Raw genomic sequence first — 72,089 nt, forward strand, 5'->3', positions numbered from 1 at the left:
AATTTTTCGTTGATGAGCATTACTAATGTTGGTTTCAACTCTGCAGCATTTATCACTACTGGGCAGTGGCTTTGGCACATGATGCGTTAGTACACAGATACAGCAAAATGCATGGAGCTCTACAGAGAGTAGGTTATGAAGATCTGTAGGTTACAATAACTGAGTGCCTTCGTTTCTATAGTTCGAGTGAACACAAAAAAGTATACCATGAGTTTTTTTTTCTTTTTCGCTAAATGGTCCTACACAGGACAGAGACGGTGCCTCGCATTAAAGTCTTCTCTATGTTGCGGACCTGAAACCATCTGTCATGCACTTCGCCAGGCCTAAGCGACGGAGTTTCAATGCTCCGTCGATATCGGGGTTACTAGGACAAAGACTAGTTCAGTTTAACAATGACTATGTTAGGAAATCAACGGTGGTGAGCCTGAAGGAATTATTCTGGCTTGGGCCTTAAAATAAACAAAGAAACCACAGGAAATTTTCATGTGTATCGCTGGACGGGGGTCTAAAATCCACAACTCGGCCTTTTTTATCCACCACACCGTCTCGCACAATGCGAATTTTCGTCTTTCCTTAGATGCACGAGAATTCTACATCGTAACAGAATGCTACATTACTTTCACAGACGCCGTCTTTTAAAGGGAAGTGAAAATAGACCCGTTGTAACGATTCCTTCAATCGGGAAAACCGGATATAATGCAAATATTTTCTTCTGACAATCAAACGTCTTATCTACACCGGTGTCCAAAATCCAAGCAACAAACGGAAATAGTGCAAGATTGCGTTAATTTTGCAACAAAACAATATAAACAGGTGACAGTAAAGTAGAAACAACGTAAAAAATACAGAACGCAAACAACTGCACCATTTATAACGGTAGACAAAGATGTTCTTCGTTTTTTCCAACTTAATGCATTTTCACACACATTCCGACAACTGGTTAATGTACTTAGCATGGGGTGTTACCACCTCTGGCAGCAATATATGTCTGATTAAGAGTGGTGATGCTGTGAATGATGTCATCAGTCTCATATTGAGGCAATAACGCCAATTTTTCCTGTAGAGCTGCTCGGAAGTTTTGGAGAGTGGTTGGTGGATACTGACGTGATACAACCTGTCTTCCTAGCGCATGCCAGACATGTTCTATGGGATTCAAATCTGGGGAGCGAGCAGCATTATCCCCTTCCAAAAGAATATCAATCATCCGTGCTTTAAAGGTCGAGCATTGTCATCCATCAGTGCGAGGTATGGGCCCACAGCACCTCGCAAGAACTGCACATGAGGTCCCAAGTTCTCGTCGCGATAACTGACATCAGATGAACATTGCCTTTTCAGTCGTACAATTTAATGAAGAGATGTTCGAGTAGTCAACATAATCCCTGCCCACATCATTAGGAATCCTCCTCGATACCGCTGTCTTTCCTCAATGTTTGGATTCCGAAAATGCGTTCAGCGTTCCCTCCAGATGCGTCTGCGTCGATAATCACTCTCCAGACCAAAACGGGACTCATCTGTGCAAAGAACATTGGCCCACTATGGCATGTCAGACAGTAAAGGCTTCTGTGGTGTAGCCTTCTACACAGCGTTTGCCTCGCTACAACACGTCCAGCGGGTGCTGCGATGTCAGACGCCAGCTGCCATGCGCTACTAAGGCGGTCCGTCGTGCTCTTACAGCCAAATAATGGTTCTCTCTTTCCGATATTACACGTGGTCGGCCCCTCCCTGATCATCGGGATACAGTTTCGATATCTGTAAACAAGAGAACGATTCACATTAAGCCATTGGTGTACATTAGTTTGCGACTGTCCTGCTTCCATTCTTTGTACGGCTGTCCACTGCAGAGAGTCTGATTGGCGACTCCTCTGTGCCGCAGTGCACCGTCTGTGACAGTGTACACCACGACCGTGGATGTTGGACTAATCGACAAATACTACCTCGTTTGATGGGTGCTCTGACGTCATCGTTGGCGTGCTTGTCCGTTGACCGGAATGCTATCTTTTATGCAGATCATGATTGTACGGACATCTGTCGACATTTTGTATGATTATATCGTGAATTAGGCACAGGACGGGAAAAGAGTGGTTTGTTGCTTTAATTTCGGACACCAGTGTACACTGTGGAGATAAGAGTCAGCTTTCATGTTCGTTAATAAACACGCAATGATTCTCACGCGGTACCTGATGTCGACGTTTATTGGAAGCTAAATGCTGAATGGCTCTATGTTTAAGAATACCTCTATACAGTCTCACAAGACGAAAATACATCGCTATAGACGCTTTGAGGTCTACCTGCATATGTGGATGACGAAGCCGTCGTCGACTCCCCTGTCCAGCATGCTCTGGACGGCCTCCCTCGTGCAGACGGACAGCCCCAGGACGTTGACGTCCAGTGTGTGCTGCCACTCGGCTGTCTGTCCAGCTGGGAACACAGCATGCCGCCATCATCAGTCAGCAATAAAGCGAAGGACGAGGACTGCAGTGAAACCCTGTGTACCGACACATCATTGGAAATGCTTATGCTGTTAAAGTCAGTGATCCTGTATACAATGAAGCTACTCAGAACAGCCACTATTTTAAATGTAGTGACAGAGCATCGTCGTTTATGCCGATTCTGTAATCATCGTCACAAGAAGTCGAGTGCAAACTGTTGTATCTACGTCTTCACAGCCACTTTATGTCACCAGTATTATCAATTTGAGACGCTGAAGACTGTCTTCCACGGGTCCAACCTGTAGAAGTCGGGGGGTGTCACATCTGCACTGTGCGAAGCGTAAGAGATCCTGATCCAGTCTAAGAAGGTGCCAGATTAGCTGCCAAAGATTCGTGCGGTTTGGCATTACCATTGTGAATTTGAAGCGCTTCCGTGTTCTTGTGTAATCTCTTCGTGGTAGTGACGACTTTATGCTTGTGAAAGGTGAACATGTCTCTTGCTATTTATGAACAGCGGCATTACAGAAAATCAAGAACTGCGTCCTTATCATTCCAAAAATAGTAATTATGAATTCTTTTGCCGATGGCTACCTCTTACGTTTGTTTAGTATTCGGAAGGTGATGCGTCGCTTGTACCTGGACCTTTCTCATTCTGGATTATATACAGGGTGGTCGGATACAGTCTGAAAATCTTTTGAGGGTGTTGCAGTGTAGGCTGAGTTGAGAAATAGTTGTTAAGAAAAGAACTCGATACGTTGCGCCGTTTCCGAAATAGTAAGCACTGAATGTCCTTGAGCGCACAATTTCAAGCGGCCTGCTAGATGCAGCTAGTATCAGTTGTTATAACATGGATGCTGTTGTGTCTAGACCATACAGCCCAGACACAATGCTGTAGCCGATAGGGCACGCAAGGCTAACGCAGACGGGCGTGAAGTCTAGAACATGAGACTTATAAATGCACTAAAGAGAAATACGTAGCTTTTTTAATACTTAACTTTATTTTCTTGTTGGAATACATCTCTCCTGCATACTCGTAAGCTATTGGCACTGATACAAATGGCGCCTTGCTAGGTGGTCGCCATTTAACTTAGCAGAGGGCTATTCTACTGTCTATCTCTCGGCAAATGAGAGCAAGGCTTAGCACGTCCAATCGCTAGCTATGTTGTCCGTACAACTGGGGACGAGGTCTCCTCAGTCTCTCGAGACCTGCCTTGTGGTGGCGCTAGGTTTGCGATCCCACAGTGGCGACACGCGGGTCCGACATGTACTACAGGACGCGGCCGATTTAAGTTACCACCTAGCAAGTGTGGTGTCTAGCGGTGACACCACAGATGCCAACTTTCGAGACTGTTCAGCCTTCGGCTCTGGTTCGATCCTTACTACCGTCCCATGATTATTTGGTTTGTCGCTCTCTTGCTCGGTATTCGGGAAACAAACGAACATGTTTGGCGGGCCTTTTGAATTTGCGTACTCAAGTTGCAACGGCCTGATTTCCTTTTGTCTTTTACTCGGACACGGTGCAACGTATTGAATTATTTCTCAGCACAACTTACCCTGCAACAGCATTACGTGCTATTCAGACTGTTTAGCACAAACCTGTATATTCACGTTTCGTCACTGGCCAGTAGATGGGATGCAAACATGTCTTAATTGGCTTCCAACACTTGCAACCTTCTCTTTATCAGTCTTAATCCAATATGTTCACACTTTCCGATATTACAAATTTTTTTCCACTCTACGTAATACTTTTGTAACGCAGACCATGTTTTTAGAAAGCTCTCAGGTTCTTAAACCATTGTCTGCGTAAATAGACTCGTCGCCTCGCTGAGGATTTGTGTCCATGATTTTAGTTTAAAGCGTCCCACTTTTGACACTATGAAACAGTACGTAATACTGTAATTCCTTTACTATCAAAAAATTTTATTTCATTATATTTCATGAATCTCATATTTTATTTTTCAATTTCAGTATTGCGTTAATGTTTTGAAGGAATCGTCATAAATCATTTGTAGCTGATATTTTATCAGAAATGTGCCTAAAATCCAACATCCAATAAATTTATGAATTTAAACTACAAAGAACACAGCTAAAACAAAACAAGTCGCCTCCAGTGAGAAGATCGTAAAATATTTCAATCGTACTGTGCGAAAGGAACCTGCTGCCTAATTGAAAAAGACTCAACTTAAACAAAAATTATTGAAACTAGTTCTGTAGGTTAAAAATAGCTATAATACCAAAGGTATACATAATTGCTTCGTTACAAAATGGTAAATACAAACAATATTGATGAAGGAAGTTAATGCAAGTCGCATAACAGAGGTGCTCTGCTAGTACACAACCTGACACATCCAGGTCTTTTACCTGCCTTGGTCCACTGTCTAGTGGATGAACGTTCATTTGTCTCGCTATTTACAAACTGCGTTTGAGAATCAAAGTGGTTGTGCCAAACTTACACTAATGAATGCGGCAGGGAATTATTCCATCGTATAACACTAGTTAAAAATGAATAAAGGTAAGAGGGCAGATGAACAAGCATTAGCTCGCCCTCTCGGATCAATCCAACAAGTAAAACTCTATTAATTTGGTATGTAGTGTCTCTCTCTATCTCTCTATTTGTTTAGTCGATTCCCACTCTCCATGACCCCATGAACTAGAGCGTGTCGATTTTTCAGTCCTGCATTTTCTCCTGCAGACTTTCCAGCTCCGAATCCATTACTGATGTGACGCCATCGATTCATCTCATCCTTGCCCGCCCTGTTCTTCTGCCTCCGATCTTGCTCAGCATTTTCGTCTTTTCCATCGAATGGTGTCTTCTCGTAATGTCCCCAAAGCAGGTCTGCTTTTTGCTTCATTATTATACCGTTTAAGCAGCAGTCTGGTTTTTATTTACTGTGTTCATACTCTTTTCACTCAATGGAACTCTTAAGAATTTTCTTCCAATACCACAATTCCACGCCGTTCAGCCATTCTTGCGATTCAGGTCTTACATCCTTATATCACAACTTACTATACAGATTTTTGTTGTAAAGTTACGTCTCTATTCCTTAAAACACTGTCAGAGTTGTAATTCCCCTCTCTTCAAAGCAGTAACGGTCCCTTGATTTCGTAGCTGCATTCAACATCACAGAAATTACCTCCACTTTTGCTCCTCCCGTATGCCATGAAGTGTTACGTGCAGTTGCATAATTTTCGTTTTCTTGACGTTCTAACTCAGATCAGCATCTGTACTTTCTCCTTTCACTGTAAGTAAGAGGATGTATAACTCTCTTCCACCTTCTGCAACCGGCCGGCCGAAGTGGCCGTGCGGTTCTAGGCGCTACAGTCTGGAGCCGCGTGACCGCTACGGTCGCAGGTTCGAATCCTGCCTCGGGCATGGATGTGTGTGATGTCCTTAGGTTAGTTAGGTTTAAGTAGTTCTAAGTTCTAGGGGACTGATGACCACAGAAGTTCAGTCCCATAGTGCTCAGAGCCAAGCCTTCTGCAACCAGTATGGTGTCATCTGCATTTGTAAGATATCTATCTCAGCTATTTGAATTCCAGTTTATTCTTCATCTATCCCAGCATTCCTTATAGTGTCCACTGTTGAGCCAACTGACTTTGATCCTTTCCCGTCGCAAGGTTGAACTCACCTTGGTAGAGTTACAGGCATGTGTCATTGTGGGTGGTGGTGGTGGTGGGGGGGGGGGCTGTAAAGGCGGAGCGGGGACGGATGGAGAATCATTCTGGAGGGAGGGGGGTTACTAGCGCAAATAGGGTGACTGACTTTTGATATGGACTGATAGTTATGCCCGATACCTGGGACCGAGATTCATAGCAACCACTCCTTAAGAAGGTGCGTCTTAACATGTTAACGTTAAAGGCCGGCAGTATCAATAAGCACCATTCACGTACGTAAGCAATTGACAACAATAGCTAAAATCTTACGTCACATTTTAATTATTTCATCTACCTTATTCCTTACTATGTCATATTCATTTGTTTAGGAATGACTGTACTAATATGAAAGGCAAAAACATAGGAATGCAAAAGCGAATTTTAGATAAATCCTCAAGCATTTTTAGTTCCCTGCAGTAGTTATTCCCTAATTCTAGTCGCAAATTCTAGCTGCAACCGAGCGAGGTGGCGCAGTGGTTAGCACACTGGACTCGCATTCGGGAGGACGACGGTTCAATCCCGTCTCCGGCCATCCTGATTTAGGTTTTCCGTGATTTCCCTAAATCATTTCAGGCAAATGCCGGGATGGTTCCTTTGAAAGGGCACGGCCGATTTCCTCCCCCATCCTTCCCTCACCCGAGCTTGCGCTCCGTCTCTAATGACCTCGTTGTCGACGGGACGTTAAACACTGATCTCCTATCCTATCCCTCTAGCTGCAAAGGCATCGTGCTACGCAGTTTCCTTCTTTTGTTTGGTGAAAACAATTTTTGGTTTCTTTTCTGTATCTGTGCGACGCTGGGCAGATTTGATGGTCATAGACGAGGGGCGTTCAATAGGTAACGCAGCGTTTCTTTTCTGAAAGCAGGTTGGTTCTATTCAGGATTCTATTAAACCTTATTATTCCCCACTCTTTGGGCACAAATCCCAATTTTTCAACATTATTTCCGTTCAATGTGACGGCCTCGCACCACCTCGCTGGGCTCGCTGGGAGAGGCAGTGTGCTGACATGGTACGAATCTACTGGACGACATCGGAGGCATTGGACCCAACAAATGTCGGGAGGTGCGAGATCCTGGCCGTACGGTGGCTGAGGAGGAACAGCCCAACGAAGTTCTGTACTCTCGGGTGCGCATACTTGTGTGAGGGCTTAGATTGTCTTGGAGAAGGAGCAGTTTGTTTGCATTTTTGTGGCGACGAGCACACTGAATTCGTTCAGTTTCCTGAAGGTAACAGGACACAGTTCAAAGTTGATCGTTGCCCTGTGATGTGGGGCAGCAAACAGAATAACCCATTGAGAATCCCAGACTTTATCGTCTGAGGATGCGGCTTTGAACTTCTTCTTCACAGGAGATGTGGTGTGGCGTGACTCCATGGACTGCTGCTTTATTTCCGGTTCGAAGTAATGAACCCGTGTTTCATCGCCTGTGTGGTTGTTCTTACAAATAATTGCCTCGATAAACCTCTTAACGGGCAAGCAATTCCACGCAGATGGTTCTTCGTTGTTATTTTTTGGTCTTCTGTCAGTCGGCAAGGAACCCACATCTTTCAGTATTCCAATTGTAGAACGACTGCGTATTTGACTGCGATTCGTCGATCAGCTCGAATGAGAGGGCCACTCGTTGCAACAGATGAAGCGTGACAGCTGTGTGCGGCCGCCCAGAACGCGGGAGATCGCAAGGTTTCGCGACCTTATTTGCGATGATGACAAACGGCTCACCCTACGACTAATCCTACTTTCGTTCAGCGCCAGGTCTCCGTAGACATTTTGCTACATATTACGAATACCTGTGAGTCTCTGGTTTTCCGCCGAAGGAAACTCAACAACAACTCTCTGCTTGCAACGCACCACTTGTTACAGACGCCATTTTGAATTCTACGTATGGCGCCGCCAGATGTTGAAACTTCATAAAACTAGAGGGGTGAAGCGGAAATATTCCACCATGTCCCACAGCAAATTCCGCATTTTGCCAGCCGGAATTGGATGAGATAACGAAGTGTTGCATTACTTGTTGAACGCCCCTTACATGTATTCTAAAGTTGAAGCCACTGAGTGCAGTTGGGAAAGTAGATTTGATGGAGTCGTCCATCTTTAGTACAAAATATAAGAGACTAGCGAAGCACTGGTTGAAGTAAGCGAAGACGAAAATACGAACATAATGGGTGCACGTGAGGATGGCAATTTCGCTGACTTTAGCAGTGCTTTCCTTTGTTGTAAGAAGGCCAATATTTGTTCTGTATGACGGCGAAATAGCTAGCCAAATGCAAACCAGTATTATTGCGGGTCCTATTTCGCATGCTATCGTCTGTCCACTTAGTCTTGTTTCTTGAGAGCCACAGTTCTGTTAGGAATTTTTTGACTTAATTCTATACGTTTCGTGCCTTTTGCAACTTCTACCATAGTCGGCGATCTACCACTGTTCAGCGTTGCAGCGAACAGTCGGTCAGTGCGCGACTAACAGGTGAGCGGGTATTTCTTTATCTTTGTGGTGTGCTGTCAATATATACCACATGTGAAGATAACAGTCTACGTACATACGCACTGTCACAAAATTTTCTCTCCCGCTCATCATGTGAAATACAGCAAGCAATCGGTACGAAGCGCCTCTGCTCCCTGCCTGTCACTCCCCCCCCCCCACCCCCCACCCCCGCCGCGGCGGTGTTGGTGCTCCTCCCTCCGCACTGCACGCTCGCCTCAGCTCACGGAACGAGAAAGAGGGAACACATTTTAGTTGTACACTCTGCAAGTGGCATCACTTAATTCTGGTTGACGTATTTAATTTTGGAGTTATAGTTCAAAATAATTTAGACTGTAAATCTTTCATTTGTGTTGTACTCACTTGTTTCCCATATCTGGCTCTGTCTCAAATACGTATTCACATCAAAAAGAGCTATAATTATGTGTGGTATGTGAAAATAAGACGTCAAGGACAAATGACCGCCTGTAAATGTAAGATGGGGCGCTTTCTTTCTTGTTTCTTCGTCACTACTTCTGCAGGGTTATCACAAAGTCCCATTAACCCCTATGTATTGCAGGGAAGATACATTGTTCTCTTTTTCTTGTAGCAGTCACATATATCTAAATCATGGCTGATGAGCGCACTTGCACCATCTAGGAACGGATCGTGATGAGCATGTGTGTTCACGAACGACCTCATACAGCAAAATCAATAAGAAATATTCGTCTAGATTTCAGTGCACTGTTTCATAAATATTCCCTACCAAACAATTTTACGGTGTGAGAAAAACCAATTTCAGCTCAATGTATAAAACATGAGATGCGCTCAGGAAGACTATAAATACTAATGCAAAAGTATCTGGAGGATGCAGTGTCTGTCGAACGTTCGCCAAAAGAAGTCCATTCGTAAGCGGTCACTGGAATTGGGAGTTCCATACTCTACATTACAAAATCATATGAGGAATGATTACAAGCTACAGGCATTTAAACCTTCGTTTCCCAACGAAATGAATGGTAACGACACCCGAAAAGTAATTAGGCTTGTGTGGGGGTGAATGCTTGATGTCTTTTATGACGAACTTGAACACAACCCACCATATGTCATGACATTGGCTGCAATGTCTGTAACGCACTTGGTAGCTCCATATTTCTTCAACGGTTCTGTGAATCGCACTGCGTATCTCACCATGTTACGCGATTTGTTTATTCCGTATCTGCAAGATCGGGAACTGCTCGGTCGTATGTGGTTTCAGCAGGATAGGGCACCAGTCAATTCTGTTATCGCCATTAGAGAAAGCTTCAATGAGACATTTCATTACAAACGGACTGGATGTCGTTCTGTCCATTCGCGTGTACCTTTGGAGTGGCCGCTTCGAAGTCCTGATCTGTCATCCTGTGTGCAATGCGTTTTATGGGGTTCATTAAGCCGAAGGTTTCTGTCACACATTGCGAGACCGATGTACGTAAGAATTCTGTTCGACGTACGTTTACTGCCATCATGCCAGCAATTTGGAGAATTTCACATCTTACATGTAAGACATCAGACTGTATTGTGAAAACCATGGCGTACACAGACACTCTGGAATAAATAATTAAGAACAGTCACACAACCTCAAAGTTGTCCTCTGTCATGTTTCCATATAAACACAGTGTCGCCATCTAAGAATATACGGACACGCCATAGGGGGAATGGGACTTTGTGATCACTCATTGGTCTTCCGAGTAATCATCCATGCTCCAAAATTCGAAGCTGAATGACGGCTCAGCTAGAGCATAAAACGATTTTTTTCCACAAATTATTAATAAAAAGGATTTTTCTTCACTTGCGAAGATTTCCAATCACAAAGTAACAATAACATTTTTCCTCACGTACGCTTAAAAATAATATTTGATCGGGGAAAACATCTGAAAACCTATCACGAGCTTCTAGAATCCATTGCACGCAGAGTGGCCTCTCATTTGATTTCCAAATGTGGACCAACAGACTTTTAAGTAACTGATCATTATGTTTTGGCTCATCAGTGTGTATAAAATAATAAGATTTTACCAATAGTTGGGAAGGCATCGAGGAAAGCAATAGCTATCTGAGATCAGAGATAATCAAACCGAATGGCAGTTTATTCTAGCTATAGTAACGCTATATTAATCTGTGTCGTCTACCAGGATAACTGTCTAGGCCTGTACAGCACACGCCTTGGAGACTCATTCAAACCCCAGACAGGTCAGCCGAATGTTGCGCCGCTGCTGCCGCTGTTAATCAATGGACGACAGCCTTCAGTAACATGAAATGTATTCGCAGTTGCGATTATGGGCAGCCATCAGCTGTATAATGGAATGATTGTAATTGTCGTTGTACGGAAATTACTACAGATCAGAACAAAGCAGACCAGCAGGTGGGCATTATCTGAAGCTAATTCCACAGATTCGAATACTGTAATACGCTGATATCTCCCTCATACCGCAGCACTACAGTTACTGTAATTGTCAGCCTGTGTCCCAGTTCGAGGTAGTTCCTGCGTATACGTATATAGGACGAAATTAGGCCTCCCTCGTGTGTGTGTGTGTGTGTGTGTGTGTGTGCGTGTGCTAAGAGATTCCTCCTGTTTATTTTTCGTTCAAATTCCGTGAGCTGTGAACAACAGCTACGTGTCCTATCGCTAGTCTCAACAACTGGTTTATCTCGCAGTGTGTTTGCCGTTTCAACATGGCATTGCCTTATCTGCCCGCCTGTGAACGCCTAATACTATTGGGTTTCTTTGGCTACGTAGTCTATAGCTGGGCTCATGATAGGGCTTACCGCCACACACTGTCTTTGCTATTTCATCATGGAACTCCCTCATCTGCCATCTTGGAACGTCGTAGACTGCTGGTTTCCTTTCGGCATTTCCCCAGAGTAGCGTATGATTCTTTTGTACCTGCTGCCTCTTTTCCTCTTTCATTGACTGCACGTATCAAACTTAGTGAACTGAACAATGCTTTATCGAAAATTGTGTCAATATTGTGTGACAGCTTTAATTATTATGCTATACGCAATTTGTACAACAAAAATGAGTAGTGGTTGCTTCTGTGAAGGTGCGCTAGCGCGATCGTACTGGCGCCATTTCTGCGCGCGTTCCATCGATTCTGGCGCTCGTCGTATCATCTTTTCTTGGTTGAGTGTTACCTCTGGAGCTGTGAAGTAAGGAGTGGTGTATGGAAGACGGATCTGGACGGGTGGGTCTGAGTAGCTCGCGTACTCACGATTGCAGAGAGTTGAAACCGTTGACCGTTGGTTCGTAGGTCCCGCCTTTTCATGTAGCGTTTACCGTTGGTGCCGGTGAGCTGAGGGGGCAAAGAGCGGCTCTCGTCACGAAATGCATGAGTTAACTGTGGTGGGCTAAATACGCCGAGATGTACTGAACCTCTTGTTAGCAGCCACGAGCAGGAGGGCACGAATCCGGTTCTTTTATGCCTTTCAGTGACACCCATTGGGCCTGTGTGTGTCAGTCTGGAGGTTTCTTTAAGCGCAAAGCTTGTATTGTGCAATCGTAATCTGGTACCTGAAGTCACTGTTATCATTGATTTTTTGATACCACTGAGTGTGATTTTTGTTTGTTGTAGACCTTATGGCCGACCATCTGCCATTTGGTGCGTATCGAATTACAGTGTCATTCAGTCACCAAGACGCCCCAGCAAAGGTATAAGTTTGACTTTTTTTGTCTTGTTTCAATTATTATGTAATTATTCTTTTAAATGACTTTTTAAATTGTTCCTTGTTGTAGGAAGGTTAACTTCCAACATTTATGAACGGGGTGCTCCTATACTGAAGTTTTAATAGTTGGTTTCCTTGGAAATAAATTTAAATGTCAGCTTAAATGCTACTGTGTATGTTAATTTCGGTCAAACTTGTCTGCTGTTTGTCGTTTGGTATATGTTGACAGCTATGTCTCGGCAGCGGTTGGTGCGTTGCTGTTCTGCTGGTCCGATGCAGGGACGCGTCTTCCTTCTGCTTCGGCGGCTTTCCCGTCATAGCACGAGGCCTAGGTGTTGGCAGGCCACACACGCTTCTGCGGATCTCCCATTTCAACCTCAAGCTGAGCAGTTTATTGCCATTCTTTTGGTATCATGGCTTTGGTCATTTTGAGAAAGTAATTTTGTCAGTGTTTCTGTTATTGCAAGATCCTTGTGGGAATGTGATCAAAGCCTTTGGGCAAACTGAGCAGAGTTTTTTGATTTCTTTAAAGAAATTATGGGTTTAATTGTCATTATCATTTTAGTAGGGGCCTGGTAGTTTATTTTGTTTTAGGGGCCCAGTAGCTTATTAAGTACTTGATTTGTGTGTAACAGCGTTGTAGCCAATCAGTCAAGTATTGCCTTTGGCCAACTTGTCCTTATCTTGTCTATATGGGAGCATAATAACAATGTCTTATGGCATCAAAGTGTTGTCGTTTGCCTTACGCTCCCCATTATTGTTAGTAAAAGGAATATTTAATATGATTGTGTACCACCTAGCGTGAGGTGGCTAATAGACTTTGGACACCAACATTATATGTACTTGTGTCCAATGTTTGCCTCGGAGCAGGTTTGGAGCTTACTGATGCACTGGAGATATACGCATTTTAACGTCCTTTACTTGTCGTTTGTTCAACTTAAATTCAAGTCCTGTTGTGGGGTTAGTCCACAGTTGTGCTGCTAGATGCGCGGATTCAGCCCTGCCGCCCGTTTATTTCATCAATTGTTTGTAATCGGTATGTGTGAATCTCTAAGGAACCAAACTGCTTAGGTCATCGGCCCCTAGACTTAAACTCTACTTAAACTAACTTACGCTAAGAACAACACACTCACCCATGCCCGAGGGAGGACTCGAACCGCCGGTGGGAGGGGCCACGCACTCCGTGACATGACGCCTCAAACCGCGCTGCCACTCCACGCGCCTTTCTAATCGGGCCATCACTGTGTTGCACCGTTGACATGTTCTTATACTACCACTTGTAATTTTAAGTATAGTGCAAATGTCATTATGCATTGCGATATTACTTTAAAAACCTCAGTTATCTGTATTAATTTAGCAAGATTCTTGGTAACTGTTAGTTGGCTTATGACAGAATGACTATTAAATAAAAATGTTTTTTGAGGGGAATGATAAATGACTCACGAAGTTGGCCACCTGATCCTTGCTCTGGGTCTCAAACATATGACACGACATAAACAAGACATCCAGCCGTGGTCAGAGAGAAACAGTAAGCGTACAAGAATCCTTTTCAGCACCGGCTCTGTGCATAATTTACCACCTGTTCGTATAGACTATAAATCTCTTTCCAGATCCTTTGCAGCATCATGACGACTCAAGGTTCTTACTTGAATGCAGACGAACCGTGGCTCACTTACTTGTTGGAAGGTTTTCTCTGCAAATGCCGGCGCTATTGATAAGAACATCGACCCCTCCTAAATTCTCTTTGATCCATTTGAAGGCGCGTAGAACATTCTCCTCGCAGCTGACGTCACATTGCAATGGATAGAACGTACCCGGAGCGTCCTTCAGTTCTGGAGCCTGCAAGAAATAAACGACAGATTTGTCGAATCTGCACGGGACAGAAGAAAAAAAATCATTAGTAGATAGATCAAGTTTGCCATTTAACATACTTGAATTCTACACAAGTGAGTGCCGTAATTACATGAAAAAAGAAGCTGTTGCCACTAAGGATGATAATATTCTTGTTTGCCCAGAACCTCGGAATTCGTGAACACAGGTAGCCTCACTTAACTTGATCATGTATGTAAAGAAACTTAACATAGTCATTCAGTGTTAAGCTTTTGCCACTAACTAATCGAATTAAAGCACCAAGCAGGTAACAACCAAAAACTTACATTTTCAGAATTCTTCAAAGAACTTATAGCAAATCAGTATGAGAAATAAACAATTTTTAGGACTTCAGTTTGTGTTCTGCTCGTTGTTGTAATTTACTTAGTGCACCAAAACTAAAAAACCACCTCTTCAACTGAACAGTAACCACAATTCAGATAGGAAACCGTCTACGTCAGGGGTGCCGTTCTATTGGAAGCCACATGGCCTGCTATTAACCTATTGTGAAAATCTTCCGCATTAGACTAGAATTGTCGGGAAGTAGGGCTGATGTGATTTGCGCTGTTAGATAGCTCGGTACCCTGTTTCTTTTAAGCTGACGTCGTAACATAATGTTGATCATTCTGCCGTTGCCTCAGCTAAATGTGGTTGGTAATTGTCATGGTGAAGAAACCAGTTGTTGCTCCTGTCGGGCAATCTGAGCAGCGCGTTATTCAACGAAACTTGGATTTATGGAGTTCTTGCGATGTAGCAAGACATCTTAGGACGACCTGCACTATATAATTTGCAGTTTTTCTCCAAGTAGCCCTCGCAACGAGCAAGAAAGTATTCATTTAATCGGTACATACCAAGAGTCCGCCGACTTGTTTCATATTGTATGATCTGTCAGAAAGGAGGAAACATAGGTGTTATCCCGGATTTTTCTGTGGGTCCCAGACAGAAGCGGCTCATATTTATCTTTGCAAAGTACACAGCTTCTGCAAGGGTGCCTCATGTCGTCGAGCCACCTGTGAAAAACCTTTTGCCAGGCTTTCCAAAAGCAATATCATTTGGACATGGTTGAGTCTCAAGTCACTTGTATATATCGCCGCTTTGCTAACTTCATTGTCTTGTACTGAATAACGAACGGGAACTGGAATATCTATTGCTTGACATCAAATTACCCCAGTTCAGGGTATATTCATATTGGATATATGTATACCACGAACGTACAGTAAAAGACTATGTACAGCCCGAGCATGTTGCTATGAACTGGAGCCAAGTGGACTGTCTAAAGCAGAATCTTCGTCAGTTCGGTGCAGGGCTTACCTGAAGAATCCACGAGCTACGGAGACTCGTACAGTTACCCCAGTGTCCACCAAAGACCAGAAGCGGCCAAGAGGGAAGAGAGGGCATGTGGAACACATTTGGTCGAGTGTGACTCGAAATTCCCCAAGATCTCCAGATAAAAATTCGTAATATGAAAACCCAATAACTGAAACCGATGTAATATCAAATATAGGACGTGAGATTCCTGAAGTGTTAGTTGTCATCTGCCGGAACGAGAGCTTGAAATAACTCTCACATAACACTAGACACGCCGTTCAACAGTAAAGGGAATATGCATCGCAAAGTTGGGACAGAAACTCTTCCCGTGATTTGGCGAGCTAAATTATTAGGTTAGCCGAAATTCAAATAAAACGTAACTGCTAGTACACACAGACGAAAGTAATTAACGGTGGTCCAGTCAGCTTGATAACTGCATGCTTGCACATGATGCCAGAATTAGAAGCGCCTGTCTTAAAGTCATTCAACATAGCATAAATTGAATTACACGGATGTAGCTCAACTATACATTAGCAGAAAGGGGCTACTTTCATGCAGCTAGTACAAACCATGAAATTTTCACTTACATTATCGACAGTAAGAACAAACAATCTTGTAATGTAATATTAAATCCGTCATCAGATAACTGCTCCGAAAAACGAGTTTCGAAACAATCACGTGAGAGAAACACTTTAGCCCTGCTGACAACAAGAAAAGTAGAAGATCTTGAATCCGCCGACAAAGAGACAGTGAGTGGCGAACATGGTTAGCGATGTTGGTCACCAAGAGAAAACATTTATAAAGAAATCAAGGGGATCATTCGCAAATATTGGAACTGATAGACAGTTCTACCTAAAAGACGCAATAGAACACTTACTGCAAATTCCAGAATCATAGACGAGTTGTGGATCATGTTCAGACTTACTATAGATCTCTGTGTAGGTAATAAAAAGACGACGATGCCCTGTTTTGGTTAAATAGTAAGACTACATTTTGAAATCGGTGCAAATTAAATGTTGTTACATTCTTGCTAAGGAACAAATACTGTATCTCTTACTATTGTCTCTGACTCAATTGCTCTCCATACACTCGCACTGTTTTTCATGATACAGCCGTAGGTCTTCTCAATAGTAGGGAGTTCTCGGCAGAGGTTATAGTATACTGATCATGTAAACTTTACCGATTAAGATGTTTCGGTTTGGAGGGAAACGATCGACTCAGTAATTCAAGTTGTAGTAATTGCACAGGTCACTCTTGTTTTCACATCATGCAGGGGCTCTTGACGTAATTGCTGATTACACTACTGGCCAATAAAATTGCCATACCAATAAGAAATGCACATGGTAATGGGGTATTCATTGGACAAATACGTATATTATACTAGAACTGACATGTGATTACATTTTCACGCAATTTGGGTGCATAGATCCTGAGAAATCAGTACCACCTTTGGCCCTAATAACGGCCTTGATACGCCTGAGCTTTGAGTCAAACGGAGCGTGTACAGGTACAGCTGCCCATGCAGCTTCAACACGATACCACAGTTCATCAACAGTAGTGACTGGCGTATTGTGAAGAGCCAGTTGCTCGGCCACCATTGAGCAGACGTTTTCAATTGGTGAGAGATCTGGAGAATGTGCTGGCCTGGGCAGCAGTCGAACATTTTCTGTATCCAGAAATCCCGTACAGAACCTGCAATATGCGGTCGTGCGTTATCCTGCTGAAATGTATTTACCAGTATTTACCAGTTAGGGGAAAGGTTCTTGGTTCGAGTCCTAGTCTGGTACAAAGGGCGTTTCAGATCATCACGTATTCTGTTGCAGACTGACATTCTTTCTGGACGTCAGGAAGACACTGAAAAAGTCGTTAGCTGCCCTGAAAATGAGCGCTGAAACTGCTTGGGGGTGGGGGGAGGGAGGCGAGATGGACGGCTGCTATTTCCTATCCATGAGGTTCAGAAGTGCATGCATGCGTGTCTGAAAGGACAGTGTATCGTCCTTCTTATCACGACAGGGACTGCACTATCGAATTTATCTGCCAACGCTGGACAGTGACTTTCAATTAAACTTTCCTCCCCTGTACGGGAATTACATAATGTGTGTACGAGTACAGGCTGTGTTGCAGGAAAGACGACATATGGAAGTTTAGGCGAGGCCATGAGTTGTTCACGGATAGCGAAAGCAGTAAACGTGAATGCTCATATAAAGCTGGAAGTCCAGGTTTGAATCTCGGGTGGGCACAAATTCTCACTGTCGTCATTCACTTAAGCTGATGGTTCTTCGTATTCGCAAATGTGAATAAATTTTATGTATTTCATAACGGCTGTAGTCGCCACAATGCCTGGCATGCATGCATGTCCGAAAGCACATTGCATCGTTCTTCTTAACAACACACGCAGAGCAATATCGTAAAACTGGAAAGGAAGTTACTCATTTAGGCTGAGGCACAAATTTCTTGTCACAGTCAATGTGCTGATAGATCACACCTTTCATCGGAATCAAGAACCGAAAATTCAACTCCTCTTCAATGTGTGCTCTGCTTCTCTTTGCATTGATTGCAGGAACAGTGTACTATACCATAGCTAGGACAGGTAAAGTGGGATATAAAAAATTACTTGTCCTTATTATGATAAGTTTTATATTGGCCAATCAGGCAGAGGGATAGCAATTTTGCTGGCAGAACATGAAATCAACAAGAGGTCGCAGAATGATTACCCCACATTCGCTGAACATGTACTGAGAAGACCCCAGCTACCAGTTATTGTCCCATTTCACTTATCAGACTAAGGCCAGAAACTCAGTGTATTGGAAGCCCTGGAAATCAACATACATCTGGCCCACAATTATAATTTAATATTAAATGATAAAAGACCGCTCGATACTTCTCTTCCTCTAAACTTCTCTTAATCCTTTCAGCTTTCCATTCCATCTCACACTGCCTAGTTTATTAACATTCTTCCAGTTTCCTGTATTTCCTTTTATTTTATTGTAATCGTGTAAGTATTTCATAAATTCTGTTGTTATAGTTGTCTACTTTATCTTTTACTCTGTTTCTGTCTCACTTTTCGTATGTAATACCTCCTCAAGCTACTTTTTGTTATTCTTGACAAATACCAATTTTATTGGGGTTGTTAATTTGATGTAAATTGTATATACGCTGTCTGAAGTGACGAATGGAAGTTTGTACCTGCGTCTCTCCACTGTTCGAGTTTAGAGGCTGTGCCAAGTGGGCTGAGAAGTGAATGGGAGGTTGGTTGAGGATGGAGGCTTGCTGGGGTAGGCCCTGCAGTTGTGCAAAGCCACTCCGCCAGGGCGCTGTAGTGGTTAGCACGCCCGCCTAACTAGCAGGATACTCGCGTTTGAATCCCGGCCTTGGTACAAATTTTCGTCCGTTACGTTTGTCTCCATACATACACAATAGATGTTTCAGACTTGAAAAAATTGTTTTGGATCGATGAAGTTTCATTTGATTGATATAAATTGTTACATAGGCAGTGTTCGTGAGTTTATTGTTAATGCTTTTCCTTGTTTGCTCATTTTGTATCTGTTCACTGTTAAAATTTTTACCTTTTTAATTGCGTTGCTACCGCACTGTCAAAGATGATATTTATTATGTGTTTTTGCCTCAGTCTAGATGAGTAACGTCTTTTCGAATATTCTTTAAAAATGTTGTAACTCGTTAGATGATGATAGTGTTTTACAGTCTAATGATGGCCTTCTACACCGGCCAACTAAATAAATTAATCCTGTAGAACATACACAACATTGTGTTTTTCATGCATTACATTGCACTACTAGGAAACGACAAGAAACAGTTAACGAAAGAGCCCACCCATTAACGTAAAGCTTACGCTTTTCAGTTTTGGTATTTTAAAATATTTTTCGTGTTCGTGTTACTGCCGACGTTCGTTCGTTATTTCTTGCTGCTGAAAATTTCGCCATTTTAATAAGATCGTCGTTGTAACAACACGATTTAAGCCACATCGACAAGAACGAAAAGACACTTTGTCAACAAAACACATGAACGACATCTACAACTGAGACTTAGAAACAAAAACATCGGAAACATCGATTATGCAACACGCTGCATCACACTTGAAAGTTATTTATTGTTGTCGCCCGCTGTTCACTAGACAGCACATCTCTCACCTTACAACCTTAACCAAGACCTTGGGGCGCGCTACAGATCCGTCTGTCACCACAACCCAGCTAGCCACGTATTAAGTGGATTAAGGGCTGCCAAGACCCACCGTGGTTTAATACGAAGATTCGGAATGTTGCACTACGTTCAAAACAGAAACGGAACTGACGACAGGAATAAGTTAGTAGAAATTCTTGCATCTGTAAGAAGAAGCAAGAAGCACACAAATTCCACTTCCATACCTTAGCAGATCTTGACGAGGCCTGGAGAAATTTCTGGCCGTGCATAAAATCAGCAACTGAGTCGAAGGCTTCTATCTACTCACTCATCGAACAGTCCAGTCAGGTGTGACAACAGAAGACAGTAATGGAAACAGTAATTTTAATTTTGCGTTTAAAAAATCATTCACGGCGGAATATAGTACAGACATCGTCGGTTGACCGTCACACAAACCCCAGTACAGGAAACATAGTCATAGTCATCTCTGGTATAGATAAGCATCTGAAAAAGCGGAAAAGAAATCAGTCGCCGGGTCCGTACGGAATGCGGTATTAGGTGCTTTACGGGGAGTACTCTTTGACACTGGCCTGTTACCTAGCTTGCATAATCACCCACCCACAGCGAAGTCTCAACTGAATGGAAAAAAAAAGCGCAGGTGACTCGTGCTTGTAAGAAGAGTAAATGAACGGATCCGTAACGCTATCGAGCAAAATAATAAATCTCCTTTCGACAGAAAAGTTTCTGTCCGCAAATCAGCACAGATTGAGAATGAACCGCTCGTGAAAAATTCAACTTGTCCTTTTCTTGTATGAAAACCTGCGAACCATTCATGAATGGCAACAGGCAAATTCAATTTTTCTAGATTTCCAGAATGCATTCCACACAGTGCCACACAGTGCTCTATTGTGTTTTAATGAAGGTCCGACAATATATAACACTACCTTGTACCTTGCTCCAGAGGGCAAATGAGACGAGGTTATTACCTGGAGTACGTCAGGGACGAGTGATGGAACCTGTCTTATTCTCTATATATGGATAAACGATGTGATGGATAAGGCAACTGTTTGCTCACTACACTGCAGTGTAAGGGACAGTGTTTTCGTAGAGTGTGTTAGAGGCTACAGGATGAGTCGGAGATAATTTCAATTTGGTATGATGAATGACAGCTTGCTACAAATGTAGAAAAGTGTCAATTAATGCAGATGAGTAGGGATAACACTCCTGTATTGGTCGGTACACTATTAGTGTTATGCTGATATTTCTACACGGCGATTATACAGGCTGTAACAGGTGTAGTCGCGGATATTCCCATACATGGGACCTTATGTGTACACACACCAGCGTGCTGGTTGTTGTTTCTCTGCTTGAATCAGTCTTCCCACAAACACATCAGAAACTTTACGACCTGAGGCTTACTGCATGATCATACTGCACCATTAAGAGTATTATGCCTGTCAGTATACACTAAGCGTTTTGCGTCTACACGTCCACACTTCACACCTGAAAATAGTTGACTTGTACTGACTATGACTTTTAGTCTGCAGTTACATGAATAAAGATATAATATTGTTCAGTACGCTGTCCTCAGCCACCAGTAGAAATATCAGCACGTACTTAAAGCAAGTCCCTCTAACTAAGGGCTCACCTTCAGAGGACGTCATGTTTCCAAGTAGAGAAGGAATTAGCATATTTTATCAAAATATAAGAGGTATTAGAGGCAAAGTTAGTGAACTGCTTATAGATTATTGGTATATCGGAGCACCACTTAAATAATTTCACACTTCAGAGGCTTCCTTTACCAGGATACAGATTAGCTGGCTGTGTTTCATCACTTGCGGGATGGGGGAGTGGCTATGTACGTAAAAAACAGAATTCCGTGTGAGTCCATAGACGTATCACAGCACTGCACTGAACACATATTTGAATGTTGAGGAGGGGCGGTTGAATTTAGTGACACTAAACTGCTAATTAATGTTGTTTGAGGTCCCCTAACTCTGACTTCAGATCATTTCTGCACAAGCTAGAGAGGGTTCCTGATTCACTTTGTAGGAAATAGTAGAAATTAATTATATGTGGTGACTTCGATATAAATTTTCTAAATGATGGTGCCAGGAAAAGGATGTTGGTAGACCTCCTAAATTCATATGATCTGATACAGGCGGTGTTCTTTACAACTAGGGTGTAGGGAAACAGTAGCACAGCCATAGACAATATTTTTATTCATTCTTCATTACTAGATGGGCATTCTGTTAGTAAATGGGTGAATGGCTTTTTAGACCATGATGCACAGATTTTAACACTAAAAGGCTTTTGTACTCAAACAAACGTCACATATAATTACAAACTATATTGGAACGTTAATCGAACAGCAATAGTCAGTTTCTTAAATGTCGTTAAGGAACAAGAGTTGCAGGATATTTACAGTGCTGATAACATAGATGACAAATATGATGCTTTCCTTAACGCATTTCTCATGCTCTTTGAGATTTGCTTTCTATTAGAACGTTTTAAACTGGGTACTAGCAGTAAAAGGCAGCCCGCGTGGCTGACAAGTGGAATAAGGATATCATGTAGAACAAAGCGGGAATTATATCAAAATGCTAGAAGTAGTCACAATCAAGCTGCAGTAGCCAATTACAAACAGTACTGTAAGTTGCTTAAAAATGTTATTAGGAAGGCAAAAAGTATGTGTTATGCAAACAGAATAGCTAACTCACAGGATAAAATTAAAGCCATATGGTCAGTTGTGAGGTAAGTGTCTCGTCAGCAGCATGAGGTCGACGATATAAAGTCAGTTCCTGGAAAAAATATTTCTGTTACTGATAAATCAGATGTATGTACAGTATTTAACAATTATTTTCTGAGCATTGCTGGTGAATTAAATAAAAATGAAATTGCTACAGGGAATCATATAACTTTCTTGACAAATGCCTTTCCGAGAATGATATCTGAAATACTCGTCTGTGATACAGAAAAGGGGGAGATTGAGTCAATAATTAAATCACTGAAGACTATGGACTCTATGGATATGTTGGAGTGCCTGGCAGAATATTCAAGTACTGTGCTGCACATGTTAGCCCTGTATTTAGCCAAATTTGTAACTTTCCCTTTAGGAATGATCAGTTTCCTGAACGATTAAGTACTCAGTAGTAAAGCCGCTTTATAAAAAGGGGAAAGGGATAATGTAGACTATTTTAGACCTGTTTCTATGCCATCCGTATTTGCCAAAGTGAATTAGGGAAGTTAATGACATAAGTTCATGGCTTGTAGTAAAAGAACTAACGCTAAATCACAGTAAGACTCAATTTTTAATGTTTGTAACATGCAATTCAACAAAACCCGACGTTTTAATTTCAAAAAATGGGCATATGATTAGTGAAACTGTGCAGTTCAAATTTATAGGTGTTCAGATAGATGGAAAGCCCACGTTCAGGATCTTGTTCAGAGACTTAATGCTGCCATTTTTACTATTAGAACGGTAACTGAAGTGAGTGATCGTTCGACACGAAAATTTGTCTACTTTGCTTATGTTCATTCACTTATGCCGTATGGTATTACATTTTAGGGTAACTCTTCCCATTCCAAAAGGATAATTTTGGCTGAGAAACGGGCGGTTCGCGCAATAAGTGATGAAAGTTCACGAACCTCTTGTCGACGACTGTTCGCGAGTCAGGGTATTTTGATATTGGCCTCTTAATATATATAGATATATCTATTCCTTACTGTCATTTCTTGTTAACAATATTAGCTTATTTGATCGCGATTGCTTAAACTAACGGACTGGCATTTTTCTGGTTAACAAACATTTGATTTTCATCTGCTATTACCTTTATGTTATAATTTCATGTACTAACCCATTCCATGACCTTGGACAATTGCTCCTCAGTTTGGTCCTGCGGAACTTGACGTGTGTATAAAATTAAAATAAATTGCACCCGTTACGCTCTGTATGTCTACGTGTAACATTGCAAAGCTATGTGAAATGAAACGGGCAAGCAGTGTCGGCAGTAGGGAAGGCGATTTATCTATTTAAATTCGTTGGAAGAATTCTGATTAAAATTTAGCTGAGCTGCAGTATTTTGGATCACCATAAGTACGGATTAAAGGAAGATGTCGAAGAAATTCAGAGACGGTCTGCCTGATTTGTTACTACACGCTCGAGCAACAGGCGGGTATCACCAAGATGCTTCGTGAAAATAAATGGGAATCCACGGAGGGACGACGCTTTCATTACGGTTAACAGTATTGAGAAAATCTGGACTCTATCGAAGGATTTCACTCATGTGCATATAGAGGCCAAACACAACATTATGGTAAGTCTTGGTTTGTTTGTTTACCGACATTAGATAGCGAGTTTTGAGTCTCTGTGAATATGACAAGTTCAGGGAATAGTGTTTATAGTGTTACAGTCCTACAGTCGGATTCACTTGTTAGCAGCAAGAACTGTTAATACATTTTGGAAGAAACAACATCCCGTTTGTGGAGACGGTGATGAGCACTCGTCCATCAAATGCCGCTCATATGTATGAAACCACATACATTGTTATAGCACATTAATAAGCTCACAAGTAAACCAAGTGAAAAAATAGCACTTGTTTCAGGTCTTACTGTAACCTTTCGTATTGTCCATAGCAGCATTGGTGATGCACAAGTGGTCGAGGGGTATCGTCTTTGATTATTGATTTGATTGACGTCTTCGGTCCCAAGTTCGAAACACGAAACTACTTAAATATTGATTAATAACCAGCATTGGCGGACGAAGACTTCCGACATAAAAATCATCCTCTTTCTGCCAACGGCCTTGTCAAAGAGGGCAATGGAGCGGACGGAGGTTAAGGCCACTCTCTTGTCCTCGGTTTAGGAAACTGCCCCTAAGGGCGGAAGAAACAACAATATCAAATGTCCAAGGTCATGGAACGTGTCAGTACATGAAATTACAACATAAAAGTAATAACAGATAAAGATAAAATGTTTATGAACCAGAAAAAAGTCAGCCCATAAGTTTAAACGCGATCAAGAATACAGAAGGCAATGGAAATCACTGCATTAAAGAAACATAACCTGTACCCCCAAGATATGTAGCCTGTAACTGAAAAAGTTTCATGATGATCTCTCCATTGGTAAAAGATTCCGGAATAGTCCCCCATTCGGATCTCTGGGAGGGGACTGCGAAAGGGGAGGTGACCATGACAAAAAGGTTAAATAACCAACGAAAGGATAGCGTTCTACGAGCCGGGACGTGGATTTGTCAGGAGCTTGAACGTGGTCGAGAAGCTAGAAAATCTGAAAAGAGAAATTCAAAGGCTCATTATAGGCATAGTAGAGGTCAGTGAAGTGGAATGGAAAGAAGACAGGGATTTATGGTCAGATGAGTGTAGGGTAATATCGACAGCAGCAATAAATGGTGTAGCGGGAGTAGGATTCATTAAAAATAGAAGGAAGGGCAGAGAGTGTGTTACTGTGAACAGTTCTCTGATAGTGTTGTTTCTATCAGAATCGACAGCAAACCAACACAAACGATAGTTCATGTGTAAATGTCGACGCCGCAAACTGAATATTAAGAGACAAAGAAAGTATATGAGGATAATGAGCGGGTAATACAGCCCGAATAGGGAGATAAACATCTAATAGTAATCGGGGACTGGAGTACAGTTGTAAGGGAAGGAGAATATTGGCGTGAGACAAGGAATGAGAGAGGAGAAAGACTGATTCAGTTCTGTAATAAATTTCAGCTAGTAGTAGTGAATACTCTGTACAAGAATCGCAAGAGGACGAGGTATACTTGGAAAAGTCTGGGTGATACGGCAATGTGTCAGTTAGATTACGTCATACACATGCAGAGATTCCGAAATCAGATACTCGATTGTAAGGCGTACCCAGGAGCAGATCAGAATGCAGTAGTGATGAAGAGCAGGCTGAAGTGTAAGAGATTAGTCAGGAAGAATCAATACGCAAAGAAGTGGGATACGCAAGTTCGAAATTCTGAGAAAAATAGGTGTAAGCTGTAGGGAGAGACGGGTCATATACTGTATGTACAAGAGCCAGGAGGGAATAATAAGAGTGGACGACCAGGAACCAAGTGCTCAGATTAAGAAGGGTGTAAGACAGGAATGCAGTCTTTCGACCCTACTGTACCATCGAAGAAGCAATGAGAGAAAAAAAAAGAAATGTTCAGGAGAGGGATTAAAATTCATGGTGGAAGGATATCAATGATACCATTCACTGATGACATTGCTATCCTAAGTGAAAGCGAAGAATAACTACATGATCCGCTGAACTGAATGAACAGTCTAATGAGTACAAATCTAAGAAAGACGAAAGTAATAGGATGTAGCAGAAATGAGAACAGTGAGAAAGTTAACGTCAGGACCGATTACGAAGTGGATGAAGTAGGTGGATTCTGCTTCCTAGGCAAGAACATAACTTGTGTCGGACGGGACAAGGTGGACATCAAAAGCAGACTAGCACCGGTAAAAAGGGCCTTAATTTGAGGAAGGAATATCTGAGAAAGTACATTTGGAGCACATCATTGTGTGGTAGTAAAGAATGGGCTGTGAGAAACCTGGAACCGAAGAGAATCGAAGTATTTGAGATCTGGTACTACGGACGAATGTTGAAAATTAGATTGAATGGTAAGGTTATAGAGAGGGGTTTCTGGACAGAATCGGAGAGGAAAGGAAAATATTCACATGGAGAAGGGACAGCAAGATAGGACATCTGTTTAAGACATCAGGGAATGACGTCCATGGTACTACAGGCAGATGTAAAGGGGACAAACTGTAGAGGAGGACAGATAAGGAAACACGTTCAGCAAATAATTGAAGACGTCAGTTGCAAGTGCTACTCTGAGATGAAGAGTTTGGCACAGGAGAGGAATTCGTGGCGGGCGCAGCAAACCAGTCAGAAGCCTGATGACTCAAAAAAAGTAGCATCTGAGGATGGGCTTTGAAGACTAAAAACCAGTTACGATTGTGTCATAAAAAAGTGACTGAGCTAAAAATAGAAAAAAGTAATACCTTACTCTTAATACATCATATTCATTTCTCTATTGCTCTGAAACCCATGCTGTTTCTGTGGCAGTTAGCTAAATAACACTTCGAACTGAAGTACTGGCACAATTTTTTGACCCTGTCCGGTTTTGAGATACTGTACCGAGGGTGCTGGTTAGTTAACTACCTGGACCCTGTCGATCCTCTTGTCGAGGCCGACGACCTCGAGCCCCCTCCTGAGCAGCGCCCGTGCGGTGGCGGCGCCGATGCCGGAGTTGGCGCCCGTCACCAGGGCGACGCGACCTGCGTGCCGCTCCATCCTGACGGCAAGTGGCGCGCCTCAGCGGCTGTTCGCCTCCAGAGGACAGGCGGCCCGCGTAGCTCCGGCAAGGGCAGCCCGTTATCGCCAGATCGCAGTCCATACTCCTCTCCGCCAGCGGGCAAACAGATCTGTCTGTCCGATGGACGACTTCAGTGCAACGCCTTAACGAGTACCTTCTAGAACCTGGAACAGGTACAAGAGCAGTTTTTGCCTTATTCAAAACGACATTCGGTTTTACCGCAGCTGTATGTAAATAAATAAAAACGTAGCAGCATTTGTTCCAAACAATTTTTTTGCAGACGACCGTTTTGTTAAGCTACATAACGTCGACGGAGTAAACTCCACATTCAAAATGAAGGTATTGTTCTACGAGAGGAGTTCAATAAGTAATGTAACACATTTTTTCTTTGTCCCTTTCTGTTGAAAACATGAAGATTTGTTGTCGGACATCGTGAAATACCATGCGTCAGCTTCTGTAGTTTTATGAAGCTTCGATATGTGGCGGCTCTATACATAGTCTTAAAAATGGCATCAGTAATGCAGGTGCGTTCAAAGAGCGGAGTGCTGTCATTATGTTCCTTTTGGTGGATACCTGACCGATGCCCCACGTGCCGGTTCGCTGCAACGTTTGTGAATCTTGCACTTTTGGGACGTGTGGACGTTTTCATTCGACGTGAGTGACGGATCACAGACAGACACGTCGCTGCAGTGCTGGACATCTCTGTTCACAGTGTGGACACTTTGATGTACCCCTCATAATGTAATGACCAACTCTGAAGTTTACTCTGGTGCACACATGAAACTGAAGGAACGACTTCAGTATGTTCGTTGCCACAAAAATGTAAATGACTGTCTCCCTCTCCATAACAACACAACACCTCACACATGTCTGCGTATCCAAGAGGAGCTTACAAAACTCCACTCCTCATTCACCCTTTAGGCTGGATCTCGCACTTTCCCAGGCCCATCTCTCCGGTCCAATGAATAATGCACTCCGCAAGAACCAGTGCGTGGATGATGGAGAGGTTATTGACGTTGGCTCCGACGTCGACCAGTAGGAGGTACCATGCGGGCATAGAGGCCAGCGTGGTAGGGAGGGGTAAGGCCCTCTCATTGTACGAGGATTATGCTAAAAAGTAGAGTTTCGTATCCAAATGAGAGGGAAACAGTGGTGTCACCGCCAGACACCACACTTGCTAGGTGGTAGCATTTAAATCGGTAGCGGTCCGGTAGTATACGTCGGACCCGCGTGTCGCTACTGTCAGTGATAGCAGACCGAGCGCCACCACACGGCAGGTCTAGAGAGACGTCCTGGCACTCGCCCCAGTTGTACAGCCTACTTTGCCAGAGACGGATCACTGACAAATACGCTCTCATTAGCCGAGACGATAATTAGCATAGCCTTCAGCTACGTCATTTGCTACGACCTAGCAAGGCGCCATTAACAGTTTATATTGAGATTGTTATATATATTGTGATGCCTGTACCGTCAGACCAATGTTCACCAATTATGGATTAAAGTTAAGTATTACATCAACTACGTACTTTATTTGCTACTATTAATTCCCTTAACTGTTCCAGACCTCACGCCAATCTGCGTGAGCTTAAAAGCGTGCATTTCGGCCTCCTCTAGCAACACGGTGTTGGCTCTTCTGCCAACACTTCAGAAACAATATCCTGCACTGGAATGGTAAATCAAACCAACCTGCCTTCAGAAATATTTGTTGCATTACACACTGAACGTCCCTTACACTATTATTTCACTTCAAATAGCTTCAGGCACTGGTTCACACAACCAAGTGTTAAATGTGTAAACACGAAAACAATTAAACTGCAAACCCTTAATGTACAGGGTTTCTCGGCAGGTGTGGTCATTTTTCAGGCATATGAAAAGAACGATCATTTGAGGGCAAAATCATCATATGGACATACGCCATATTCGGAATAGTTTCCGAGATAGTAGAGCTTAATGTACAGTGATATTCAGTGTGCGTCGACATAGATGGAAATCACGTCAAGTCGCAAGTGATTCTGTACCAGTGTCAGTTCACGTTGCACGAGACGGTCGCTCTTGTTGTCAGCAGAACAATAAACTTTTTGTAGATTTGGTCATAAATGGCAACGTGATACCCTTCCAGCTCGATACTGGAGCTGCAGTTTCATTGCTCAATAAAGACACGTACAAACACCTGGGCACACCTCCGTTGCGTGCCACAAATATTAAGTTACATAGTTATTCAGGACAGAATATCCCTGTGTTAGGACAGTGCAGCCTTCTTGCAACATACAAGGGACAAACAAAACCTGTGTCATTTCACGTCCTTCGTTCTTCTTCTGCAGTGAACTAGTTTGGTTTAGATTTATTTCAGTTGTTTAACTTGTCAATAGTCAATCAGGTCCTATCAGTGAACCAGACTGTGCCTTCAGCCAGTGTTTCTCGTCTATGTGAAGAATTTGCTGACATTTTTGCACCGGGCCTTGGTTGCGCTAAGAACTATAAAGCATATTTGGAACTGAAGGTAAACGCGCAACCAAAATTTTTCAGAGCGCGCAATGTTCCCCACGCATTGCGTGATGAGGTCGCACGAACATTACACGATTTGGAATCACAAGGTGTAATTGAACGTGTGCAGGCTTCTCTCTGGTCATCACCCTTAGTAATTTTGCCAAAACCTTCAGGAAAATTGAGACTTTGTGTGGACTTCAAAGCTACAGTGAATCCACAACTAGTGATTGCAACTTTTTCTTTACCGCGCCCGGAAGATCTTTATGACAAACTGTGCCCGGGTAAATTTCTCGAAGTTGGACCTAGCAGATGCGTACTTGCAAATACCGGTGGACGAAGAATCCCAGCGCGTTTTGGTGGTTAACACACATCTTTGTTTGTATCGATTCAAAAGACTGCCATTCGGGTGTGCATCCGCCCCTACATTGTTTCAGCGATATCTGCAAACCGTTTGTGCCTCGGTCCCTACTGCAGCAAACTATCTGGACGATATTGTGATCTCGGGAAAGACGGAGGAAGAACATTTACCCAATCTCAGAACATTATTTCAAGTCTTGCGACAAAATGGTCTTCGCTTGCGGAAGGACAAATGTGTGTTTGTTGCTCGTGGCTTACCCTATCTGGGACATGTAATCAATGCCCAAGGCATACATCCCAGTCCCGAGCACCTCCGTGCCATACAAGACTTGCCATCGCCGCAGAATTTGAAGCAGCTACAGAGTGTGTTGGGAAAAATTAATTATTACCACAAATTTGTGCCGCACGCTTCTTCCATTTCAGCTCCGCTTCATCGCTTACGCCGTAAAGGTGTTCCGTTCGTCTGGCCGACGGAATGCGAACGCGCCTTTCGCCAGTTGAAATCGGCGTTGCTTTACAATACTTGCCCTACGCCATTCGATCCCCAGAAACACCTTTTGTTGATGGTAGATGCATCGGATTTCGGGATCGGTGCTGTGCTTGCGCACAAAGAAGGATCGCATCATTGCCCTGTTGCCTTTGCGTCCAAATTGCTCTCGTCTGCGCAAAGAAATTATTCACAGATCGAGAAAGAAGCGTTGGCTCTCGTATTTGGTGCTACAAAGTTTCATGATTTCTTGTATGGTCGTCACTTTACCATCATCACAGACCACAACCCTTTGACATCGCTTTTTCATCCGAACAAGCCTGTACCTCCACGTACAGCGCAGAAATTCATTCGCTGGTCAATTTTCCTCTCGCAGTACCGCTACGATATCTTGTATCGGTCCACTGCTAAGCACGGAATCTCCGATGCGTTGTCCCGTTTGCCTGTTGCTGGGGATAGAGCATTCGATTCCTCCGAACTTGCTTGCATGTTTATTGTGCGGAAACCGATGACGTGGTCGAATCGTTTCCGATTGATTTTCGTCGTGTACCTACAGCCACAGCTGCTGACCCTGTCCTTGCTACCGGTTTGCGTTTTGTTGCTCCGCAATGGCCCTTGTCAAAGTCACGGATCGAGGATCCGTTGGTTCGCCGAGTTTTTGCTCACAAGGAGAGACTTTTTGTACGACGTGGTGTTTTCGTGGTCCCACGTTCGTTACAGTCCTCTGTCTTACTGCTTCTCCACCAAGGACATTGGGGTATAGTGCGAACGAAACAACTTCCTTGTCAGCACTGTACTTGATTCGGAATCGATGCTGCGATTACGACTTTGTGCTCTTCTTGCATGGCGTGTGCCGAACAACAGTCCGCACCACCGCGGAAATTCTTTGCATGGCCAAAAGCCACTTCCCCTTGGCAACGCTTACACATCGATTTTGCTGGTCCATTCTGGAATGCTCGATGGTTGGTTCTGGTCGACTCCTTCAGTAATTTTCCTTTTGTTGTCGGGATGTCTTCCACGACGTCATCTGCCACCATCCAAGCGTTATCCGCTATCTTTTGTATTGAAGGTCTTCCACAGACTATTGTTTCCGACAATGGCCCACAATTCATGTCCGCAGAATTTCAGTCATTCTGCAAGGCCAATGGTATTCAACATCTGACATCCGCGCCGTTTTCGCCTCAGTCAAACGGTGCCGCTGAACGATTGGTCCAGACTTTCAAGTCACAGATGTTGAAGTTAGAAGAGTCGCTTTCTCGGGAGCACGCGTTGTTGCTCTTTTTGTCTTCGTATCGCTCTCAGCCCCCAGATGGTCGCTCACCGGCTGAGTTGCTCCACGGTCGTCCTCATCGAACCTTGATGTCTTTGCTACATCCGCCGCATCAGGTTCCTGTGCAGCGGCAGCCACCTGCTTTTGCTCCAGGCGACGTTGTACACTATCGCAACTATCGAGGTTCAAGGCGTTGGCTCGCAGGGCGAATTCTTCGCTGCCTCGGCCGCGCTATGTATTTGGTTTTGGGGGCCTCTGGTGAGGTGCGTCGGCATCTCAATCAGCTGTGCCTCTGTCGTCGCACGGGTTCTGCCGCTCCCCGTCTGCTTTCAGCGACGGTGCCGTCCGGTCAGCGCCCTGGGGACCCATCTACTGGCTCGCCTCATCCCCAGGTGTTACCGACGATGCCTTCCATTTTGCCCCATGGCGTCGCGCAGCCGCCGCCGCCTGTTCTCCCGCCGGCGACGCCCGCAGTGGACGCTTCGTTGCAGACGCCAAGCGCCTCCCTGGGTCACGCGCCGCCGATCGCTTCCCGTGACCAGCTGTCCTCCGGCATGGAACTCTTGCCCGCTCCGGACCAGTTGTCGTCTTCGCCCGTTGGGTACCCCGACGCGGTGGAGGTCGACCCTTCGGCCCCTCCTGTCTCTCTACGGGCGCATACACCGCATGTTGGCGTGCACCCTGGACTAGGTTTTCAGCCGTTTCCTAGTTCCCCTCGGACCGAATGGCAGGGTGCGGGTGGCACAGCCTCGCCTGTTGTTAGGCTCCCCACCTCGTCGCATACGTCAACATGGGGTCCTCCACACGGCGGGCGGAAGCCTTATCACACAACCGTTCGCCGATTTGCGGGGGAGGAATGTGGTATCACCGCCAGACACCACACTTGCTAGGTGGTAGCATTTAAATCGGCCGCGGTCCTGTAGTATACGTCGGACCCGCTTGTCGCCACTGTCAGTGATAGCAGACCGAGAGCCACCACACGGCAGGTCTAGAGAGACGTCCTGGCACTCGCCCCAGTTGTACAGCCTACTTTGCCAGAGACGGATCACTGACAAATACGCTCTCATTAGCCGAGACGATAGTTAGCATAGCCTTCAGCTACGTCATTTGATACGACCTAGCAAGGCGCCATTAACAGTTTATATTGAGATTGTTATATACACTCCTGGAAATGGAAAAAAGAACACATTGACACCGGTGTGTCAGACCCACCATACTTGCTCCGGACACTGCGAGAGGGCTGTACAAGCAATGATCACACGCACGGCACAGCGGACACACCAGGAACCGCGGTGTTGGCCGTCGAATGGCGCCAGCTGCGCAGCATTTGTGTACCCCCGCCGTCAGTGTCAGCCAGTTTGCCGTGGCATACGGAGCTCCATCGCAGTCTTTAACACTGGTAGCATGCCGCGACAGCGTGGACGTGAACCGTATGTGCAGTTGACGGACTTTGAGCGACATTGCCGACATTGTGCATGCTCTGTTGCCTGTGTCTATGTGCCAGTGGTTCTGTCAGTGTGATCATGTGATGTATCTGACCCCAGGAATGTGTCAATAAAGTTTCCCTTCCTGGGACAATGAATTCACGGTGTTCTTATTTCAATTTCCAGGAGTGTATATTGTGATGCCTGTACCGTCAGACCAATGTTCACCAATTATGGATTAAAGTTAAGTATTACATTAACTACGTACTTTATTTGCTACTATTAATTCCCTTAACTGTTCCAGACCTCACGCCAATCTGCGTGAGCTTAAAGCGTGCATTTCGGCCTCCTCTAGCAACACGGTGTTGGCTCTTCTGCCAACACTTCAGAAACAATATCCTGCACTGGAATGGTAAATCAAACCAACCTGCCTTCAGAAATATTTGTTGCATTACACACTGAACGTCCCTTACACTATTATTTCACTTCAAATAGCTTCAGGCACTGGTTCACACAACCAAGTATTAAATGTGTAAACACGAAAACAATTAAACTGCAAACCCTTAATGTACAGGGTTTCTCGGCAGGTGTGGTAATTTTTCAGGCATATAAAAAGAACGATCATTTGAGGGCAAAATCATCATATGGACATACGCCATATTGGGAATAGTTTCCGAGATAGTAGGGTTTAATGTACAGTGATATTCAGCTGCAGTACTGATCAATAAAATATCAAGTTATCTCGTGCATACACATACAACAGTTTGTAAACGTTACAACATTTTTTACTGAGTGAAAATTCCAAAATATATTTTTTGAAGGAATCCCCTTAAGCCTTATTGTACATATCACATTACAAGTGTTTTATAGATGACAATAAATTCTAGAATATCCCACCGTCAGCTTCATTGCATATGCGCACTCTTGGGAGGACATGTACTGTTGGTTGTCCGAGTGCTTCTGTACGTTCCATAATGAGAGCAGCACCTTCAGTCAGGCGAACAAGCATCTTATTTCCCGTATTCACCCTCCGTTTGTACACTTCACCTGACGCCATGAACAAAGAAAATTCCCAATATGCCTGAATCTTTACGATTCCTTATGGGTCACTAAAATCTGGTTCCTTTAAAACTAATCTCAGCATACTTTCCTTCATTTTCAGCTTCGTCTTCTACTTCTTCTTCGTCCTTGTCGTTTCCTATTTCTATATATTGCAGGTTTAGGCAACGTTGCTTTTTGTTCGTCATTCCTGTCGCATGCTCGTGACAGTTGTTTTAAATAGTAAATATTATAATTCTTACACTAGAAACATTATGTCAGGGAGGCATTTTCAAACCTTTCTTTTTTCCTTAATAAATGAGTGTCTCCTCAATGCCCGTTCAGCGAATGTTGCTGCGTATGCGCCTCCGCAGTAGGCGCCTGCTTCCTGCACCCATGCTGACTGCTGTTCATCGCCGACGGAGGCTGGAATTCGCACGCCAGAACCGCAACTGAACGTGCTCTGAGCGGCGATAGGTGGATAATGTTTTATGCTGCATCGTACAGATTTCCGTTGGCGCGTACGGCCCTGCGACATTCGTCGCAAGCTTCCACGTTTGCACCATGGTTCAAAATGGTTCAAATGGCTCTGAGCACTATGGGACTTAACATCTGTGGTCATCAGACCCCTAGAACTTAGAACTACGTAAACCTAACTAACCTAAGGACGTCACACAACACCCAGTCATCACGAGGCAGAGAAAATCCCTGAACCCGCCGGGAATCGAACCCTGGAACCCGGGCGCGGGAAGCGAGAACGCTACCGCACGACCACGAGCTGCGGACTGCACCATGGTCTGGAGTACATTTTCGTGGCATTCCCTGGGTGACATTATTCTCGTGCATCTACCAGCAGGACAATGCAAAGCATCCCACAGCTCGCAGTGTAGACGTGAGATTCGAAGAGTACCAGGATGAGTTTCCTGGACTCCCCTAATCACCGAACTGCCCCTATATAAGATCTGGCTCATTATATGGGACCACCTCGATCCGGCTGTTCACGCCATTGATCTTGAGGTTCAAAATCCATAGCGCAGCTGGCCACGCCACGTCCTTGTCGGTACCTTCCAGAGCCTCACTGACTCTCTACCTGCAAGTGTGCGTTACAAAAGGTGGTTGTTGAGCGTTTTGACAGGTGGTCACATAAATGGGACTGGACCGTCTACAGTCATGAATATAAAGAGTATGAAAACAGTGTCATTCAGAGTTAGGCTTTACGATAATAAAATGAAAGAACAAGGTAATAAGCATAAACATATATTATCGTGAAAGATACCTTTGGCGATAACTAATTTACTGATTCGATGAATCAGAGAAATTAGAACTTAATGGAGTGAGAGGTAAGAAATCAAGATGTAGGTTTCTGTGATTTCCCGAAATCGCTCCAGAGAAATGTCGGGATGGTTCCTTTGAAAGGGCACAGCCGATTTCCTACCCCACCCTTAACATAATGCGAGCTTGTGCTCCATCTCTAATGACCTCGATATCTACTGGTTGTTAAACCCAATCTTCCTTTTTCCCTTTTGTTTTACCTTTTTTTTATGTTTTACACACTTCAATAAAATGCAGACTGTCATCTTCAACTGCAAATTGCATTTGCCTTAACTGCAAGCCTTTGACACTATTCTCAGTACGGAAGGCATATTAGTGTGCGTGTGTGTGGTTGTACGGAAGTTGAGTAACAATAAGGAAACACCGCGAAAAACGCATGGTTGGACATAAATTCAGCTCCTAGCCAAGGCGGCAAGTTGCGCCATTCTATTTGGCCACGAACGCCATCTGTGCAACGTTCACAGTACGTTGAAAATGCCAGTCGTGGTCAAAACACTGTTCTGTGTGGTTGTGCGAGCATTATGTCCGAGTGAAGTATATTCTGCGGCTGTCGCGCATAATAGTGTATCTAAAAGACTGTGTGTGTCAGTTGTTCACATTTCTTTTGGTTATACTCGTCGTATACTCACTGGTGATTGTAGCAGTTACGCGGACCGATTAAATCCACAACATTGTATCCAGTCGCTCCAGATGTCCTTCAAGATACTTCTATATTAATTATCTCTTCTATGTACAGTTCGAAGAAATCGACTTGCGTTCCGATATGCAAGCTGCTGGCTCATTACTGACTGCAATAAAAGTTCGTTTCTGCGTGCTCTCCTGCAGAGATGTGCTGCCACATGTTTTCAAAGTTCAAGCGTAATTGGCCATTGTCGATTACTACATTCGCTATGATATCGCTCCATGATAGAAGAACAGTACTCATCTTCTATAGCAGCGGAATAGATACCCTTCAGTCTCACAATCAGCTTCATCCCATTAAACTATAGGTATGTTTAATAATCTCTATCGTGTCCCTGCATATCGTATGACAATACAGGCGCGTGACTTCCAGGCCAAGAGTTTTACCAAACAGAATGTGGTGCTCTCCTGATCGCAGAACATATTTCGGAACAGCAGATGTATGCGTGTTTCTCCACTTTAAAGTTGGGTTTCTTCAAAAAAATTCAGCTAACAACCCTAGTAATAACCCAGAATATTTTAAAAAGTGTGATACTTTCGGCTATGGAAGCCACATCCACAAACTGATCAAAAAGACAGAAACTCATTAAAAAACCATCGAGAGTATTTGTATTTGTCCAAAATAGAAAACAGTCACTGTCATCCTGTCTCAAGAAAGACCTGCGAAGTTACATCCTCACAACATAACACAATCTCGGGAGAAAGATGAAAACTATCACATTTCATGTATCGGTGACGAAAATAATACAACATCTTTCAATGAGAGAACATATCGAAAGATATGCCAAGAAATTTTAGGTCGTACAGATCAGATGAGGTTCAGATCCACATCCGTGGATGGTCTTGCATTGAAATTCAGTGCAACAGGAAGTAAGCCAAAATATCAAATTGGGTGTGACGGTTATCCAAAAATTTGTTTCAAGTACTGAGGACAACAGAGAAAACAAAGAATTCAGCCTTTATTTTGCTAGATTTTGCGAAGAATGCTTTTCTCAATTATCGGCTTTCCTATCTGAATACCATCTGTAAATAATTTAGCGTTACACATTTGTGTGTCGTTGTGGAGATCAGTCGAAGACTGCTTCGTGCAGTCCTCTGCACTAGTCTGTTCTGTGTAAAGCTCTTCAGCTCTGAGTAACTACCGAAATTTACGTAACTTTTAACCACAATTTACATCAATTTGAACCTGATTACTGTACTCTAGCCCTGGTCTTCTACTGTACTTTTAACTCTCCACTCTTCCTCCATTTCGAAACTGGCATTCCTCGATTACTTTTCGCGTGTCTTATCAAAATGAAATTTGCTTGTTATATTTGCACATTGCTAACCTTCAGTTACTTATGTGTCGCTTATTCGCGACGAACTTCTGTTGTTATCGCAGAACCCACTGATAAACTTTCACTGCAACGTCTGTTAAGGTAGTTTCTCTGCTTGAGTTCTTTAGGACGTGAATAACCTAAGCCAACCAATGGAAAGAGAGCTGAGATGTTAGGCACGCTTTTACAAATTCCGAAGGAAAACAGAGCCTGCGTCTTCTTTCTTTTCAGTTCGAGGCTGTGACAGAGAAAGGTGTCCTTTCTTACGGTGTAAAATGGTGTACCGTTGAGACCGACAACTGTGCGGTTGGTCCCGGCCGAGGTTCGAGTCCTCCCTCGGGCATGAGTGTGTGTGTTTGTCCTTAGGATAATTTACGTTAAGTAGTGTGTAAGCTTTGGAACTGATGACCTTAGCAGTTAAGTCCCATAAGATTTCACACACATTTGAACATTTTAGACCGACTGTATATACGTGAGGGGCGCTCAGTAAGTAACACAACCATTTTTTACCCTGAGAGCGTATTATGGATTCAAATACGCCATACTATTCCCCACAGGCTTTGCCTACAAAATCCTACTTTTCAGCATCACCTCCGTTCAGTGTGACAGCCTTATGCCAGCCTACTGGGAGGGCCTGTAGTCTCGCATGGTACCATTCTACTGGCCAACGTCTGAGCCATCGTCTTGCTATATCAGTAAGCTCACCACCACCCACGTACTGCTTTCCGCAGAGTGCATCATTCGTTGGACAAGCAGATGGAAGTCTGAAGGTGCAAAATGTTAGCAGATGACTTTGAGTGAGTCAGCACTACCAACGGAGACACACAGCTGTGCAGCACTGCGTTTGATTGTGACTCATCGATCACTTCGAAAGACAGACTCCACACATTTCAACACTGCAGGAGTGACAACTGTGTACGGCCGGTCGGCAGGCTGGCTGTCAGGCAGACTTACGCGACCTCGTTGTGATGATGACAGACACATCGCCCAGTTACTCACCGTGATTTTGTTCATCGCCATATATCCGTAGATATTCTGCAAGCAGCTTGAATATCTGCGACACTCCAGTTGTCCGCCAAAAGAAACTCAGTGACGGCTCTCTGCTTGTAACCCACCTCCGCTACAGGCGCCATTTTGAAGGCCACGTATAGCGCCACCACCTATCGGAATTCCATGAAACTGGAGGGTGTGAAGCAGGAATATGCCACGATGTCTCAAAACAAAATATGTATTTTTTTAACCAAAATGGTGGAGCAAATAAATGCTTTCATTACTTATTGACCGCTCCTCGTACATGATGAGAAGTCTGTGAGAGTTGTAATACCCACGGCTACATTTTATTCACAATAATATTCACGACAGCATTGTGTGTGGAAAGTGAATGAACGTTCTTGCGATATTAATAAAAACGACTTCATCGTTAGTAAAAAACAAATATTTATTGTAAATGACATAATTTAATATTTTGTAAGAAACTATATCTCAGACATTACCTATGGAGAAAGGTAATGGCAATCTCATTCTTTTGTTTTCTTATGATTCTTCTAGAATAATCCTTCTTCTTTTTCGAACTGTTGTACTGATAGGATGTGATTTTTGTCTGGTAACACAGATGTCCGTAAGAAAGTGTATTATGTTGTTAATTTAATAGTTGATATAGATAGTTTATGGGTCACTGAAATAAATCTTCTTTGATTAGAGTTTTATTTCATTTTGACTCTCGTCATATGTAAATGTTAAGTTTTCTGAGCAGCTACAAAGAAGCGCAGCCATTGGAACTACTGATCTACAGTACGGTTTATTGGGAAATGCTGAATAATAAGCGATTGACACTAAGAAATATTTTCAAATGTTAATACATATAGTAAAGATACAAAAAGATTTAATATATATTATTTGTTAATAGTAAAACAGGGGTAGAAGCAGAATCGATAAGTCACTGTCTTACGTAGGCCGCCATCTTAGTGATATACTGCAGCGGTAGTTTAAAATTAACTTTCTATACAGACATAAATGTTGTTGCTCATAATAGTGATAATAATTGTGTATCGGTGGCCCAGAACCCAATCTTAGGTAATAAATTCCAGTTAGACTGTGAGTAATCCCTAAATATTGTGAACTTCTATGAGTGGAAGCAGCATCTTATGTGATACAAATTCTTATATGCTGATGTATGAAGCCTAGTTATTTCGTAAAGACTTTTATGAAATATTTTGACGCGAAAAAATACATTAGTGTTGTGTGAGTGTGGTATTGTGTGACAAAACTGTTCATTTTGCTGAAAGAAAAGTGTTGCCACCTCGAATAACAGTAGCGTTAAATTCGATAAACGATCTGCAACTAGTAAATAGACCTATGCAATAGCACTGAAAATTAATAAAATCATTACTCTTGTTTGGTTCATATTACGTATCATACATTTAGCTTGTTTGCTGGCATATATATGATTCCTGTTTTTAGTTAACTTAGTTCCATTTACACTGCTTGACAGACAACATTGCTAACCCTTTCCATGTGGAGATTTCTTTAACAAAATAATGATCATTAACCGGAAAAGCAGTGACTAAATAAAACCACTTCCTACATTAATAACAAGTAACTAGTTTTATTGTAATTTTGCTGAAATTGTACAACACACAATCAAACCACAATACAGCATGCCACAGAGTCAGCAATATATGAAAGCATTAGTACGTTTGTATGTGTGAAGTACTTGTGTGAAATTAATAATCCTCTTGTACGACTATTCTGCATCAGAGATAACCCTTTTTTCTTTACTAAGTATTTGGTGAGAAATGTTGGGTTGTCGAAGAATATCTGTGTCAGACACAGAATGCCATGGGAGAGTGCCTTCCTGCGATTACAGTTCAGTTTTGCAGTTTCCGTTTATAAACTGCGTTTAATTCTCCCTGTGGTTAAGCAATTCGGTATTTCATTCGCCACATACGTTTAGATGTATTCTTTCGAAACCTTTATGAAAGTACCAGTCTTTATATGCTCCGCTGAGACCAGGAACTATTTCAATTAACCTTAATTAGATTCGTCTAGTTTAAAACATTCCTATTGCTTTAAAAAATACTGATATCGTCTAAATTTTGATAACTGAGTATATTGTGGGACGGGCTTTCGGCACGTAACGTGGACATTGTCGAAGTTTCATGTTTCCTTTTGCACAATGTTGTTCTGGCGAAACCAAAAGTGCCAGAACGAAGCTGAAGAGCCCAAGAGAAGAGAAGGCGGTGAGACGACGTCGGCCAGTGTTGCGCTGATTAGGACCGTACCACGACACCAGCGGCCTCTACAAGAGGAGAACATAAGCGCCGCTCCTGCCTGCCTCGGCCGTTCAGTATTCGGACAGCATCACCACGGCCCAGCAGAGAGTGCTACGGTAGCAGTGACGTGTCATCCATATCAACTGCTTATAATAACACTGTATATAGCCAGGGACACTTATTTGCATGTCGCCCATCGCTTGCGACCACTTGTTGTACATAGAAGTTAAGTTTTGTCATTCTTCTTATTTGTAATAAAAACTATTAATGTGATTTTGCTTGAATTGTTGTACAGCATTCCGAGAACGCAGCATCCTTTAGGCATTCTATACAAGACGAATGGGCAGGACCCCACAAATGTCTATCATTCTCGGACACCCACTGCGCTGATGTGGTTGAAGTCATACGATATCTTAATTGAATTTGGTCGTAATTACTTTTTTTGTTTTTACTAAAGTTTGCAATGGGAATAGGAACTCAAACTTGAGAACGGCCGATGAGGAATAAAATTTAAATATATGTCTTCTCATAGATTTTAATTACAGGGCAGTTGGGGTTAATGAGCACAGGAATATTGGATGGTGTGCTGGAATGCACGTTAGGGAGAAGTTTGGGTTAGTAGTTCACTCCAAGCTACATTTATTCACGAAACAGAATGAAATACTCAACTCCTGTAAACATAATTTAAAAAGTCCTTTCACTATCGATCCTTGAGGGGTGTCTACTTTAACAATTTTAGTCAACAGTATTCCGTAAGGATTAGGGTAAGTAAAAAATTCGAAGTGGACACATAAGTGAAACAAAAATCGAGATACTTAAAGAGAGCAGACGACTAGGTCACAATCTCTAGGGCAGACGAGCTGTGAAAACTGGCTTGAAGCCGACAATGGAAAGACATCAAGAAACTTAATAAGAATCGCGATGCAAGAAGTAAATCATGACTGGATGAGGAACAAGGCCTCCCCTAACTGAATCTAGTTAAACGATCAGATATTTATCACTCACGAAGTGTCCAAAAAGTGCTTCTGACAAATTAATTAAAAATCGTAGATACTTCCTAACATGGTAACACTTACTATCTGACAACTAAAATCACATTTCTAGTGAGCACAGCAGTGGCAGTCACACTATACAGATCCCGAACATCGTTTGCTGCATCTGAACAACTTTTAGTCTGTAGCAACTCCGAGGAAAGAGACAGATAAAAACTTGGAAGTGGCGAACTGACCAGTCGACAAAGTGATTTTTCAGTTTTCCGAGAGGCTCCTCCAGTCAGGAGACAGCGGACACAGCAGCTGGTTTCTCATTTCAGTATTTCCTAAGCATAAAAAATTGAAGCAATCGTTTTTCTTGCGCAGCGATCTTCAAGGAACCAACCGTGAAGCCACTCGTTAAGAATGAACAAGCAGACCGAGCTTCCCCCATCTGCTCGCACCCGCTAGACTGCCGACACAACGTAGCCTCCGGGAAAAGATCCTACGGCCATTCCAAGGCCCAAAGACGGGACCGAAGAGGCCCATCTAAATTTATCGATGTGCGTGCGTTCGTATTTACACAGACGTTCACACAACCAAGCAATCATTCACGTTTAGGAAAGGTGGGTAAAGGTACGTAATATGTTGAATATCGAGCGTAATAAAATGCGAATAAAAGTCAAATCCATTCAAAAAATGGTTCAAATGACTCTGAACACTATGGGACTTAACTTCTGCAGTCATCAGTCCCCTACTTAAACCAAGATAACCTAAGGACATCACACACGTCCATGCCCGAGGCAGGATTCGAACCTGCGACCGTAGCGGTCGCGCGGTTCCAGACTCTAGCGCCTAGAACCCGCTGGCCACCCCGGCCGGCGTCAAATCCATTCGCAGTGTGAACTTTTCCCCTGGTATGATAAAAAATCTAAGAAAACGCAAGCAGAAAAGAGACAATCTGCAGAAAATAACAAAGTTACTGCGCCCTTCCAACGTAAAAATTTGTCTGCCCGAGATACAACAATAATATTATAAAGGTAACGGAAATATAAAATCTTTATTTCTGATTCGCACCTTTCATCAATTAAATTCAGTACAAATTATGTAGTTAAGCAGAAGTACACAACCCTGATAGTAATGAAACGAAATATTGTCATTGTAGTGTATACTTTAATACTTTCCGTATACTTGATGCGCCAAAGGTAACGATTAGCGTCCTGTCTTTGAGCACGCGCCATAAATCTACATCATACTCCTAAAGCCACCAAACGGCATGGAAGGTAATTCTGGAGCCACTAAAAGATCAGCCATTCCTTGTTACACTAACGAATAATGTGTATGTCTGCTACTTCAAGTTTATAAATACGAGCTCATTTCTTATTGTGGTGTGCATACTGTAAGACCTTTGATACGCACACCATCAGATTATTTGACTTGTCGCTCTAAGGAAGTAGGCGAGTGTCAGCAATATGTCTCGTGGTCTTATCGTGGCGTGTTTATCTTCTGCCGTTAGGTCAGACGATAGAAATGCCACTTGCACACTTAGAGTAGCAGATTGACGGTGACCAACTTTAAACATAACTGGATTAATATTCACACACATTTATTAAAATAATAAAAAGCATAGACATAACGTAACTTCATTCTTGATGCAGTTTACAACTGACAATCTGAAGTTCCTTTGGTCTTGGGACGTTAATCTTATTCTCACATATCTCTGATACTTGACAAAGTGTCTGTTCATTTATCTTCATGGCTACGTACAGGGATATGGTAATCTTATTAGGCGCAGACTGAAACTTGACTATCGACTGGTACAGACAAATGCAGACTAATGCAGACAAATGCAGACTGACTAATCGGAGGTCTGTACACTCGTTATAATACCTCGAGAATTCAGATATCACTGTACGAGTGTGATCCACGAGGAGAAAAGGTTCTACGTTAGCAGCAATCTCATTGGCTGCGAGACATATTAATATGCGGGTCGGCGGAAGCAGAATTTGGTCCGTCTCTAAGACAGCGCCATCTCGTAGTGCGGAGACGGACGAACGCTGCGCCTGCACTGTTGTGCTTAGTGGGGCGCGCTCTATTGGGAAAGTTGTGTACACATTGACTACGCGGAACTATGTACACAACACTTATCCTTCTATGTTTCACAGATGGCGAACTGTTATGTGTTGCATGACACTTGTAACTTCATCTACATTAATTTAACAGGACAAGGACCAATTCTCTAGCACTGTGGACCATCTTCATTCATTAATGCTCTCACGTACTGAGCCTTGGTAATTACAACATTAGCTAAGTAACTGTACATGCCACCTGAGGCAAATTTTGTGTATCACTAGGCTATACTGGAAGCCACTTCATAATGCTTTGCAGTAATTCGTTGGTGTGATAAATAATCGGGTCTCGAGCATTAAGAGTTGTTTGATCTTTTCTGTATAGATTATCTCCATCAACTTAGTGATTTTACACATTTAATGTGTCCTTCATGCGACCATGATGAAGTTGCCAAAACAATAATCTTCCGTTTTTTGGTATGTACAATTCTACCCCAAAGAAGACCATGAATGAGATGGGTGCTCAGATTTATAAAATAGTTAAGATAGTACACGTAAATTACATACCTGTAAGTTAGCTATTGAGAGCAACCTTAAGCTTAAGCTTCTTACAGTAATTCTATTGATATGCTAGCGACGTATGTTTCATTTACATCACATCCACAGCGAGGTCTTGAGTTAACATTTTACACTATTTAATATCATATTTTTGTATTTTGTATTACTTTCACATATTAGCTGTTGATGTTCACTTACATCACGACAACAGTGAGCCCATAGCTTTGACTAAGTCATTTCATTTTTGTGACGATTTACATTTGTCTCTTATGCAAGAGCTTTTACAATCTAAATATTTTGCACAACTTCTACTGTTAATTGTACATAATTTAAATCATATTACAATCATGTCTTCGATATGGGTAACATCTTTCAGGTATCATTCCTGGGAACTTCTCACATTTTACTAAATCAGTGTTGCACGTATAAAATTATTACTAATGTTGTTAATCAATATCATATAATAAAATTACCCTCACAGACATTGATGATAATTGTGGGAGGAACATGTTGAAATTTATCAAAACTATTCATCAAATAAATTTTCTGCTATTTAGTCGTTATTGAAGTATTTTATTTCTGATTGTACTTTCAAATAATTACGACTTCCTAGCAGTAGAGGTTATGAAACGCGGTCAGCTTGGAATGTGTTCTTCTTTTTAGTTCATAAAAAAGTTTATAGCCTGTTCTCCCGTTTTAAGAGACTCTGATTAAAGTTGTCCATTATATTTGGATATTTGCAAAATTCTATAGATTCGGTATGTTTCTACACAGTTATCTGCAATTGATTTATTCTCTCACCTTTGAACCTACTGATTGACTTTCGTTATGTGATCTGCTGTGATAGTGTACATAATAAGGTTAATAAGAGCAAGAGGGCCCCAGCCAACGAGGTAATCAGGGCTAAAGTCATTGGCCATATATAAGCAGAACAATAATGAAGGCTTCTTATTCATCTGCCCATGACTATGGTACGGATAGGATGTTCTGTCTTATAGCGTGAAATAATGTGTTGTTGAAAGTGCCTGCATTTACACATGCTGAGAATATATATAACACATTGAAACTATTGCTGCTTTCACATACACACAGACAGGTGTGTGTCTTTACACACACACACACACACACACACACACACACACACACACACACACACACACACACACACATATATATATATATATATATATATATATATATATATATATATATATACTATTGGCCTTTAATATTGCTACACCAATAAGAATTGCTGATGATAAACGGATATTCATTGGACAAATATATTACACGAGAACTGACGTGTGGTTACATTTTCACGCAATTTGGATGCATAGATCCTGAGAAATCAGTACCCAGAACAGCCACCTCTGGCAGTAATAACGGCCTTGATACGCCTGGGCATTGAGTCAAACAGAGCTTGGATGGCGTGTACAGGTACAGCTGATCATGCAGGTTCAACTCGATACCACAGGTCATCAAGAGTAGTGACTGGCGTATTGTGACGAGCCAGTTGCTCGGCCACCATTGATCAGACGTTTTCAGTTGGTGAGAGATCGGGAGAATGTGCTGGCCAGGACAGCAGTCGAAAATTCTCTGTATCCAGAAAGGCCCGTACAGGACCTGCAACATGCGGTCGTGAATTATCCTGTTGACATGTAGGGTTTCGCAGGGATCGAATGAAGGGTAGAGCCACGGATCGTAACGCATCTGAAATGTAACGTCCACTTTTCAAAGTGCCGTCAATGCGAACAAGAGGTGACCGAGACGTGTAACCAATGGTACCCCATACCACCACGCCGGGTGATCCGCAAGTATGGCGATGACGAAAACACGCTTCCAATGTACGTTCACCACGATGTCCCCAAACACGGATGCGACCATCATGATGCTGTAAACAGAATCTGGATTCATCCGAAAGAATGACGTTTTGCCATTCGTGCACCCAGGTTCGTCGTTAAGACACCATCGCAGGCGCTCCTGTCTGTGATGTAGCGTCAAGGGTAACGGCAGCCATGGTCTCCGAGCTGATAGTCCATGCTGCTATAAACGTCGTCGAACTTTTCGTGCAGATGGTTGTTGTCTTGCAAACGTCCACATCTGTTTACTCAGGGATCGAGACGTGGCTGCCCGATCCGTTACAGCCATGTGGATAAGATGCTTGTCATCTCGACTGCTAGTGATACGAGGCCGTTGGGAACCAGCACGGCGTTTCGTATTACCCTCCTGAACCCACCGATTCCATATCATGCTAACAGTCATTGGATCTCGACCAATGCGAGCAGCAATGTCGCGATACGATAAACCGCAATCCCGATAGGCTAAAATCCGACCTTTATCAAAGTCGGAAACATGATGGTACGCATTTCTCCTCCCTACACGAGGCATCACAACAACGTTTCACCAGGCAACGACTGTCAAATGCTGTTAGTGTATGAGAAATCGGTTGGAAACTTTCCTCGTGTCAGCACGTTGTAGGTGTCGCCACCGGCGCCAACCTTGTGTGAATGCTCTGAAAAGCTAATAACTTGCATATCACAGCATCTTCTTCTTGTTGATTAAATTTCGCGTCTGTAGCACATCATTAATGATGATGTTATATATATACTATATATATATATATATATATATATATATATATATATATATATATATATATAGGGCGTTAGAAAAAGGTACGGCCAAACTTTCAGGAAACATCCCTCATACACAAAGAAAGAAAATTTGTTATATGGACATGTGTCCGGAAACGCTTACTTTCCACGTTAGAGCTCATTTTATTACTTCTCTTCAAATCACATTAATCATGGAATAGAAACACACAGCAACAGAACGCACCAGCGTGACTTCAAACACTTTGTTGCAGGAAATGTTCAAAATGTCCTCCGTTAGCGAGGATACATGCATCCACCCTCCGTCGCGTGGAATCCCTGATGCGCTGATGCAGCCCTGGAGAATGGCGTATTGTATCACAGCCTTCCACAATACGAGCACGAAGAGTCTCTACATTTGGTACCGGGGTTGCGTAGACAAGAGCTTTCAAATGCCCCCATAAATGAAAGTCAAGAGGGTTGAGGTCAGGAGAGCGTGGTGGCCATGAAATTGGTCCGCCTCTACCAATCCATCGGTCACCGAATATGTTGTTGAGAAGCATACGAACACTTCGACTGAATGTGCAGGAGATACATCTTGCATGAACCACATGTTGTGTTGTACTTGTAAAGGCACATGTTCTAGCAGCACAGGTAGAGTATCCCGTATGAAATTATGGCGGTGAATCGAGGAAGTACAGTACATACTGACGAAACTAAAATGAGCTCTAACATGGAAATTAAGCGTTTCCGGACACATGTCCACAGAACATCTTTTCTTTATTTGTGTTTGAGGAATGTTTCCTGAAAGTTTGGCCGTAACTTTTTGTAACACTATATATATATATATATATATATATATATATATATATATATATTAACAACAAAACTCCCATGGGCAAATCTAACCGTTATGCACTACGAAATGCTGGCAGTGGGCGAGCCACGTTGGCTAGTGCAAATCTGTCTAGTTCAGGGCAGACTGACTCTCAAAGAATACGATTCTTTGAAATAGCTTGCGTTCTGTTTGTGAAATCTCTTTATCTTGCTGTCGGTAGTTCATTCACCGAATAAGCTGTACCTGACATGATCTTCTAATATCTGTTGAAAAACTGATTTTTGTAAGGGTGTGCTAAGGACAACTTGTGATTCATATTACTTGAGGTGATGTCATAATGGGGAATTTTGTGTATATGAGGCACAATAATAGCCCAAGTAATAAATTATTTTAGTAACAACAACACCTGTCGGCAGCTGGGGGCACAGGGAAAGTATTTGTAGTTAAAGAGTGGTCCAATACGTCTGTTATAGTGGGCAGTAGTGGCTCAATAATAAGCTTCACCATTGGACTGCGATGCCATCGTGTCCGGTAGACACTGATCTGATACTCTTGATAGCATTTTTTACCGCACTGCAAGTAACATGCTATAGATACAACTTTTCGTGGCTAGAGCCGTTTACTCCCTTGAGATAATCAGTGAGTCTCTGTTTTGTTTGTAGTTCAATTGTGTTCCGAGGTAATGTGAAATATCGATTCATTTTTTTCGGGTGGGACAGTTGGAACAACTGCAGCTTTTACTTTGCCTACACCAAGACCACGCAGCTTTTTCTGTAGGTCAACTGGTCTACTTCTGTTGTACGTTAATTTCTGTCCATGCCTGCGTTTTACATCTGTCGCCGCTTGGCCGACTCTTTTCTGCTTCTGCTTGTAAGCGGATTGATTTTCACCTGTGGGGCACTGTTTGTATTCCCGATATGCAGCGTCTCTAGTTCCTCAGTTATCCAGGGTACAGCCTTCCTGCTTACATTTCCTATCTTTAGGGGAGTATATTTGTTGTAGAGTTGAATAGCTTTGTTAGTAAATCGATGAAGTTTTCGTTTATGTCCTAGAAGGGAACAGAAGACGTCCCCTAAACTATTTATAGCGCCTCAGTTGAATTTCAGATAAATTAACGAGTTTGAAGCGTCGGTATGTAGTCAGTCTACCGATTACGTCATGAAAATTATGTGCGGGGGAACCGGGTACAGATATTTGAGAGATATTAATTACTCTGTTTGGGGATTTTGTTAAAAAATTGTTTATGATATTGTGACTACTGTTCATATGATAGTTAGGAGCAAGCCGAAATAGCGGCGCATTTGAAGAAGAAAGCATCCTCTTAAATTTCACACAGAGAGCGTGCAAGGGCGAAGTCCTGCAGTCGCATTGTTCGTCTTTGTCCTCCGTGGCTCAGATAGATAGAGCGTCTGCCATGTAAGCAGGAGATGCCGGGTTCGAATCCTGGTCGTGGCACACATTTTCAGCTGTCCCCATCGAGGTATATCAACAACACCTGTCGGCAGCTGGGGGTTTCAATTAATTATCATTTATTCCAGAGAAAATACACGGTCATTAATGGTAGCTGTTCTTTCGAGAACAGTTACTATGTTCATATATATAATTTTTGATCTTCCTAGGCACTTAGCACCTCAGCGAAAAAAGAGGAAATCACCAACTCGGAGAAATGTACAAGAAGCGTCGTCTAATTCGGAAAATGTTATATAAGTTGCATTTTGTTTGTACTTTCATCGAAACGATTGCAACGAAACTTGTTGTGCACAAGTCTGACTGACTTACACGTATAATTTGATTCCATCTGAAACTACATTTAGCTCAAGATTGGTTTAGTTTGAATAAAAAGCTGAATAGTATCGTTGAGGAAAATTTTTTGTTAACAGACAATTGGAAGGTTACTCAGAACAAAATGTTTCATTTATTTATTTACCTTTGTTTCCATATCATTACATTATCTACAGTGTGTGTACTTGTAACATAGGACAAGTCAGTTTAATCTAATACTTAAAATACATAGTCTACATATTAAAATATAGAACATAAATTTGGTGATAATGATAGTAGGCTGCATAGATTTTTCTCTCGATTAATATTTAGGTCTTAAAGCTATTCGTATATTCCTTAACGACAGATCATACATCCTACACTATGTGATGCATAAAATTTGTTTCCATTAAATTATCCCTTAGCTCTTTCCGGAATACCTTTTTAACCATCCTGCCCTGTATACTCTTAGGAAGTAAAGTTTTACAACCGAGTACCAGGGAGCTTTCTCAGTAGTTCGCAGTTTGTGTGGCATACTTCTACGTCGGCCTTTATTTGTTGTCATGTGAATGAACACATGGTTTTTTTCCTGGCAATACACTGGCAAGGATTTACGAAATTGTTCTGTACATGTAAATGGATGGTAACGTTAAAACTTTTAGATTATGGTAGGCAGTTCTGCATGACTCAGTTTTTTATTGAAGATGGTCTTAGTTTCCTTTTTCTACAATGAATAAATTATTTTTGTATTATTGCAGCTGGAGTTTTCCCCCGCAGAAATTCTCTACTGTAAGTGTGGTTCTAAAGGAGCAAGATATACTGTACACAGAAATAGTCGGGTAGCATAATGTGCAAACTGTTTCATGATAACATAATTAGCTGATTGTGTATACGTTGTATAACTGTAGTTGCTAGCAGTAAAATGTTAAATTTGTGTTCAAAATCAGTGCAGGAAATTTTGTCATCGTATTGCTTCTTTTTAGTCCTGTCACAGATCTACATCAACTAAAATGGCCAACAACTTTCATAAAATCGTATATAGGGGATTACACAAAGGAACCAGTAGCTTTATCTCCAAATAAACCGACAAATTTTGTGGAATTTGCGACATGTAGACTTGAAGTGACGAAGAAAAAATTACGTTTAGAGAGACAGAAACGCCGTCATTTAACAAACAAATTCGATACTGCTCCAGTAACTACCCTCATACTTAAAACAGCTGACATGGCGGAGGTAAACCAATACTTGCAAATGCTTTGTCTTATTACCTGTATATCGCTACAAAGATATGTTTACTGTTTTGTATGTTGTACATTTAATCTTTCAAACACAAGTGTTGGAGCTTAAGGGCAGTAGTATACACCTGCCACACTCTTACTAAAATTACTCTAAATGCACATTTTACTACTAATACGTTGTCTACTTGTCTAATTTTAGGCAAATTTGTTATTCAGTTGTTATCACAAGTTGTACCTTTTCTGTTTGTAGAATATTTTCCCGCCAGTTGTTGTCCATCTATTGATTAGCTTTAAAGGAGAATATGGAAAGGACTACGCTAAAGAGCTATGTAAATTTGCACTCACTTTTAACTTGTTTCAAGCCTAGCCTATGAAAACGTTAGAGAAATTTTTGAAAATACGTTACCATATCCTAACGAAAATGGCACCAAGGAGGAAATGGTAAATTATAGTTCTGTGCAGAAGAAAAAACTGCACTTATCTTGAAATCACGCCATGTTAAAACTAAGGGCAAACAAAGTTGTGGTGTCTCTCATGATGAAATAAATGCCCATCAGGAAGCACACACAATTTGATGGTCAGTGGTTTGTTGGAAATGCAGATTTTGATGCTGAAGCTAGGTGTGATGACTTATCCGAGGTAAAAGATGGCTTGACCTTCGTGGCTGTTGCACTGAAAGACTACTGCAAAATTTCAGTGGGGTATTTTCTTTCATGTGGTTTGAGGGGTAGTGAAAGTAACAATTTAGTTCTGGCTTGTCTTGATTTCCTGAAACACATAGATATTAACGTGCTCTTCCTATGATTTGATGTACCGCTGTTAACTTGGCGATGGCTCATTATTTGGGGGATGAACTTAGTGCAAACGATGTGAAACCAAGATTCATAAATCTATCAACAGATATAAAACAACGTATTCCGTTGGATGCTTGCCACATCACACAACTGGTGAGAGACTGTCTTGCCACAAAGGGGATAATTTTCATAAAATTGACTGAATATAATGCAGTTATTTTGTGGAATTATGGAACTTACAGAGGCTAGAGGGATTGCATTTGCGGACAGAACTAAAAAGAAGCCGTATTAATTGGCACAAAAAACCCATGAAAGTTAAACTTGCTGAAAAGACATTTAGTGGAAGTGTAGCCAATGCTAATGAATACTGTTACAAAAATTTGTGAATGTCCCAGTTTCAGGGCTGTGAGGCAACAGCACTCAATTTATTCCACATATTAAGCAGTAGGAACCTATATTGCAGGGGATACAAAAGACCTCTAGCCCCAACTACATACAGTGATGTACACACATAAGTAAATGATGCGAAATATTGGCTGTTTACATTAAAAGAATTTGTTGGGGGAACATTACTGGTGCATTCCACAAGATGAATTGGGTTTATATGCATGATCATTTGTGTTCATCGCTAGTTGTGTATGACAATATTACGAGTAGATTTGCACAAGGAATTACATTTTTGTTGGCACAGAAACCTAGTCAAGATCACTTGGAAGTACCAGGTGATCAAAAAGCCAGTATAAATTTGAAAACTGAATAAATCACGGAATAATGTAGATAGAGAGGTACAAATTGACACACATTCTTGGAATGACATGGGGTTTTCTTAGAATCAAAAAATACAAAAGTTCAAAAAATGTCCGACAGATGGCGCTTCATCTGATCAGAATAGCAATAATTAGCATAACAAAGTAAAACAAAGCAAAGATGATGTTCTTTACAGGAAATGCTCAATATGTCCTCCATTGTTCCTCAACAACAGCTGTAGTCAAGGAATAATGTTGTGAACAGCACTGTAAAGCATGCTCAGAGTTATGGTAAGGAATTGGCGTCGGATGTTGTCTGTCAGCAACCCTAGAGACGATGGTCGATCATGATACACTTGCGACTTCAGGTAACCCCAAAGCCAATAATTGCACGGACTGAGGTCTGGGGACCTGGGAGGCCAAGCATGACGAGAGTGGCGGCTGAGCACATGATCATCAACAAACGCCGCGCGCAACAGGTCTTTCACGTGTCTAGAAATATGGGGTGGTGCGAATAAAACCTATGTCATTCCAAGCATGTGTGTCAGTTTTTACCGCTCTATCTACATTATTTCGTGGTTTATTAAGTTTTCAAATTTATACTGACTTTTTGATCACCCGGTATTTAGTGGTGGGGGAGGTGGGGGGTTCAGAATTATACACCCACAGCTCAGCAATTTGAAGCTACTTTAAAGAGACTTCTGGTCCACTTCCAAACTGGAAAACCTACAACTGCAAATTGTTCTACCAACGATGCCGTTCTCAGCGTAACATAAACTAATCTGGAAATGAAGAAGTTGAATGCAATCAGTTGCCATCTGTTCCAGGGATGGCATTAATAAATAGTGACCATGGTTATATAACGCATCTAGCTATCTCACTTGATATCTGAATAATGTTGTCGGATACATTGCTGGATTTGTGGGCAGGAAATTCGTCAAAAAGTTAAGTGCAGTATTTTCCAATTGGTACTATGTCCAGTGTCCCACTGGCAGAGGTCAGGAAAATTATAACACAGGTATCTTATCTATTCCATCGAATAACGTTGTTTATATCTGCAAAATGGGTGAGAGTATTAAAGGAAACATCCATTTTAAATGTTAAAAACCCCTTGAAAAAATTGTTCACAGCAGCTTTACAGAACTTAAGCAATGAAGTTTTCCTTAGTTGAATGAACATATCACAAACTGTCCTCCCTTCGCAAGGTAAACAAAGCTGTACTCACTGAGTATTTTAAAATTAGGCTGCATTATGAAATGACACTCTGCAGTGAGAGACTTCGTGACACTAGCATTAGGAGATTCTGCACCAAAAGGTACTGTTTGACTATCAGGGATCGAGTGTTTTGAAAATATGTGTATGTGCTGGTATTCCTACAGATAAATTGTAGTTTGTATTACTTTCACATATTAGCTGTTGATGTTCACTTACATCTTACACTGTACAGTCTTAGACATAAAAACTGACCGCCGGCCGGCCGCCACAGAGAGTAAGTCCGAGTCGTTCACATAAGGTGGCCAATAAAACTGACCGCCCCTGACAATCCGGCCATCTGCACAATCTGGCAACACTGTAAGATGCCGAAGTGTTAGGAGGAAGTGTCGTCTACTTCCGAGTTCATATCGAGGGAGTGAGCCCGTGGTCTTGCGGTATCTGTCGTGCATTCTAAACTTGAAATAGCATGTTCGCGTCCAACTGTATTTTTTTTTTACCACATTTCGGTCTAAAGTTATGAGTCTGATTGAACATCGAAGACAATTCGCTTAACATTCTACCCACCCGCAATAACAAGTACTCCAGAAACAATTCCACAGGACAGCTCGTGTCTGCGTCGCGATCATAACAGCTTACGCTCGAGCGTTTCCTCACCCTGCACTGGCTACCGGCCACCGGCCAGACGCCACCCGCCGCCTGAAATCCGTCGCCGCCCATGTGAAGCCGGCGCCACGCTGTCAGTGTATGTATCAATGCCATTTTTGAATTTGAAGTTCTGGTTATCATCTTGCAGCTGAGCATTGGATTTTGCATACTTGAATATAATGAACGACAGTTAAGCATTGTAAAATTGAGTCGCAAGTGAAAAAAGGTGTAACATGTGCAACACAACGTTTACTTTTGGTATAACAGAGGGGTGAATGTAGAGGAGGCAGCTAGAAAGATTTGAACTGTGCGTGGAGTAAGAGCTTTTGGGAAAAATACGCCAGAAAAAGATATTCTTGTTTCAACAAAGATCGTTCTGGCATGAATGATTTTCTACACTAAGGAAGTCTCGACTATTGGTATATGTGACAGATTGCCACTTTACCATCATGCGACATTTGCATTCAACAGGCAAAGTTGAGAAGTCTGGTGTAGGAGTACTGCATGTTCTAATTCGAATCAACAAAAATCAATGGAGTGACTATTGTTGAACGTCATCAGGTCGATCATTGAGTATTCCTATGCAATACTGTTACTGGTGACGTGTTATGATGCCTTTATCGTTAACTTCCTCAGAAGAAATGAAAGGCTGAGCCCCACCAAAAGACGTAGACTAGAGTAAAGTGTAGTGTGAACATAATATTTTATATCTGATAGCTCCAAAAGTGTGTTTTGGGCTACGAATTCTGCCCCAAGGGGTGTGTGCAACACAGCTGGAAGTCCTCTCTCAAGCACTTGTCCCTCTCGTCATATATTCGTAAAATTTTACCTTTCCCGCTCTTGATCGATCAACTGTCAAGGCAATTCATTTCTAGACGAAAATACTCTTAAAGCTACACTTGTTTAATGACATCGTTAGAAACAGTGGGTTTCTCCAGGCGTAGAATTGGCAAACAACTTTAGCATAGTCAGATTGTTGTAGATATCATGAAAGAAAATTCGGCTGCTGATTAATTTCTCTTTGATGATTAATGTTGAGATTAGTAAATTAATGGAAAATGCAATTAAAATATTCCCTGTACTAATACAAATTAAATTCAGCTTACTACAGAAACATCACGACGGCAATCTATCTTAGTTAAATGGACACCCCAGCTGCAAACAGGCGTGGATGTACTTCAATGGCGACATGTTGAAAATGTGTGCCCCGACCGGCGTTGCCAGATTGTGCAGATGGCCGGATTGTCAGGGATGGTCAGTTTTATTGGCCACCTTAAGTGAATGACTCGGACTTAGTCTCTGTGGCGGCCAGCCGGCGGTCAGTTTTTATGTCTAACACTGTACATTTTCATTTTTGTGAGGATTTACATTTGCCTCTTATGCAAGAGCTTTTTCAATCTAAGTGTTTTGCACAACTTCTATTATTAATTGTAAATAATGTAAATCATATTGCAATCATGCCTTCGATATGGGTAACATCCTTCAGGTATCATTTCTAGAAATTTCTTACATTTTACTAGATCAGTGTTACGTGTGTAAAATTGTTACTAATGTTGTTACTCAAGAGTATAGAATACAATTGCTCTCACAGACATTGATGATAATTACAGGATGAACATGTAGAAATTTGTCAAGACTATTTATCAAACAAATTAACTACTATATAGTGGATAGTGAAATATTTTAATTCTGATTCTACTTGCGAATAAGTACGATTTCCTAGCGGTAGAAGTTGTGAAAAGCGATCAGGTTGGAATGTGTTCTTCTATTTACTTGTTAAAAATGTTTGAAGCCTGCTCTCCAGTTTTAAGAGCGTCTGATGAAAGTTGTTCATTGCATTTCGATATTTGCCAAATTCTATAGATTCGGTTTGTTTCACCTCAGTTATCTGCAAGGGATTTTTTCTCTCGCCTTTCAACCCACAGATTGACTTTTCTTATGTGATCTGCTGTGACAGTGTACATGATAAGATTAACAAGCGCAGGAGTGCCCCAGCCAACCAGGTAATCAACTTGAAAGTCATTGGCCATATAAAAGCAGAACAATAATGAAGGCTTCTTATTCATGTGCCCATGACTATGGTATGGATATGATGTTCTATCATATAGCGTGAAATAATGTGTTGTTGCAAGTGCCTGCATTTACACATGCTGAGGAATATATATTACACATGGAAATTATTGCTGCTTTCACATACACACAGGAACAGGTTTGTGCCTTTATACACACACACACACACACACACACACACACACTTACACACACACACACACACACACACACAACTGGGCAATAAATGCAGGCGAGGCAATTTCAAGAACACAAAGGGTTTCGTGAAGACAGAGATTCGAATCAAGACGAACACGATCTGGTCGCCCGTCTACAGCACATAGCGATGCAAACGAGGAGCGTGTAAGGCTTTTATTCCAAGCGACTTGCAGCTGTGCGTGGGACATCAGGAGAACTCAATTTGAATCTTGATGTGTCTTGAGATTTTATGCGAAGATTTAGGCAAACGGAAAAATACTGCAAACTCGTCCCTCAAACACTAACAGACGAACAGAAAGAGGGAAGACGAAGAGATTCTGCTAAAGTACTGGATAGAGTCATTCCACATTTCGGTCAAAAATTATTGTTAGTGATTAAGTTTGGTGCTACCGGTAGGAAACGACAATCTTCGAGAACAAAGACAATGTTGAACACATTCTTTGATACTAAAGGATAAGTTCGCCTGTAGTATGTTCCTCCAGGTCAAACAGTGAACAAAACTGCTTACATCGAAGTCTTGAAAGGTTTGCGACAAGCAATTCGACATCGCCGACCTACTTTGCGGCATTCACAAGATTGCTTCTTACTGCATGACAACGCAAGACACCTCACTGCTTCATCTGTTATCGAGTATCTGTTCAGTCATTCTATTATTGACATCCCACATCCACCATATTCTCCCGATCTCTCGACTTCAAATTTTTTCCTTGTTTCCGCGAATGAAGAGGTGACTGAATGGAAAGTTGCATCAAGATATCGCAGACATCCTATTAGCTTTGAGAAATGAACTTAGAAGCACCACAACTGAAAATTTCCCTGCTTGCTTCCAAGACCTCCAGCAACGTTAGTAACCGTTAGTAGGTAGCCAAGGGGACTACTTAGTTCGGAGCTAGGATCATGACTTGCCAAGCGCAGTTTTCTATTCTTTAAAAACCCTGTCCTAAGCATTTCTGACAAACTGACTATTTTAAACATTAAATATAAAGTACACTGCTCGTTTTTAGTGTCGGGGTCTGAGAATCGTCACTGAGAGTAGCCCGACCTCATTATAATAATTGAGAATTATTCATTTTCGCAGGAGGGCAAACTTTATGCAGGACTTAACCAACACTAACTGTAGCAATTTAAAGTACAAGAAAAATATTGACTATACAGAAATCATACAGTCTCTAATAACATGAGAACAACATTTAATTGCAAGACAGATCTTTGTTTCAGTGAATATAAAAATATATCAGCTCAACAATTGTTCTTTTGGATAACATTCCCGCCGGCCGAAGTGGCCGCGCGGTTCTGGCGCTGCAGTCTGGAACCGCAAGACCGCTACGGTCGCCGGTTCGAATCCTGCCTCGGGCATGGACGTGTGTGATGCCCTTAGGTTAGTTAGGTTTAACTAGTTCTAAGTTCTAGGGGACTAATGACCTCAGCAGTTGAGTGCCATAGTACTTAGAGCCATTTGATAACATTCCCAAACCTTCAAAGTTTTTCTGGTGGCCGAGCGGTTCTGGCGCTACAGTCTGGAACCGCGCGACCGCTACGGTCGCAGGTTCGAATCCTGCCTCGGGCATGGATGTGTGTGTTGTCCTTAGGTTAGTTAGGTTTAACTAGTTCTAAGTTCTAGGGGACTTATGACCTCAGCAGTTGAGTCCCATAGTGCTCAGAGCCATTTGAACCATTCAAAGTCTTTTAAATGTCTCTAACTATAATTAACGTCTGCACAAAATATGTGTTGAGGAACACTCTTCAAATAATGTTTGCTTTGGTCCTCATTACAGGTAATTTTTTAATAGACAGTCAATTCTCAGACCAAATTCTATAAACATGGTAGGCCGCTAAACAGTCACTTTTCACAACACCATCCACATTAGTATTGACGTTCATAGTTTTCCCTCAATGAAAATAAAGCTGATAACTATTCAGTGTACTCAGCCTCGGCAAATTCACTGTACGCTAGCGTTCTGTGATGACTGCTAGTTCTTCTCATACTTCTGATGGCTTGATTTTTCTTTTCTCATGCATTTATTCACTGTCTAATTTTACAGTCTTGAATCGCCTTTTTTGATATTTTTTCTTTCTATCTTTTTGCTTGAAATATTCTTGTGTTGCATATCCTCTTCTTCGTTTATACCGTTAACATCGGTGTCTATTCTTAAAACTCTGTTCGTCTCTGCATGGTGAAACAGCATTCTTCTACTCGTTACGATAATTCTAAGCTCTACATAAAATCTAGTGACTTTCGTCACAAAGAAACTCCCTCACTTTCCTCGAAACTATCACTCTTTCTCACTGGGCTGAATTTCTTGTCCTGTCTGTTCGTCATTAGGTTACCGAGTCCCATCAGCGACTGACCCCTTCCATTTTTCGATTCCTCCTTATTAAAATTTTGCACAGATAAAAGTTTTCCTGCTAGACGAAAGCGATTTCTATACTTGTAAACTGCATACAGTCCAAAGTGCTTGTAACATTAGAATATCTAAAATACTTAAATTTAATTTACACTTAAATACAAAATAACAAAAAACTAGTGGTATAACTTATATCACATTATCGTTACATATTTAATGAATCATGAAAATGCACTTCGTTATTTGGCGGAGAAAATGTCCATTACAGTATCACCATGGAATAAGGAAGGAAGCAATCAGCGGGAATTTGTAGTTAACAGAGGAGATATAAAGCAAACAGAAATTACATACATACCCAACTGACTGGCAAATATTTCTTTACGGACTGCGTTGCTTCTTGAATGTCTTTTACACAAGAAGAATCTATTTGATGATTTCTGTAAGGGATGTCTGACACGATAACTGTTTGCTACCTCACTATACTCACATTCACTGCCAGAGTTTCAAATGTTTCAGTTTGTTCCTGTAAACATCATACGCATCACCAAGTATTGGAATCTATTGATTTTTTTATGCATTGCGTTTCATTAAAATTTCGCGCATACAACCACCATGATTTGCTTGTAATGTTTGTCATTCTCTTTGCGTGGTTGTCTGAACATGGGGTGTTTTATTATGATTCATAACAGAAGGCTTTATTTCGGTTCCAATATATTGGCTAATTGCAGGCACTTTTTCTATAGTTGGTTACTGAAGCACATTTCACTGTAAGACAAATAGTCAGCCTCATGACATAATTGGAGCTGTTAGTTTTTTCTCTGAAGTAGGGCATTAATATTTACTGTGAGATAGAGACTGATTTCTTGTGATATTTGTTCTTTTATTTATTGACTGCAGTTATTTATACATTGCGAGGTGTCAGAAGCGCTTGTTATTCGTTGAGTTACTCGAGAATGGCATTCAAATTGAATCGACGAATAATTTAAGAAAGCATTTAACTACCGTACTTTTTCTTGTGCTTTCAAACACTTGCGGACCGACGAAACGGACGACTCCTTACAATTTTATCTTATGTAGCGTATTTATTTCTGTCTTCTATTCCACCAGGAAAATTATTCTTACACCACATAGCTATGTAGTCTGTGTTTTGATAGCTTAGTAGTTTGTCTGCTGGATTAGTTTCCCATCAGGAATATACCGAAATAGTTTTTACATTCACTCTATGCATTCCGTGTATTTCGAGTAGCAAAAGTGAGACGTGTCTATCAACAAACCAATAGTGCAATGAACGTTCATAGCAGTCTTCCTCCAAATTTTATTTTCTATTTTTATTTCAGCGACAGAGATACTTTTGTGAACTTTGCGCTCTGCTATGGTCCATTCATACGTTCCACCGCAGTGCGGACGAAACATATCGGCTCAAGAGGCGTTGGCCTTTTCATCTCTCTATTAGGTTGCCAGTTTTCGGATGTCATATATGCCGAGCGACATTACCTCTCCTCCGAAGGTTCTGATCGCATTCAATTGATGCTGTATAAGTAGGGTGAGGATAGCAGAACAGGTTTACGAAAATGACCTCACTCAAAGTTATGAATAAGGTGAGATCAGTGCAGCTGGCGTACACAACAAATAACAAAGATCAAGCAGAGCCAGGACTAACAGAGCTAAAATCATTTTGTGCCGACCTATGACCCAGTTCTGCAGTAGGGGATATTCATGGCTGCATAAACAGGATAAAATCGCAATTTTGGTATGATCTTGGCAAGTTGCAGTACAATTAATTAAACTGACGTTAAAGAGCCAACACTTACCATGTCTATAGGGAATAAAAATTGTACTTTTACATTAACGCGTATGTATTATGCACACTGAACCATACAGCTATTCCATACCTGAAAATAATGGGAGACAAACCTCTTCCCTGAGAGCTTGCCATTTATTAACAGTTTTTGTTCTAAATGTCTTTCCTGAAGTAGCTACCCCGTATATCAACGGAAGATGGAAGTGAGAAATTCGTATAGAATATGTATACAATATCCCTAAACAAACTACGAGTAGAAAGGTACGGTACTCTTGGAAGGCGTAAGGAGAATCACAGAAAATATATTACAAATCTCTTAAACATCAGATTGAGGGCGCCGATTTATATCGGTACGAACGAGCAATCTTCAGATATGTACGCATCTGCTACATGGAAGTAAGCTTCGTAGGAGAAAGTCGATTATGAGAGTTCTTCGCAAAGTTCCATCACTGTTTTATCCAAGGGAGTCCTAAACATCTTATGGCTGGTATATACCCCCATATAAGTTGTTCACAAGTGTGGACAAATTTCCAGGCCATGATTTTACCCACAGTCATTGGAGATATGGTACTACATCTCATTACACACACTCATCGAACCCACTCTAAAAATTATAAAATTAAATTGAGCTTCTCAGCATCTTATGAAGTGTGTCATTGTGAAGTGAATGTGGTATAGTAAACTAAGCTAAAATATGCGCCACTGTCGGAGGTACATGTTTACCCTATTTATGGCACTGTACTCAGGTTTTCAAGTGTCTTAGACTGTCTTGAACGCACATCGTAGTGGTTGGTGGTAATACAGCTGCATATGGTGATCAATTACAAGTAATGTATCCTGTGGCAACAAGGATACATATATCTATATATATATATATATATATTATTTCTCTGAATGGCATCTGGCTGTGTACGAAATGAGAAGTGTACTATACCCACGTCTATAAGACTACATGAAATGGCCCAGCCGTGAGGTGACAATGTATTTGGTGCTGTGGACGAGGGGCTTACGTGTTTGGCATTCGGTTGACAGCCGGCTGTGTTGTTTTATTTTAAATAGCTATCATTGATTAGTTTCCAGGATGTAAAGCGTCTACTATTGCTTGCTATTAAATACAGGAAAATGAACTTCTTAGAAACTATGTTCGTGAACTCTCATTTTACAGCAACACACTTAAAGAACTAGACAACAGTTGACGAAAAACAAAAGATTTATTATTTGTATATAAATGAGAAAAAGATTGGTAATGAAAATTCAAAACTCAACAAAAATAAAACTCGAACACAAGAACAAAGAACAAAACTGAACAAATAACTCAAAGAGAACAAAAAACTCGAAACAAACAAGAACTATTGGAACAAATAAATCTTTTCTTCAGTTGCTGGAAGCAGCAACCGAAGCATGGCTGCTGAGATCCTCGGCTGCCCCTTCCTCCACTACCTTACGAGGTTTTTCATTATCAGCAGCGTCCACCTAGGCAAACAGCATAGCTATAGTTGGGACAAAATCAGTCTTCACCTAGGACTTACGTAATAAAATAATAGTAGCAAAGTATAACCAGACACTGTGACGAACAAACAGTTAATATGGAATACCATTCTTGTTATTACGCGTGTATTGCAAAGAAGAGAAGAAATAAAAAGAAGCTTTAACGATATTCATAACAGCTGATAGCTAATAAATAATACACTTTTACATGTCGTCTCCGGTCTGTTACAATTTATAAACTTGTAATTGTGGTATTTAGCAAACGATGTTGAGGCAGAGTGAATGCAGCCGTAGGTCGCCTTTAGAGGCATCTGACTGTCACAGAGCAGCGGACAAAATATAACATGGAGCGTCTAATTGCCGATAAGAAACGCTTAGTCCTGTTCTCCACAAGAAGACCAGACCTGAGGGGCCGACTGAAATTCAATAACAGAAAGATACAGGGGACCAACCACGTCAAATACCCAGGTGTATTATTAGACAATAAATTTATATTCAACTTACACATACAAGTTAAGAAAGGGAAGACGATCAGACTAATTGATGCCCTACATGACTTACTAGACAGCGAAAACGTGATCGTCAATATAAAAATTAGACGTTATAAGGCACTTACGATTAAGGCCATGACATAAAGAAGTTCGTTTTGAGGCACAGTACTCCAGACAAATATAAATTTTTTTTAAATCATATGAAAGACATGCTTGAGACTCATTTTCAAAGAACTCCGATGGTCTAGAGCCAGAGACTTACATAATGAACTTAATGAAGTCATTCATGATAGGCTAGTTGGTTGAACAAAACAGCATTAAACTGCTTGAGAAAATTGAAAATCTTAGACCAACCTCACAACATTTATAATATACGAGCACATTCAATCGCCAAAGATGGCCTCATGTACGAGTTCCACGAGCAATGATAGAAGATTTCGAGTTGTAGCTGCAGAGTATAATCAAATCCAGGAAAGGAGCACAACGTCGTGTTGACGTCAGACAAGCGCTAAAATGACACTAAGAAGTCCAGCCTTCAGAGAATACCGTACGGCTGCTAACCGTTAAAAAATATAAAAGAGAAGTAAATTGTTTACAAACAAGAGTCTTCTTCTATCGCACAATGTTCAATGGGATAGCGCTGAAGATCTCTCTATTAGCAACGGGACTTTAACTAGATACACACTGATACGATTTCTGGCAGGTTATTAATTAAGTTGTCTTTCAATGTAATTCCTTGCTTGTAAGTCAGTCTGATGTGGGTGTTGTTACTGATATCGAATTATCTGTTCTGAATTTGTTGATGTTAATCTAAAACGGATAGTTCAACTGCTTGCGAGCAGTCTTGTAACTGGGAATTACCCAACTCGGTGGTTTACTTTTCTTCAATGAAGATCTGTGTGTCAGTTATAAGCATTGTTTGATTTCAGCTGTTACGAGTCCTCCAAAATACCCATTTCCTCTCCTTCCCCTAGTGCACATTTGCTTATTCAGTGCATTTTGCGGTTTCTGGACACCCAACATAACTTAAAGTAAATACGGAAATATGTGATATTGTGCTGGGCGTCAGGGTATGAGGGAATCTGTTGCAATGAAATGATGGAATTGCAAACGAAAAGACAACACACTGCCTGCCGGTGCATAGTGTAAAGTGCCACTGTATGCAGCTGCCTCACTCCTGAGCTACAGAGCCCCGTATCACTGGGAGGAGGAACAGCTGGGTGACGTTGGTGAAGCCTGATACCTGGCTGAGGCGTGCCCCATTGCAACCTGCGAGACGAAGTAAGTTCCTCGTCTGCGTCCTGATTAGGCACCTTCCTCTAAAGCCCGTATTCCTGCTAAAGGGAGTGAGGTGGGGTTTGTTGTGTGGGTACTTCCAACAGAAGAAAGCAAAAGGAAATTTCTCAGGAGATGATTTATTTATGAACAAGAAAATAGAAATGCGGCCGAACAACTTACTAGCCAGATGAACATGAGTAGCCAGATAAACATCAGTCCTACACTTACATGAGGTTAGTACCATAGGCTGCTAGCTTGTACATAATTATAAGGTGGAAATTAATAAAGTATAAATAGAAAAACATATTCCTTGCATGTAAGGAGAAAACAAGTAATTGTGATGCAAGGCAGGAATTCGAGAGCAAGACAATATAAAATAAAACAGAGCACCATGAGCTGTGGGCAAGTAATTGTAAAGAAAGGTGCCTGGAAAAATGTGCACAGAAATCAGTTTAATTTGGTTTTTTTTTTTAAGTGAAAGGAAGCTATGTATCTTTTGGAAACCTGGAGATACCAGAAGACTTCAGAAGACTTCAGAAGACTTTCGAGTGTTTCAAAGGGAGGTTTAGGCAACCGCTGATTCAGAAAGGGATATGTATTGCAAAAGATGACGAACGGTTGGTTTCAAGAGATGTGATAATGAAAGATGCATAGGATCAAATGGAGGAAAAGACAACTCATCAGTAATGAATTTTATTCACGAAAGAAGAAAATACCTAAATACAGAAAATTAAGCCAGCAGATGTGAATACACAAGTTTAAAAATAATGGAGAAGAAACTCTAAACTTGACTGTGAGAATAATAGACACAGGAAAATTTAAGAAAACTTTGGAAAAAACTCAATCACATAAATCAATACCTAGGGCTCAGATTGCAAGACAGTATGAAGCAAGAAAGGAAAAACTGCAACTGGGATACAGTGCACGGACAGCTTCAACAAAGAGCACCAGCTTGAAGTAATTAGTATCGAAAGGAAAGAGGAATTAGACGAGGCTAAGAAGAAACACATTATACTGTGAAACTAATTTCACAGACCACTGAAAGACATATGTCGAAGAAGGACACCTCGAGTAGCCAAATTTCTTTACTGTTATTGGGATCATAGTGAGAAGCAAGAAAAAAAGAGTTCACCAGACATGTAACACGTGCAAGGTTGGATACATACTCTCAGTCTTCAAACACATGTAATGATCCCACTTCGAAAGTGGGAAAATTCCAAAGGAGCGTGAATGTTAATGGATTGATTGGAAAAGAACTAACACGAAATTATGATTAGAGTGGCAAAATATGAATTTAGGTTCAAGAGGGATGTAGAGATGCACGAACCATTACTGACTCAATTCTACGACTTGGGAGATACACTGAAGCAAAGCAAACCGACGTTCATACCTGCTGCACTTCTGAAGGTAACAAGGATGAAATGCGAGTCACGAATTAGACAGGCTTTTAGCCTATTCCACATGTTATTCAGTGTGGACATTCAGCAAGCAATACGGAAAGGAAACCGAAACTTGGAATGAATATTTTAGTTCTGGAAGAAAAGAAATAAAACTTTAGTTTAGTCGATGACAGTGGAATTATATCAGAGACGGTACTTTACTTGAATTATCAGCTGAACGAAATGGGTAACCTAACCTATTGAAAATATGTTGTTAGTCGAATGTTAAAAAAGTGAAAGTAAGGTAGTAAAATGCATTGAAAGTATCAAATGGGTTTCGCTACTTGGGTGGAAAAATTTCAGATGGATGCTGAAGTGCAGAAGATGTAAAACTGAGAACGCTTATAGCAAAATTTTTTAACATAGAAGACAAATTCCAATGTCACATGGTCTTTTCTGAAGGTATTTGTCTGTATTCTAGCCTTGTACATGAATGAAACGTGAACTGTAAGCAGTTCAGGGCCGAAAAGAGCAGATGATTTTTAAGGGGAGTGTTCCATGAGAGTTCTGAAGACGAAGTGGACCTAGGGCGTGCCTTACATGTGGCAACTCAATCGAGCTGGGGAGGAATATATTTTTATGACAGAAAGTGAATAAAAGATGGAATCTGTTGATGGGATGCATCATAAAGCCTGAGGGGGTTATCAGGTTGGTGAAAAAGGACTGAGGGAGTGTGTGTGGTCGTGGAACGTGGGATGTTTGTCAAATTCTGCTGATAGATGAAGAATTGAACATGTAAAGTGGACTCATGAATCACGCTTGCCATAGTTATGAAGAAACCAAGAGGCTCTCACTCGATGGACTACTGTGGCGAGCTGCATAATGCCATTCTTCAGACAGGAGACCACAATAGCAACGGTTATGCCTCGGGTTGATATTCTAATAGTTGGCTGTTCCGTGTGTACCAAGGGTTATAGCTGTACTGATTCTATTCACAGCAAAATAGTGGATGAGGCTAAACAGACGGATCCTTACACGAAAAATATTCTGTCATGGTATATTCTGGTAGCAGTGGCGACTGAACTTATGTAACATAGGAGTTGTCCTTGTACCTTCACATGCAGTAGCTTTATTAACCTCCTGACATTCAACACACTTCATCATACCATTCTCCTTTAAACTCGTCGTTGTTCATTCTTATTGTCATATCACATGATAAAACGTTCACCGTTATTTTGTGTGTTAGGTTATCCTCATTCTTTGGTGTAACATTCAGTGAATTATCACTCTGTCACAGCAGGAAGGCTCAGTATCATTGTTCGTCATAAATATTTCAATGAATCTTACATCTGTTCCCGACATGTCCTTAGATGTAACTTTGGATGAAACGAAAGTCCTCGTTACCAAACTTACTGCATTAATGTCATAATTCCGTCGGTTCCTAAAAGCTGCGTTACATGGGACGTCAAATTCTCGTGGGTATCACTCACTGTAGTAATGTAATTGTTTTTCACTGCTATATCGATGATATTATACTTCATAACATGTTCATCTGTGGTATTCAGGCGACATCTCATTCTGCCTCCCGGCTTCATATCCTATTACACTAGCATACCCTACTATGGCGCCCAGTTCAGGTAATAGGTTTTCTTACGTCGTTTAGACATGTGAGTACATCGCAATCTTTTCCTTTGATAATGATACGTCTTCGCTTTAATATTTCTGTTTGGTGCGTGATCGAGCAGACGAACCGATTCTACTGCGGTCAATGTTTACATTACTGTCCAGCAGGTAGGTAATTTCCTCTGTTTTTTCCAGCAAATAGCTACGGATGCAATCTCGTTGAAGCAAGAGGTACTTGAGATCACTTGAAACTAGTGGAACAGTTCATCTCTGAAGGAGTCGACTTCGGCGAAGTCTTACATCTCCGGAAGAAACAAACCAGATAGAGACGGTATTCCAAAGAAAACTACAATGTGTAGAAGTTGTGAGTTGGCTAAGACACAATACTGGAAATCAGTACGTGCCCTTTTAAATGTTCACCGACTATCCAGATTTAGATTGTTCACATTTCCAAAAATTACGTAAAACATTGATAGATGCGTTGAAAGTGAGTCAATCGATTTGAGTATCCGTCATTTCCCAATCAGAAATCACGCTACGTAAATAACGTCTGTGTCGCGGAATAAAAGTTAACTGCTTATCTTACACCACTACCTCGAACCTGCCATGTAGACGGAAGGAGGTGACTCCAGCAAGCAGTGACATACCGTCACTTGTGACTCGCAAGAACTATGGTCTACAACTGACACGCCTCAAGTCGTTGCAGGGTGCCATGTAACCATACCGAACCCGAGACAATTGTGCAGTGGAAACTTATAATTTCTAGTGATACCATAGCGTTAGACCTTGGATTAAGTTTAGTGTCTAGTAATTGAAGGACGTGAGTACACTCTAAATAACCAAGTGATGTACATAGACAAACAAATTACTACAGTTTCAGGTAAACTGAATTATTTATGTAAGAGAAAGGGCTTCACAAATTGAGGGAGTCAATAATGCGCTGTTCCTCCTCCGGGCTTTATACCAGCAGTTTTTCGACGCGGCACAGATTACTGCAGTTACTGGATGTCCTGCTGGCATCGTGGCATATTCTGCCAATCGGAGTGTTAGAGCATCAAAATCTCGAACTGGACGGAGGAGCCTACGCATAACACTCCGAACGCTCTGAATTGCGGAGAGAGCCGACGAACTGAACGGCCATGGTAGGATCTGACAAGCAAGAAAGGAGGCAGTATAAACTCTCGCCTTGCTGAAATATAAGCCCTTGATAGCAACAAAGCGTTGCGTGGAATATCGTCGACGTACTGCTGTGCTGAAAAGGAGCCGCGAATGTAATCCAAGTGGTTCCAGTTGTGAAAAATAATGGCGCCCCAGACCGTCACTCCTGGCTGTCAGACTGTACGGAGGGCGGCGCCCAGGGGCTTCCTGAGACACGTCTTCTTTGGTCACCGGTGCTCAACTCGAAGAGAGGTTCTTCGCTGAAGACAATTCTACTCGTGTCAAAGAGATACATAGCTGAAAACGCATATATACACCCCAGACATCGGTGAGATACCAATTTGAATGTCGCCCGACGTATGGACCGACAACCAGAAATAATGCTTAGTGCGCCTTTTCCTTTCATAGGAGGACTCGGTTGGTTGTCATCCGTGGCAATCTTACAGCACAGTGGTGCGTCGAACGTATTCTGCACCCCGTTTTATTGCCCTTTATGACAAACCATCCTCGAATTAAATTTCAGCAAGATAATGCTTTTCCGCACAGGACGAGAGTTTCTGCTGATTTCCTTCGTTCTTGCCAAACCTTAACTTGACCAGCAAAGTCGCCGGATCTCTTCTCAATTGAAAACGTCTTCAGCATTGTGGAAGGGAACCTTCAACCAACTGAGGATTTCGGGCTGCGACGCGCCAACTGGACAGAATGTGGCACGATATCTCAGGAGGACATCCAACAATGATGTCAATCAATGCCAAGGCCACCAACTGCTTGGAGAAGGTCCAGAGGTGTACCAACGCGTTTCTCACTTGCTCAGTTTGTTAAGATCATCCAATTTTTTTGAAAGCATAGTCATTTGTTTGTCTGTACCTGTACATCACGTCTACCGATATCCTTCCCATTCTCATAATTCGTTTGTGGTGCGTCGTTCTTTTGTCTTAGAGTGTAATGTAGGATTTAATATAGTGAATCTCTCGTTTAGTCGTTCATCTAAACGAGACACTCGACTACATTTTACATTCGTGAAAGGTAACCGGATTGTGAGGGGTTCGCGAAAATTATCGTCCGGCAGGGTGGCTGTTTCTGCAATACAGACAGTCTGAGATGTATTTGCCTTTTCGTCGCTCCAAACAGAGTGGCCATGTATTCCTACTAGCTCTTCATTGTACTAATAACACTAACTTATCTCAGCGGGATCCTCCTTCGGAAGATCAACGAATTCCACCTCTGCTTTCTTGCAAATAGTCTCGGGGTTCACAGTCAGTTTACAGGCGTCGTCTTCGAGCGGTGGAATATCTTCTAGCACATTGGTCACGTCGAAACGCCCAATGACGCGGACCTGTGGATGGTTTGACTTCATCATCACTGACTCTGCTGTAAAGGCAAGCGTCTAACCTACAGAGAACCTTACACACTGACTTAACTTTCTAAAATGGGTTATACGAGATCTCTATGTGTAGGTTGTAATAAAGCTGAAGAACAGTGCTACAGATGCCTGTTAAAAAGTAAGATAGAGGTAGAGAACTAACAGGTACAGGAATGTAATGGAGGGGGAACACTTTTATGGGCCAGACTGATGAGAAAGGCTAACGTGAATACTGGTAAGACAAGGAGGAATAGTTAATCGGGCGCTTGAAAGTAAGAATTGTTAAGATACGTTCAGGTTCGAACATAAGAAGCAGGTTATTGCCCATGCAGTGCCTCGTGCAATCCATAATACAAAATGATCACGCAGAAGAATGAAACTTGCTAAGAGAATGATGATCTAAAAACTTCAGACATTCTCTGTGATCTATATGGCATGTAATGTTTGTGATGGTTTTTGTTTACTTCTTACAATAGGACACATAAAGACGTACAGAAACTACGTAGCAAAACATGCACTCAACTCTAAAGAAGAGATCTAGCTAAAGAAAATGTCGATATATATGTATTTATTACTACTCTGAATCATGTATAAAGTTAAGTAATACATCCAATAATCGTGATATCGTTGGAGTTAAAAGGAAGCATATTTCTCAGTTGTCCAGATAATTAATTTCATTTACAATAAAAGTGTTTAGTCAAGTTCATCTGTCATATACCAGAACTTGTATGATTGCTCTGACGTTGTTAAAGATTTATGTTTTAATTCACTCCAATAAAGTTACATCCGTGGACGAACAGATGGGATGGCACTGTTTCAGTTCTCGTGGTACGTCTGTCAGAACCTGTACCGAATATGCCTCGGCCACCCTTCATTCGCCCTTTCCTTACGGCTTGTGCCGTTGATTCCATGTGGTCTCTGTCAACTGCTCGTATGCTCTTACAATTTTTATACTCTTACAGTCTACTTATCCAGATAGTTTTCATCAAGAACGTAATTAAAAGATCACGTGAGCTTCAGCATTAGAATAACCGTTGGCAGTATCACAATAAGACAAAACAGACGCCACTAAAGTTTAGCTGGAGCAATTAGGTGTGAACTATGTTAGAAGGTAGATAAAAGAGTCCCAGTAGAGCGCCTTTGTGGATGTTATAGAATATTCCATAAGTTCACCATCTAGTCGGCTACAATCATTGAGATGTTGTGATTCCTTCTGTCTTCTTTATCTATCCCCTACTGCCAAGCAACATGTTAATTAGTGGCGTTCATAGTCATTTATTTCCAGCTCTTGGTTATAAATCCCCTGACATCTGGATGTCGGATCCGAGACATCATTTCAACTAATAGGTCTGCCTAATGTCACACAATTACAGAACTGCATCGTAGCTTTTCCGTTTACTATTGATACGTCTTCGCAATGATACCTCTGTTTAGTGTGTGTTGATGAGACAAGTTGTGCAACTGCGGTCTACATTTACAGTACAGTGAGGCCTGTAGCCGACCTCGTCTGTTTCTCCCACAAAATGGCTGAGGACGCAATCTACTGGCAGCCACTGGTCAACTTAAGCTTAGTGGCAAGAATCAGAACAGTCCAGCTTTGATACGGTCGTATGCTTCAGTAAAGTATTATATCTTTCTTAAAGACACAAGGTAAACAAGGATTTATTTCCGCAAGAAGTACGTTCTGTGATAATTTCACTTTTGCCACGCGGATTTATGTACTCCACGTTTCCATAAATCGCTCAACACTATCCTCGTCGTAGTTGCGTTAATAATGAGGCAACCGATTTCAATCTCGCTCGGCCCACAATTCCAAATCGCACTGCGTGTATAACGCGATCGTCGCAAACTGAAAGCCAGCTTCTAATCCTACACGTTTGCCTCGAGCTTACGACACCGATGGACAGATGAGAGTCTGGCCAGCAGTAGAGCTCGACCAGCTGCGACTCTACAAGGCTGTCGTCTATAATCGGTGCATCCCAACTCCTTTTAGACCGACATGGGTCACGCTAGTGGCATTCCGAACTCATGGAAATTTTACAACTGAAGCTTACTGTATCTCAACAGTAGTATTGAGTTCGATCTGAAGTTTACCTTAACAGCTTGTAACCAATGGACTTTAGTATTACTGAATTATAATAAAATGAATCCTTTGTACAGTCCTTCATGCAAACTTGATTTTCGACTGCATTTTACTGTCATGTAGGGATGTCTGGAGCGTGAGACATTCAAATAAATAAACAAATTTCGCAGAGAGGGTGATTCTGCAATGCATGCAGTCAGACGTGTAATTGGATTTTCTCCGCTGTAACCCTGTCAGGCCATTTCTTCCTACTAACTATTCATGGTAGTAATGCTACTGACTTACCTCAGTACGGAACTCCTGCGGAGCATCGAGCAACTCTGGTTTCTGCGGTAAAATTTCAGGTTGAGCACTCAGTTCCGAAGTTTCGCCCTCAAAACGTGGAATCTCTTCAGCCATCTCTTCCTCACCGAAGTCCCAAGTAAAATTGACCTGTGGGAGGTTTATTATTAGTGACTGAGCTAGAATAGCATGTGTCTAAAGGACAGAAATCTTTCGACGTCTGTCACAGCATTCATAAATGGATTAAATATTAAATAACTAAGGCTTAACTGTAGGCTGTAATAAACGTGAAATACAGTGTTTTTAATGTATGTTAAAATTGCGAAGATATGGGCACGTTAGAAAAAAAGAATCAGACCATCGCGTATACAGTGGGATAGGGCGTGTCATGAAGTAAAATGATTAGACCATGCAAATGAGTGAAACCAAGAAAGACTATGATGATCTAAAAACAGGACGCATCCTTTTATAACCGTATGATATGTAACGTCTTCGATGGTTTTTGGTGGTTACTACTTGCGATCTTACAGTAACTGTGCCGGTAGATTTAAAAAAGGAAGATTA

General features: G+C 41.8%; 1 protein-coding gene across 1 annotated transcript; it reads right to left on the bottom strand.

Moving 5' to 3' along the window:
* Window positions 1–2,284: 2,284 nt before the first annotated feature.
* LOC126235618 (dehydrogenase/reductase SDR family member 11-like) lies at window positions 2,285–26,854 on the bottom strand. The gene is made up of 4 exons (XM_049944329.1): window positions 26,720–26,854; window positions 13,902–14,068; window positions 7,451–7,458; window positions 2,285–2,406 (listed from the first exon to the last, which is right to left on the bottom strand). Exons 1-4 carry the CDS (start codon window positions 26,852–26,854, stop codon window positions 2,285–2,287), a joined length of 432 nt encoding a protein of 143 aa, XP_049800286.1.
* Between the last annotated feature and the right edge of the window lie 45,235 nt (window positions 26,855–72,089).

The sequence above is a fragment of the Schistocerca nitens genome, chromosome 2 (assembly GCF_023898315.1).
Source record: "Schistocerca nitens isolate TAMUIC-IGC-003100 chromosome 2, iqSchNite1.1, whole genome shotgun sequence".
Lineage (NCBI taxonomy): Eukaryota > Metazoa > Arthropoda > Insecta > Orthoptera > Acrididae > Schistocerca > Schistocerca nitens.

Bases quoted from the DNA above. Each gene is read 5' to 3' on its own strand.
- LOC126235618 (XM_049944329.1), bottom strand. From the start codon at position 26,854: ATGGAGCGGCACGCAGGTCGCGTCGCCCTGGTGACGGGCGCCAACTCC. The intron at 14,069-26,719 runs GTTAACTAACCA...TATTTCTTGCAG, and splicing joins GGATCGACAGGGTCCAGGTA to GCTCCAGAACTGAAGGACGC.